The following is a 72,089-nucleotide window of genomic DNA, read 5'->3' as shown; positions in this document are numbered from 1 at the left end:
AAAATTGGTCTACAGTCACAATACTGCCATTGTGAGGGAAAGACATCACGCGAAAGAGTGTCGATACGACAGCTTTCATTGCATAAACATAGTCTCGCCCAAGGATTAAATTGAAATCCAAGGGACCTCGAACTACCATAAGATCAATACAGACAGTTTTACCTTCCAAGGTAATAGAAAACTTAGGAAGGATCCCTAAAGGTTCACTAATGGTTCGGTTAAAAGCTTTCAGATTCTGCGTAATAGGCGCAAGCTGAGGGGAACCCAAAGCTTTCCAAACAGTTGAGGATAAAATACTGACAGAAGCACCTTCATCTACCTGAGTACGATGTATGTCCCTACCACCAGCCTTGACAATGATTTGGAAAGGGATGGAGGAAGGAAGACGAGGTTCTGTCAGTCGATTCCAATCAAAGGAAAAGACCTCAGTGCTTGGAGGGGGTTCTGTAGAAACAGGTGAAATGCCCCCCGGCATAGAAGAATCTGATGTAACAAGAAGAACCTGAGCGGTATGAAGTTCACTCTCCAAAGGGAAAGTGGGATCGACCGAATGTGAAATTGAATCGACCACTTGATCAACTAATGGATCATCAACCTGAGTGACATGAGTTTCACTCTCCAATGGAAGAGTGTGATCGACTCTACTTGAATTTAGATCAATCACTCCGTCAGTTGATCGCAGGTTGGGAGAAAGTTTACGGTAACCAGTTGGAAATTCTTGTTGTGGAACAGTAAGTTTTTCCAACAATGTTGAGGCTTCATCCATGTGAGGGAAAATGTGAGTTTGATGACTCCCTTGGCATAACTTACAAGGAAACCTAACTTTACCCTTTTTCCAAGGAACCTGACTATCACTGGTTTATGGATCAATGGAAAGTTGATGAGATTTTTTCGACCATACTTCCAAGACCTTTGGAATACCAAGACAATTGACAAGGAAGTGGTCACCCTTACAAAGCTTGCAAGGGTATTTGGGTTTACGATGCATGTCGGAATTTTCCTCAACACAACTAACACTTACAGCCACGGTCGGTTGGTTGACTTCTTTCTTATCTTGCTTCTTCTTCTTCTTCTTCTTCTTCCCTTTCTTCTTCTTCTTAGCCTCCTGGTTACTAGCATCAAGGCTTTTACCAGGCAAAGAGGAAGAAATGGAGGAAGAAAAATTAGGCGAAGAAGGTAAAGGGTCAACAGAAGGTTGGTGATGTTGAGATGGTGAACTCTGTTGAGGTGAAGCATCCGGTTGAGATGGAACAATTGGAGTATTTTGGGCCAACGAAGTTGAAAATAACCATATCGGTAAACTTATTGTAAATCCAGGTAATGACAAAGTAGCCATATAAGGAGGACCAACATTTCCAAAGTAAGGAAAAGTACTAGGATTCTCATTAGGAGGGGTTCCTAGGTTGATAAATTCTGGAACATTTTCCATTATATTCAACTTCAGTGAATTTTATTAACAATTTATAACTAAAATTAACAATTCACAATTTACACCTAACAATTAAAATTCACAATTCACACCTATGGTCTCTAAAAGTAAAAACAAACAAATTAACACGCGCTATCAAATCTAGGAGTCAAACCACACACAAACAGTAAGCTCTCCGGACCGAAAACACTAGTTGGTGATTAAGCCCAACCTCGCAGAATCCAGTACAGAAATAGTGGGTGGAACAGTTACCCCGACAATCTGCTTAATGAATAGACTGGACCAAGTTCCTCCACTTTAACCGTCTCGAGTGAAGTGAACCCCCCAGAAAATCCAAGTGAGTATAGCCGACGTCTGCTCCAGGTACAGTGGGATCTTCCCTCCACCGTCACCTTGGGTAGAATCCTAAAGATTATGGTCACTAAGGTTACCAACGGCAACAAGTACACCTGGGGGAGCAGTCTAAATTCCGACATCACGCAAGGGCAGAGTAGCAAGCTCAATCCCCTTACCGGCTCCTTGACAGTAATCCAAGGTTTACCGATAAGTGACCCCTGGCTCCTCGACAATGGTTAATCCGAGGTTTACCGTTTGTAATACGTACTGTCTGGCGTCGTTCCCAACGAGGGAGGATGGATCCCCTCACTGGTTCGGACACGAGCTCGTGCTTCTCCTTTAAGACGAGCTTTCCCAGAGTGTAAATGTAACAATTGGATTTGATTCTATCACAAGATCAGCTACTTGTTTGGTTTTACTGTCTTGGAGAATTAAGTACTCACCTACTCCAAGACACTAGCCTAAGCTATATTGGTGTATCAGAGCCCTAGAAATGTAAAAATTACTAGATGAATTTTAATTAAGCGCTGTGTTATTAAGGCTGTTATTACTCAAATGGGTAAATGGATATGAAACCAATGGTGTTATGACCCGACTCAACTGAATGCAATCGAATATGATAATGTAATCTTTTCAATTCGATGAATCCTAACTAAAGTAAGGAGAGATTTTCCATTCACTTCCAACAATGCAAAAAATTGATCACTAAGAGAAAATATAACAAATTTTCTAATGTACTAATTTTATCAAGAAAAACTAATGCAAATCAATTCCAAACCATTTTTTATTTTTATTTTTGTGTAAATTCAAATCAAGAAAACTGATCTAAATCTACGATTGATTTTTTCAGAATGTAAACTATGCAATTGTAATCTATGCATAATTCACTTGAAAAGTATGCAAATGTAATCTATGCACATTTTTCATTCATATTCTGAAAATGAGAATTCTAATTATGCAAATGTGATCTATGCAAGAGAATTCTCAAACACAAGACGATTCTAATGTAATCTAAGAACCAATCAAGTGCAAGTCGAGAAAATTGGGTGAGAGTTCCAAAGATCAAAAAATAAAAACACTCAAAGGCGATTAACACCAAAGGAAATCAAATTAAGAATTTCTCAAAAAAGAGACTCAAAACACCCAATTGATGAAAGCTTAAAGCAGGAATGCCAATGAAACAAGCTTAGGTGAAGATTTATGGCAGGTAACTAGTGGATCTGGGCAGTAAAAACTAAGAAAAAGCAAAATCTAAGAGGAAAAAATGCAAAAAATGGAATTTTCTAAAATTTTAACAGGGGACGCAGGCAACCCGTTAGAACAGGTGCGGGCCCGCACTGTGCACACAGCGACAGTGCGTCCAGGGACGCACTGTGCAATACTCAGAGGGTGCGTCCTACTGGAAAATTCAAGAAAAACCAAAATGAATCTAACCCTAAGCTAACCCACCCAAAGACAAAGTCACAGAGCCAAAACCAGAAAAATAAAGAAATTTTCTCAGAGCAAAGTTCACACAAAGGAAAAGACTTTTCACATCAATGGAATCTATCCCCAGCGGAGTCGGGAATTTGTCACACGGAATCAGTCAAGGGTGCGGACACAACTGACCTTCCTAGAAGTCTAAGACATTCTAATGACAAACAAAACAAACTGGAGCTATCCTTCTCTAAACATACATTATGATATGAGAAATCAAGTGTTTCGTTCTTACCTTTGTCCAAACGCTGTTGTAGAAGTCCAAGCTTTGTTGATCTGGATGAGCTCCTCCTTTTCTCCAAAACCTGTAATCACCAACAGTCAAACAATTAAATAGCACCTGATTATAACATAAAACAAAGCATATTCAACATATAGACCAAGGAGTACATGAAATAACCCATAAACAACAAGTTATTGAGAAGAATGGACCAATTTGCATTAAAGGTAATCAAAAGGAACCATTACAACCTGAGCCTTGGTGTTGTGCAAGCTCCTTCCAGGGTCCACAAGAGTCTTCCTCTACTTTGACAAAGCTCACCCACTTCCAAATAGAACAAGTAAAGATGGCAATCTCTCCTCACAAGCTTCTAAATGGGAGTCCTAATTCCTGCAGCATTTACCCCTAGAAATCTATAGCTTTCAACCTTCCTCCTTCTGGCCCAAGGCCTATATTTATAGTGCTCAAGAGGAAGTTAATCAGGTCCACCATCAATGGGATAGTCCCCTCTTTGGATGGGATCACTCCCTTATTGATGGGATAAGTTCCTCTTTGATAGGGGTGCATGAACCATCTGGAGGCGCTCAATACACATCGAACAACCTTCTAGAATGCTCTAGAAATGACCACAAGTAAGTTTTTGAAGATAAAAATTGCGCATTTTAACCTTTTCAGAGGGACGCACCTGCCCTTTTAGATACAGAGCGTCCTTGGACGCAGACCTTATGAACAATAGGTGCGTACCCGCAGACAAGGTTTGAGAGAACTTGCGTACCCAGAGATAAACATATTTATAAAGACTTTCTCTCTTTCTTGGAGTTTGACATGGATAGCAGAGGCATAAGACTTGCTTAAGAGGGTAGTATGACTGTTGATAGAGCCATACCAACTGTAAATAGCCATGGTGACATTTTTTAGTGTAACAGAAAAGAAAGCAAACTAAATTACTTTTGCAGAAATTAAACTACTAGAAGAATATTAGAAACATGAAATGGAAGAAAGAAAGAAGTAATAACATATTACTTAGAACCTCCCTGGAAACAACACCAAAAAGTGATGAGCACCAGTATTGGAGCAAGAATGCTGCAACTCCTAGGGCTACCAGCTTTACTTTATCAAACCAAGGTTCGTACAAACTTGGAGGTGACAACACTGTATACACAAGTAAAAGTGATGGTTCTGGATTTTTTCACTGTTTAGTTGGTGAGAGATCACTAGGGTTTTCAATCCAGACTTCTATGGATTCAGAAGAAGCTTGACTACTGATGAAAGAGAGAGAAATCTACTCTAGGAGAAAGCTTATCTACTACAATAAGGAAAAGGACTGAAATCCAATGCTGAAAACACACCATTTCCTAACTAACTGCTAACAAACTATGCTTTACAAGAATTCCAAGTTAACATGTATGAAAATCTACTGTCCTAAGCATGGAATTTCAAAACATCAAACATCACTACTGTGCATGTAAAGGATTGAAATAAATCTATTTTTTTCCTTTTTATTCTTTTTATGAAAAAATAAGTGTGAAAGATAATCTCTTTTAGTTGTGTGGCAGGTGGCTTAGGGATGATGGTGGATGGTTGGAAGGTTTGGGAGACCCTTAGGTGACCTTATGTGGATTCCTAGAGGTTTTCCCTCAGTTCGGCTTCAAAACATGCCACTACAGGGAAACCTACAAGATGTCCTAAAAACCTACAGGATTCACTGTATTTCTACATGATACAACTGAGAGAAAAATGAAGGGTGTTGAAGATGATGGAAGGCTTAGGGAAGGTGGTTGGTGGATGGAATGGAGTGAGAAAATGCCTAGGATAACTCAAAACTCAAAACCAAGGTTGGGAGATGGTTGGATTTTCTCAACATGCTTGAAGATGTTTCCTTGAAGAATGATGAAATTGGTGAGGCTCTTAGTGAAAGTGAGGAATGATCATGGATGGATGGAGTTGGAAGGAGGTTTATTGCTATGAAATTTATCTCTACTTCTGAAACACCTGCACTGCATCGAACAATGATATTTTCCCAAAAATCATTTAAACAAGAAGAATTTCAATGAGCTAGAAAAACAAAGTTTAATGAGCTAGTTGTCTATTTCATGCATGAGGAAAATTTGCAGAATAAGATGAATTCATTGATGAGATATACTATAAGAATGAATATGGAAGAAATTATGGCTAATTCCTACACTTGCAAATTGATCAAATGATGGCTTAAGGATAGGAAACTCTAAATTCTATGAGAAAGTAGAATTTTGTCTTTTTGGGGCTGCATGGGGGTCCTTTCCTCAAATCATGATCCCCGCTGGAAGAAGTGAAGCCAACCCAACTACTGAAAACTTTTTGATGTTCCTTTTATCCCTTCTAACCTACTTCTGAAGTAAAGAAAAAATGGAAGCAAACTAATAACCAAACTAATCGAATCTACACTACTTGCAATGAAACACTTCCTAGGGAAATTCAACCATGAATCTATGAAATTAATCTAAGTATACAGATACAAGAAGATGAGTCTTTGCTACTAGGGTTGGGCCCTAACCCAAGAGCTTCAACCCTTTCAGTTCACTCAGTGTTGGATCCAGAAAACGCTCATTCTCATTATCAAAACAAAGAATTACATAGCAATGTCCTCCACAAGTCTGGAGCTCGAAAATAACTAGTGTTTTTACAACAAAAATTTGAATCCTAATGAGGCTCTAGGCCTTTTTATTTATAAAATTGAAGTCTCCAACCACTTCCTTAAATCTAGGGAGGCTTGGCTCCCAAACTCAAGATGAACTAACTCTTTGAATATCACCTTCTCGATTGCCTTTTGATATTCATGACTTGGCTGCTTGTACTCCGAGCCAGTGCGATTGATGGAGGAATATTGGACTGAGGGAGGAGTAAATGAGGAGGATTTACCTCCTACAATATCTATTTCTTGTCCCATTTGAATTTCAGCCTTAATCTTGCCAAAATTCTCTCATTTTCTCTCTCAAACCTGCATTTAATGCACATTAGTCCACTAGGCATAATATCTCCCTTTGACTCATCTCATTAAACAAAATAGAACAAAAACATGTAATAAATTGCGAGAAGAGTTGATTTGACTAAGGTAAAAGGTGAATTAAGGTCCATATAGTTACCCAATGATGAGGCTCATAAGGAACTGACCAATGGAGTAGTTCAACAAGAATCCAACTACAGGAAGAAAGCCCATTAGCCTAATAAGGTAAGAGATGCATAAATTTTTTAAGTAGTTTAGCTTAGCCATCATTGTGAATCGCATGTTGTGAAACAATTAGTAAAAGTGATGGAGCATATAACATCACTTACAATATAGTGACATTTTGGCCTTTAGTTGGATAACAAGGGTATGATTTCTATTGTAAAACTTGACCATGAGTGTTCTATAAATTCTTAGAAAGTATGGTCTTGTTTGGAATCTTGAAAGTTGAACATGTATTGGGAGATACAAATTTTCATATGGATACACGTCTCCATTTCATCCCTTGTGGCTTTGAAGTACAAAGTTGAAGGAGAAGAAAGTGTGGCCTATTAGAGACATTTGTTTTGCATATCAAGATTGCAATATTGCTTATACTTTTGGAGGACCAAAAGACCTTTAGTGGGGAGGAATGATCCAAGTCGCCCTAATGGTAAAAATGTCAGAGCCTTTGGATCACAACGAATCCAAAACCAGATAGAAGAGCTCATCACACGCTTTCCAACGATACACACAATGCCTCAATTTGAGTTCATATGTGAAAGTTATGTCTAGTAAAAGTTGTGGTCAAACTTGGAAAAATATAAGGTTTAGCAAGTCACAAAATACATTTGGAACCTCGCGAGTTTGGAATTCTGGCCAAATGTTTATGAAAATTTGGTGGACCTTGGATAAAATTGGCGAAGAGTTTAGTTGTAGTTAAATATGGCACGATCGCCAAATCTGGCGACACCCTGCCAAAGTTGGAGCAATTTCGGTGGCCCAATCATGTGGGGCCACATGGCCTGATTGGATGGTGCCACGCAACACCCAACCAATGGCCAAATTTGCCCCATCCAACTAAATTCAACGGCACAACATGGTAAATTTATTAACAACTAGACAATTTCTAACGATGGATTCCAAAATATATAACCAGAAATCGGCAGTAACAATATTGTGCATGTGGTTAACGAAAATGTAATGATGATGGTAAAATCCGACGGATGAATCCTCAGAAAACAACCAAAAAAACCAATGGGTTAAAATATAGTATATATATTGTATATGGACAACATATTAACATATAATAGTTTGAAAGTTTTAGAACCATTTTAACAAATTTTAAATATATTCAACATTTTATACAACTATGGAAATTAATAGTTAGCAGACATTTTTTGTTTTATAAAATGGGTTTCAGTGTGTTTGAATCCCTGACCCATCATTTACCAACTTACCATACATAACCCGTTGGCCAACCACCCAACAAGAGAACTTTTTTTTAGTGCTCGACGGAATATGTATAAACCCATTCCACTTTCCAAGCAACTAACAAAGGAGCGCAAAATGTGGAGCTTGAGGGAAGAATTTAGAGCATCGGAACCACCATGCAAGTTAGAACTCTACACACAAAACTAGGAGGGCACGCAGTTCTTGAGGAATATTCTTAGAATATTCTTACAAATATTTTGTTGTGGAATTTGAAGATTCTCTAGGGGGTCTAGATTTGACAGAGGTGGAATATAGTCAAGTTTATACTAATTTTAACTAGCATTTTTCCATGATTTCAATGATGAAGTCCATTTTTTCATTTAAGTAGCCCATTTTCAGGCCATCCTAAAAAATGCAGTTATAAGGGTGTATTTTTGTCATACACTTTCCTTTCTTTCACACCCTATGAGCTAGTCTATGGGAAAAATGCCCTACTGTCCATTGAATTTAAGTACCCAGCTAGATCTAGATCTCAACAGTGCACAAAAAGAGAGATTGCTCCAATTGAATGGTTTAGATGAGTTCAGAATGTAAGCCCTCCTACACACAGAGGTAACTCAAATTCAGAGGAAGATCTGGCATGATACGAACATCAAGGATAAGCAATTTCAAGAAGGTGATTAGGATTTGTTATATGATTCTAGATATAGAAATATTAAGGGCAATTTAAGGACAATATGGTTAGGGCCTTATGTTATAGAAAGATGGCATGATAATGGTTCAATGCAGATCAGAACCATAGATGCAAAGGCCATTCCTTTACTTGTTAATGGGCACAGATTTAAAATTTACAAAAGTCCGTTGTCAAAGAAAGATTTCATTGATGATATCAATAAAACTGTGATGGTGGTGAAGCAAGTTGCAGCTCCTGCCTCATTAAGTCCCTGAAAAAAAAAAAAAAAAAAAGGGAGACACAGGTGAAAACCTCCATGAGGTGCTTGAGTCCCACTATTGGGTTGAAAACCTCTTGAGGTGTCCCAATGGTGTCTCCAAAAAAAAAAAAAAGATTGGGTGAAAACCTCTCTTGAGGCACCCAGGGAAAGTAGTTAGGATGAAAACCTCTTGGAGGCAAACTAGTTGTTTTCAAAAAATAAAATAAAATAAAATAAAAAAGAGAAAAGAAAAATCATGAAAAATTGTTTGCAGGGCAGCAAGAGGACGATCAGAGATCAAAGGAGAATCAAAAGGGACCTATTCCACTCATATTTTTATTTCTCCATCCATTATTCTTCATCATTCCATCATTCTTGTGATTTTTTTCACTCATTTGCCTCAGTTTGAAATGGTATTGTGTTTTGTACAAGATTCCCTGTAAACCTACAGGATCCTCTAAAAACCTACACGATGATCCTGTAGGAATTAAAGTGGCTTGGGAATCCTAAAGGAAGTAACCCTAGGGAAAGTAATGACCTACCCATGTAAAAGAAATAAAATCCCTACATCATCACTTCATTACCATACCTCTCTCCACCTTGATCACCCTTGCATTCATCATTAAAAAATTCAGTTTAAAAAAAAATAGTCTTCAAGAAATAACACAGAGAAAAAAATGAGACAAAGAGCAAAGGGGAACAACACCTGAAGGTTATTTCTCATTATTCAGACACCCCTAGACCTCCTCTCTATCCATGTTCATCATCCTCAAGTTCGAGCAGTAGAAATGATTAAAAAATTTCAAGGAGAAGCAACTACAGGACATCGTGTAGGAAATCCTATAGCAGCCTATCCCACAAAATAAAAATCATAAGTTACAACAAATTTCTAGCATGGAGATCCAAGGGTAGAAAAGCTCCAAAGTAGCAGCAACACCATCATCTTCAACACCAGGTACCTACATATCAAGGCAATCATAAAAGGACAATAAAAAAAATAAGGAGAGATCACATGCAGCCAACATACAGCAAAAACCTCATTTCCTCAACAAACTGCAGTAATGTATTGTTACCAAAGGTAAGTATCTCGCTTCACTCTCTCATTTGCATAATGTCATCAAAACATTTAAATATTGAGGACGAGTTGGTTTATAAGCAAAAGGTGGCCAGTTGACTTGGCCACCTTCCTTCTGTCAAGATGGAAAAAATAGTCAGTCCTCACACACGTGGAAGCAATCAAGTCAAAGAAAGGGAGAATGAGCTCAGAAGAAGTTGAGACTACGGATGCCCGAAGTGGGAGTTGATTACAAGGTGAGGGGAATGATGATCTGGTAGCGGGGACCAATGGTCCAAAAATAGAAATTCGTAGCTCGGCTTCCAGCACACCACCTCACTCAACTCGACCATAAGAGGAAATAAACGTTGATCCCCATGCACTCACGCATTCATCTTCTTGAGGCTCACTCTATCAAGGTCACTCTCATCCCCAATAAACCTACAGGAGAGGAAAAATTCATTTTTTCCCATGCAGGACTTCCTACAGGATCCTATAGGAAATCCTACAGGCTCACATAGGAATCCTAGAGGATACAATCAGGCAGTCTATAGGATTGGTAGATAGCAATTTCAGAGGGGGAAACACAGGGGTTGGCTACATCAAGCACTATGAGGAGGTAGTATCTACATTTCCTCCCATTTTTCCAAGTAAAAAGAACAGAAAAATCTCCTAGTTTGATTGAACTTTATAGCTGTATAAGGGAATTGTATCCATGGAAATTTCAATCCCATTTCCTCCTTCATTAAAGTTTTGTATCATACATCTCTACTCCTCAAATTGACCAGAAAAAATGATAGGGGGTTTAATAGAAGGGAGCCCATAAACACTGTAAGGATTCACCAACACCCTCCTGTGCTAGAAATATTCACAAGGCATAATTGGATGGGGTACTTTGAGAAATTGAGGGGCTATGATGATGAAGTGGCCCAAGATTTTTCTCTCTCCCCCATTCCACTGACCAGAGCCCATGCCACTATTGTGGTGAGAGGTCTCTCCATAGAGCTCACCCCTAAAATCATAAGCAGAATGACCACACTTCCCTTAGGAGTGCATTGGAGAAAGGAAGACAAGGGAAATAGCCAAATTGCAAAGAAGAAATTATTTTTAGAGGGAGAGGAGTCCATTGAAGACAAAAATGGAGTGAGGAGAGAAATCCTACCATACCCCTGGAATGAGGTAAGCTACCACCTTATAAAATACATATCATGTGAAGGTAGGTATAGTGTGGTATATGGATATCACTTTAGGATTCTTGAAGAATTGAGGTTTGGAGCAGAAACACCTCCTCACCACAGGCTCAGCATACCATACTTCCTTCTACAATCACTGATAGATACAAGCATGAAGGTGCAAGAAGGAAACTACCAACAGCTAGCCCACCATGGGTTAATTAGAATCATCATAGAAGATGCCCTCCAAAACCTTAGAATTCCTATCACTTGGGCAATTTTTAGAGACATGCCGACAGAGGAGGATATCAAGGCCCTCACATATGATAGAATCCCTACTATCAGTGAAAAGGATGAAGAAGAGACTGAAACAGATGAAGAAGAAGCAGAGAGGGATGAAGAGGAAATAGATGAGGAGGAAGAGGAAGAGAAAGAGAAGGGAAGTGATGAAAAAACAGAGGAAGATTTCGAGGAGGAAACTGATTTACAAGATGAGGATCTAGGGGGAGAAGAAGGGGAGAAGGAAAAAGGTGAAAAGGGCAATGGAAAAGAGGAGGCAGAGGACAAGGAGGAGTCACCCAGGGTGTCTCCAGAACCCACTGAGAAAGAGGCAGCAAATGCCCTCATTTCCCTTAGCACCCCTATCAAACAAAAGGGAAAAATAAAGAGGAAAACCCCCTTATACTTTAGAACAAGAAAAAGTACAAGGATAAGGCAGGGAAAACCTCAAACTCCAACCAAGGTTCCCACTGTTATTGAGGACTCACCTAAACAGCAAGAGAAGATGGTGCCTCTTAAAAAAACTCAAGGAGAAGGATCCTCAGCACAAACCTCCCCTAAGTCTCCTATCACTTATGAGAGAAGGCTTGTGACTAGATCTACCTCATCCAAAGGAAAACACATCCTACGGGATACACAGTAGGACCTACATGAAGCACAAGCAGTCCTACAAGAAACTGTGCTAAACCTACAAGAAACTCAAAAATTGGGTAAGCTAGGAAGTATGCAACAAGAAACAAAGGGAGAGGACCCATAGCTAAGGGAACCTATTCCTCAACCCAACCATGACTCCTACTGTATATTTATTGAAGGGGGCAGGTCATTCCACAAAAATTTTCCATCCCATTATTTTTTGAGCTTGAGAAAGAAAGAGCCAGAACACATAGATGGATGTAGATTGCCAAGTCCAAGGGAGTGGAGGACATTGGTCACATGGAGGAAAAGATCAAAGAGATGGGCAGAGAACTAAGTAGCCTGAGGGATAGAGAGGCCATAATGAAGGCTCAGTTGGAGGCAGAAAATGCATGGTTGAAAGGACAACTGCAAGAAAGAGAGAATCAATTGGCATCCATGGCTAGTCTATCTTTGGAAGCAATCTAGTGTAGGATGCTAGCTAAGTCCTATGCATTATACCTTAAGGAACAATGGTTGCAGTTCCAAATCAAGACCCTAGCATAGAGAGGCACTATGCCATTCCAGGATTATAGATAGTTCATTGATCTCTGTGATCAAAGTACATTGGAGGATAGGGCTAAGGTGTCTAATTTCTTCTTGCATAACATGACCTTGACATATTTGAATGTATGGGACCCTGATGCAAAGCTATGGGATTTACAATTGATGGCTTTGGCATCATGGATGAACCATGAGGAATAAAGGGCTGCATAAAAGAACAAGATATTGGCAAGGGAACAAATAGAGCCTCTCATGATAAGAGTTGAGCAGTCCAATCCAATGGTTGTCATCAGCACACATAATTTAATTGAAAATGATCCTCAACTTGCACCCAAGTATCTTACTTCCCAAGAGCAAGCAATTACACATTTTGAGGATATGTTTAGACTGTTAGGGGATGAAAGCATGCAAGCTTTCCAAAGGAGATGCAATAATTTTCCATATAGTTTGAAAATGAGAGAGTACCATTCTCCTCAAAGGATGAGAGAAGCACTGAACAAGAAACCCATGTACAAACAAACCATCCAAAGGCTCAAAGTCAATTGGATTAGCTTGAGACTCAATCCACCACCATTCTTGGGGATGTTATAAGGAAGGAAGGAAGAGGAAGAATAAAAGAAGTGGGAGGAGATATAGAGGAATGAAAGATTCTATGCACAAGAAGAAGAACCCACATCAGAAGCATGGGATATCAATGAAGCCACTAGAGCTATGAAAGACATGGATATTGATTGAGTTGCTTAGAGGATGAGCAACACTTTCAGTATAGCAGTGCTGATGAGCCTCATCATTGGGTAACTATATGGACCTTAATTCACCTCTTGGCTTAGTCAAATAAACTCTTCTCACAGCTTATTACATGTTTTGATTATATTTTGTTTAATGAGATGAGTCAAAGGGAGATATTATGCCTAGTGGACTAATGTGCATTAAATGCAGGTTTGTGAGAGAAAATCAGGGAATTTTGGCAAGATTAAAGGCTGAAACTCGAATGGGACAAGGAAGAGAGATTGTAGGAGGTAAATCCTCCTCATTTACTCCTCCCTCATTCAAATATTCCTCCATCAATCACACCAGCTTGGAGTACAAGTAGCCAAATCATGAAAATCAAAAGGCAACCGAGCAAGTGATAGTCAAAGAGTTAGCTCATCTCGAGTTTTGGAGACATTAGTTGTATAAATAAAGAGGCCTAGAGCCTCATTAGGATTCTATTTTTTGTTGTAAAAACACTAGTTATTTTCGAGCTCCAGACTTCTGGAAGGCATTGCTATGTAATTATCTATTTTGATAATGAGAATGAGGATTTTCTTGATCCAGAACTGATTTAACTCAGAGGGCTGAAGCTCTTGGGTTAGGGCCCAACCCTAGTAGAAAAGGCTTCTCTTCTTGGATCTGTATGATTAGATTTATTTCATAGATTCATGGTTGAATTTCCCTTGGAAGTGTTTCATTGCAAGTAGTGTAGATTTGATTAGTTTGGTTATTAGTTTGCTTCCATTTGTGCTTTACTTCAGAAGTAGGTTAGAAAGGATAAAAGGAGAATCAAAAAGTTTTCAGTAGGTGTCTTGGCCTCACTTCTTCCTTCAGGGATCATGATTTGAGGAAAGGACCCCCATGCAACCCCAAAAAGACAGAATTCTACTTTCTCATAGAATTTAGAGTTTCCTGTGCTTAAGCCAGCATTTGATCAGTTTGCAAGTGTAGGAATTAGCCATCATTTCTTCCATATTTAGTCTTATAGTAGATCTCATCAATGAATTCATCTTATTCTACAAATTTTCCTCATGCATGAAGTAGAAAGCTAGCTCATTAAACTTTGTTTTTCTAGCTCATTGAAATTCTTCTTGTTTACATGATTTTTGGGAAAATATCATTGTTTGATGCAGTGCAGGTGTTTCAGAAGTAGAGAAATATTTCATAGCAAGCAACCTCCTTCCAACTTCATCCATCCATGATCATTCCTCACTTTCACTAAGACCCTCACCAATTTCATCATTCTTCAAGGAAACTTCTTCAAGCATGTTGAGCAAATCCAACCATCTCCCAACCTTGGTTTTGAGTTCTAAGTGATCCTAGGAATTTTCTCACTCCTTTCCATCCACAAACCACCTTTCTTAACCCTTCCATCATCTTCAACACCCATCATTTTTCTCTCGGCTGTATCCTGTAGAAATACAGGGAATCCTGTAGGTTTTTAGGACATCCTATAGGTTTTCTTGTAGTGGCTTGTTTTGAGGCCGAATTGAGAGAAAACCTCTAGGAAGCCACACAAGGTCACCTAAGGGTCTCCCAAACCTTCCAACCATCCACCAACATCCCTAGTCCACCTTCCGCACCACCAAAAGAGAGTATCTTTCACACTGTTTCTCCATAAAAAGAATAAAAAGGAAAAAAACATATTTATTTCAGTCCTTTACATGCACAGTAGTGATGTTTGATGTTTTGAACTTCCATGCTTAGGACAGTGTCATTTCATACATGTTAGCTTGGCATTCTTGTAAAGCATATTTTCCCAGCATTTAGTTAGGAAATGGTGTGTTTTTAGCATTGGATTTCAGTCCTCTTCCTTATTGTAGTAGACAAGCTTTCTCCTAGAGTAGATTTCTCTTTATTTCATCAATAATCAAGCTTATTTTGAATCCATATAAGTCTAGCTTGAAAACCCTAGTGGTCTCTCGCCAGCTGAATAGTGAAAAAAGGCAGAACCATCACTTTTACTTGTGTATACAACACTATCGCCCCCAAGTTTGTACGAACCTGTTGTGGTAAAGCGCAACCCCCCCCCCCTCGCCCATTTTTTACTTGTTCACTTCAAATAATGGGAACCCTTTCTATAAAAAATTAGGCTAAATGTCTTTTAGGATTTTTATTAAGTTGATTATCCTATGCTTTTGTTAATTTTTCAATTTTTTTTAAGCTTTTGTTTTTTATTGTTTTGTTGAAATTGATTTTTGGCAAGCTTCCCATCGATACTTGTTTCACCTCATTTGGTCAACTGGTTTGTAAATGGCACTCCTTTGAAATCTAATCATTTATGTTGTCTAATAATCGTAATTTCCTTTATTAATAAGAAAATTACATTTTGTAGATGCATAGCATATGTATATGGTGAGGCCATGCCTGTCAAAACTAAAAAATAGTTCTGGGATACTCCACATTGTGGAGGAAACTGTTCCAGAAAACATTGATATGCTAATGTTCTCTTCGCAGAGAGACTAGTTCTGAGGTAAATACAAGAAATTATATAAATATTTACATATGATGATTTAAATTAAAGGTTGGTCAAAATTGTGCCTATCTTGATCTCCGAGATCTATGAACAGCCTGTGGTAGTGTTGATATGTGTTTCCATCTCTTTCCTCCTGTATCAACCAAATAACATCATTCCTGATCACTGCTTCCTTGGATAGGTGGTCGACAACTGAGTTACATTCCCTGTAGATGTGTTGAAAGGAAAAGGAGTCAAAATTTGTGATGAGTCTATGAGCTTCATCCAAAATATGCCTTAATGTATATGCATTGCATTGTGATTTTTTGTTTATCCAATTGCATATTATTTTAGAATCACCAAAAAGTTGTAGATTCAAACACTGTTTGTTCAATGCAAAATGTATGAGGTTTTTGGCTGCTAAAAGCTCAGCATAATTATTTGTCCCTCTGCCCAGTCCCATTTGAATCTTGAAAGAGTGAGTTTCAGATAAATGTAATATTTCACCCCCTCCACAACCTGTCTCCTGTGCTGATCCATCGAAGTAGGCCCATGGTTGGGAGGTATTGATGGTTTCTAGAGATAGGATCCTATGGGTCGACTATATGCCCTCGTCGGGGATAGAATTGTAGTCGGCTTTGATTCTAGTCAATGTGGAGGGCCAATATGGGTCCTTTTGCTGGAAAATGATTATGTTTCTAGCGATCCAGATAGCCCAACATAAGATAATAGGGATATTCCTTTCTTTTCCAGAAGCTTCCGTCCACCAGCATTTCCAAGCGTCTGCAAAGTTATTACCATGCCATCAAAGTGAGATAGGGAACGAAGTAAGGAGGCTATTCCAAAGCTCTTGTGTGCTAGGGAACTTTAGGAAAAGGTGATCTGTGTCTTCACTACTGTTCTTGCAGAGGTAACACCAAAAAGGGCCTAAGAAGGATCATTTCATCAGATTAGCACCGGTCGGGACCTTATTGCGCTGTATGGACCACATGAGAAGCCTCGTTTTGGGTGTCGCCTTTAATTTCCACATAAGTCTCCACCATGGCTCAATAATAAGTGGCTTATAAGCCTCCATTAGCACCTGGTATCCTATCTTGGGGGTATATACGCCATGTTTGGCAAAAGCCCAAATAAGTTCATCATCCCCCTCTGTAATTCTTATGTGGGCCTCAGTTAATGCTTTTGTTAAGTCCCGCCACTCCTGTTGCCAACACTGCAGGATGTTAAGACGATGACATGATTTCCAGGCCTGATGTATCAACATGGACTGAGCATTATCAGCAATGTGACCGATGTGCATGATACCTTGCTCACTGAGGAATGTTCTCAGCTCCTGTTGAAGCCCCGAAAATCGGATCGACAACAAGGGGGATACCCACTCGGTCCGGACCTTGGTTGGCAGCTCCTTATCCGTTTGGTGTAGCGGGTCCGACTGGGGATAATGGGACCAGTTTCCCAATCTAAGGGTGTGTGTGTGTGTAGAGTTGGATGATGCTGATCTAAGAGTTCTAATCTAAGCTACTTGAATCTAATTATATGCTATTGTAATCTAATGAAAACAGCACATCTAATCTATGCTAACCTGGGATGTATTTCTTCTATTATGCGATTTAAAGAGATTTCAAATAATAACTTGTAATAAAGATCATTCAACAATCATAAGAATGGAAATCAATTAAGATGAACCACTTTGCATAAAAAGTTAGGCAAAATAGTTGTGAACAGCATATCGCATAATAAGTTATTCATATATCAAAAATAAATAAATGACTCCACCGTACAAAAGTGCCAAATGGTAACTCAAACATTCATGCAATAACATATAAACAACTAAAAACTGTATATCACTTTAATAATATAAGCAGAAATGGCCAAGAGATAAAATTACCATTTATGACTGGTCCTACTCATAAGCTGCAAGAAAAAATGATTTATCTCTACTTGTTCTAATATCTACCAAGAGTACAGAAGTGCAACATCAGTAGCAGATATCAAATGCAAACATTAATAAACCTTGATCCATTCATTCATCAAAACCTTCTCTGAGGGTGCAGAAGTGCATGTTCTGAGGACAAGTTTTTGACAAATTTCTGGACCCTTCTCTAAATGCATGAGAAGGGTTTAAATACTACTTCCTAATTTAATAATAGTTTATTTACAAAATTTAGGATGCGGTTTTCAAATGACCGTCCTTTTTCTAATCTAATTTTTTAAGTAAAAACAACATTCTAAATTAAGCTACTTATTAATCTCATCTTTAAAGCTGCATGCATTCATCATTGGTTTAAGGAGAGTCGGCTGGCTGACTTCTGCTTTGAGCTGGGCTGAGAAAATGGAATCTATGAAAGCTAGCACCACTTTTTCGGCCGAATTTCTGATACATTTCACAGTCATCCACTGACTATGTGGTTTCACCAAGTATGCCCAGTAACACTCCCAATTTAACCTGTTTAGTGCTTAGACCACTTTTCCCTTTTCTGGCACCTTCTGCTTCCATTCTACTTGTTCTGCCTCCCTGATTTGATCGTCCCACTCGTTTAAGAGCAACGCTGAGCCCACTTCTTGTGCTACCTGTGTATTGCTCACAGGTGTTTTTAGGGCTTGTCCTTCAATATTGATCAGTTCGTTGAAGGTTTCCCATTCCTTATCTAATTCTGTTGTGATGGGTGGTGCTTCAATGACGAGAGGGGGGACATCTCTTGGTGGGGAGGCGATAACCTGCTGTCGTGTAAATTCCATTGACTGAGTGGTGTCTTTAGTTGACTCTTTGCTCCTATCGTGTTTGTTTTCGGATCTTTTAGAATGCTCAGGCATTTCTTGTCTAGTCTTAGATTTAGATCCAGAAGTGCTTGAATTCCCACTGAAGCTAACACTTGGAGTAGGTTCTCTGGTAGGTAGTTGCAGCTTTTCTAGAGGAACACTGACTAGTCTTCTTTCCCTGTAAACCATGAATCTCTAGAGGTCATCTGGAGACAATCGCGATTGAGCTTCCCGAAAAATTTCCTGAAGTGAGATTTTACTCTGAAATATATCATCAAATAAATCCTTTTTTCCAACGAACACTTTTATCTTGACTGTCGTTGTGAAATCCTGGGCAACCTCATTTGGGTCAAATGGCCTTGCCGGGAATTTAAATAATTGTAGACACGTCATATTCTCTACTTCGGTGAACGCGTGACCTACATCGAACAATGAAAAGGCCCCACAAGCTACAAGAAACTGTGGCCATATGGCCTTGTTTTTGTCTTTTAGGTCTTTAGTTAGGCCGCCTTCTGAACAGGTTTGATATGCAATTTCTCGAGCCAGAAGTTTGTTAGGAATATACAAAGGCAGGACATGAGGGGGGACGGTGCTTCCAAATACTCTAATATAGGTGAACCATTCTTCTCCGAACCATCTTGCGATGGGGATGATATCTATCTGTGCCTCAGGTGAGCACCTCGGGGGTTCTTTATCATACATCATTCTATACATGGGTAAGATAAGCCCGTGACAAATCTGGTAGAAATGTGGAATGAACTGAGAATCCCATAATATCTTATGATAAACATGGATGGGTAATGGGTCCTGAGTTGTCCATTTCCAACCCATAGCGGGAAATTTAGACACATAACAAATAGAATCCATAACATATGCAGATAGGTAAAAAGGAGGATAGATCCTTTGAGACATGGATCTTTTAGACCAGTAATTGATAATAGCCGTGAATAGGTTATCAGAAAAGATCTTGGCCCAATCTATAATAACGGAATTTGTGGCAGCATCAATCAATGGTAACCATTCAGACGAAAACTTATTGATATCTGGCATCCCAAATAATCTACAAAGAATGGCCGCAGCAATACAATATGGAGAGGTGAGGGAACCAGTGCTGTACATACCATTTTTATCTTTCTTGAGCGGTTCATCTTTTCTGGACCAATCTTTGGTGGTCTCTGATAGGTTTGGGTTCTCCGCCACAAATTTTTTAATGAATTGTGCATTGTAAGTCGCCTGTGGTTCAGGAAGATGATACATGAGCTTTAAGTCTTGTGCAGCGAATGACTTGATGAGCCCATGTCCTTGAATCCTGAACTGTCTGTCGTTCATTTCTGCATTGTCAATTATCCACTTGATCATATCTGTATATGGGAGAATTTTTGGCCTTGCTTCTATCCGATGAAGGAGTGAACACGCTAGTTCTTCTAAGGATGCTTCGGAAGAGCCCTGTGAGTCTGCGACAGCGGTGACCTTCATTATTCTGTGGTTTTCTTCTTCAAGCAGTCTGTACATGCTTTCCCACGTCGATATCCCTGCGTCTCTGCTACAAGTTGTGTCTGTATATAAAGGTGTCATTTCCTTCACCTCAGAGCCCTGAGCCTTATTTTTCTTTCCCATTTCTTCCTGTGTATGGCTTGGTATCGTCCTTCGTTCTTCGTTCCTACAGCTCACAAGTGAAATGGAAATGACTGATCAAGAAAGGTGTTGGGAGAGTCTTAAATGTAGCAGATATATCAAATATGCCACCTTACGTGAAGTAATTCTTTGCAAAAGCACACGTCTACATTTAATAGATGACAACTAATTCCTTTATTATCATTAAAAGCGCATGATCTTGAGTCAGATTATGGTAAGTGGCTTTTCTTGAATAGTGTGCCCGAAAGATTCGTGATGGAGTGATTTTGCGATTTGGTAATCTTCGCAGATCGCAACATCGCATTATTGTACTAACACGCTCTCGCACCAACTCACAAATATAACATCGCAGAGTTGATTTGTCTTAATATCGCAACCATCGCTTTATCGCGATATCGCAACATCGCAGATTGCAGAAGTTTTATGCTTGCCATATTTTGTTAGCCCATTCCCTGCGATATGCGATCTTGCGATCGGGGTTATCGCAAATCAGAAAATCTTGAAATCTTTCTCATTAGCATTACCTTATTGCGATGTGATATATTTCTTAGTACGAGAATCTTGTACATACCGAGATTATACCCAAATGGAGGTGCTTATCTATTATTTTATGATGCAGCTTTTTTAAAGAATTTTTCTCTCATCTTTTGAACTTAGGTTTTAAAGTATTCAAAAGATCTTCCTAAGCTTACGATGGTAACCTTATTTTGAAGAAAGGAAACTCTTGCTTTTACTAAATTTTAACTAAGGGTCTCCATTCATTTAGTATTTTGGACAACACTTAAATGAAAAAACCAGGGGGGGGTTGTTGCTGGTCACAACAATTGGCGATTCACTTGGGAGAACCAGTTATCTCTGATTTTCTATTGAACTTTTCAAATTTCCAAAACAAATTTTTTTTTAGAAAATTAAACTTTATTATAAAAAGATAAAGCGCATTATACTCCAAACTGTCAATGACATTTTGTTCCAACCTCTTTCTATTTCAATAATTTGCTTCCTCAGCTTGTCCTTGCATTTACATCAGCCATTACTTGGTCTTGTAAAGATAAAATAAGGTCTTCCCTGTGTACCAGTTTTTTAAATATGCTCATTTGTCGTAGGTAGAGCCTCTGCTGCCAGCAGGCGTTCATAGCCTCGACAGGGTTACCTATTACCCAGTAATGATCCTTTATCCTGCTTAAGGTGATCTACAACTTTCAAAGAAAAACCCATATTGACACTTTTTCCCTTTTTTATTCTTAAAGAACAATGTCTTGGTTTGGTAGCCAAATTATGACACAGTCATTCACTTGATTTACACTTTTGCTGAACAAGCTGGCTCGTGATGAGACCCCTTGTCTTTTGATCTCAACAATCTTAAGTCGTTGCCCTGTTTTGGTGGACAGTAATGGCAAAGACAGCAAGTTATAATATCTGTGATTATGATAAGCTGGCTCGTGATGAGACCTCTTATTCTTCAAGATATAGTGTATCCTTGGGTCGTTTCTCTAAATGCTGCGATTTTCTTTAGCAGGGAGGAAGTCATTTTTTTCCTTAAGAAAGCTCTGGACGACAATAATAGAGTTTTTGGAAATGGCTGTTCTACAGGGAATCCTCATTTTATTATTGATACTTTTCATTGTACTGATATAAAACAATTTCTTCACTAAGATTGCTTTCATCAATTTTCTTGAAGTTGAAACTAGTATCATATCTGGGTTAAAGTTTTTTTTAACTGTATCTATTAATAATAAAGATCAAGTTTCCAAAAGATTTACTATTTATACAAGCAGGAGTTCAAAATCTGATAGAGAAATGGTGTCTTTAGTAAATGTCAAATGCTGTTAACCACAGCAAATTTTATTAGGGAGGAAAATATTTAAAGAAATGAGAGGTAACTATTCCCTTGGATTATGTACATGATAGGGGTAATTTCTTCTCTTATTTTGCCTACCAACATTTAAAAATTAAATTATCCACCTAATAACCTAGCTAAACTACCCCTACTTCTATTCTAACTATACACAGACAAATTGACTAGGTAAAATGATATTTCCAGTGAAACCATCTTTTCATTTTTATTCCTACACATATGTACCTTTCAAACATCAGTGTTAAGAATAAAACTTTTCTTGGACTGTGAACATTGAATGTAGGATTAGAAAGTGTAACTTCAGGCGGAGTTCCGCCTGAAATTTCTTTCTTATGAAATCTTCTTTCCAATTGGATACCTATTGGATCATAAAAATCAGGATGAATTTCTGTTATGGATTGGTGATCATGTAATAGGAAAGATGACAAGCCAGGTTGCGAATATGATTTTTTAGTTTTAATGGCCTGTAATCTACTATGCGTTAAAGTCAAGCTTTTAGCAATTTCTCGTAAAAGGAAAGTTTCCACATATAAATCACTAAATAAATCAATGAAGAATAGATGGAAATTTTTGGAAAGAGATTTATCAATCAACGCGAATTGCTGGCAAGTTTCCAAAAATACTTTTTTTTGTTGATGATGTTTTGGATGACATAGAAGTTTCTTCTGAAAGGCTGATATTGATTGATCGTGGAATTGAAAAAGTTCTGTATTTCCTTGACACAATTTAGTTTTCCAAAATGGTAATACATCTTTCGAATGTTCTTTGATAAGGTGCTCAATATACCATAGTAATCTATCAAAAGTCTGAAAATTTAAAATACAATCCGATTTTATACAAAATGAGTGCAAGCGAAAAAGAATGCAATGATTATCTGTACAACTAATGTTACAACACAACTATGATTGACTTGAAATATCTTCTTTTTTACAAGAACTGGCTAGAATTATGGGATCCGAGTAATTCTGAATTACGTCTTGTGAATCAGAAAACAAGTTATGATTGGGAACAGGCATGAGGGTTTTCTCATGATATGAATCATAGATCGGGATATTGTTTTGGATAGTAAAATCATGCAAATGATCCGTCACTATGGAATGAGAATCGACTGATATGATTCTTGAATTAGAATATCTCTCATTATCTAAGCTCTGTTGAGTTACTTGAGATAAATCAACATCATCATCATCAAAGTAGCTATCATAAATGATTTTACAGGTTTCTCTAGATTTTTCTTTTTCATCCAATATTTTTAGAAAAGCAAGGTCAAGTCATTCTTGTTTGTAAATGATCAAAGGATGTTCTATAGCTGCCTCTTTATCTTGAAAACCTAACGGTGATTCATTTGAATAATCCTCTGTACTTCTTGAGATATCATTAATACTGAGGGGGAAAAAATTATCATCACTAAATACATTAGGATAAAGAGAAAAATGTGATTCCGAAACAATGCATTTGAAAATATCATCGTGAAAAAATTCTTGTTCATCACATTCATTGTAGACATCGGGCTTTAGATCATACCTTTGCGTGTTTGTATTTTCCGAAAGAGAATTAATTTGTTGTTCTAACCTTGGCATCTACATTTGTTGACTTGCAATGATATTATCTAACCTTGTCTCCAAGTTGCTTTCTGGTTCCAAGGCAGGCTTTCTTTCAACGTTCTCGCTTTTGTCTTCTTGCATTAGAGCAGGCATGTTTCCTAAGCTTTGGGAAGTTTCTTCATCATGAGTGATTGGCACATTCAAATTGGAATTTTCATTCCTATTAGAAGAAAATAAAACAAGACTTGGACTAATTTCTGATGGATCGGACATAGGAGGTAGGGAATGCTCAGCATAATCTGAAGATTCTTCATTCATGAGTTCATTTTCAAGATCATATTTTAGACAATCTGTTATCACTCAGGTTGTCCTTAAGCTCCATAAATGATACGACCGAGCTAACCAAAAACCAAACTTTGGACTGCAGGTTCTAGCCCACCTGCAGTTAGAGAGGGCTCTCTCTTTATGATTTAGCTTTGTTGATGATAATTTTAGGCTAGCTATTGAGTTTAGGGGTTTTTCTTGTGTTTTGGTTGGAAAGATGATGTTTCAAGTAGAGAGGCAAGGCATATGGTGGTAAATTTCAAACCATTGGGCATGGGGTCATGGAGTAAGACTGTTGGTGTGCTTTTTTAATCACGAAAAGGATGAGGAGCAGGGTAGCTGTTCATGAAACAATTTTGCAAGTTTATAAGGATGAATAAGGGCTAAAGAATGAGAGGCAGCAAAGAATCTCTCAAACAGGTTAGCAGGAAGAAGATGAATGAACTCTATCTGGGAGCAGCTAAGAATTCCTAGATGACAGTCATTCATATGTGAAAATAGATCAAACATGAGCCATAACAGAATTCATATTTATGTCTAGATCAAGAAGAAAAACATTAAGAAGCCACAGAGCCTGGGCATAGAGTGCAGCAAAGCAAATTTTATACCAATCCTTTGTTAAGTGACTTGATCATATATGAAAATGAAATAACAGAGGTAGGGAGACTTATTGTATCATATTGCAGCACAAGAATTCCTCATTTAACTCTTCAGAAACATTAATCACACATCAAAATTCCATTCTCCAAGCTTGTATGCAGTCTTTGATTATAGAAAAAATATCAGAAATACGGTGCAAATCTTTCCTGGATACATCAGTTGACCAACCCCTTTTACAGTGCAAGAGGTCGTATATATACAGAAAGAAATCACAAAATATCTAGGTGATGACTCTTCAGACAATAAATTACATCACCAACTCCTGCTAGGGATTAAGTGAAACATTAAACACTACAGTTAATGTTAGCTTGCTAGCTATCTATTTTTGTCAGAAAACCATTGACTTTGTAGTTTGAGTGGGTGGGTTGCCTGCTGTGCATTTATTTTAGCGCATGTCCCCTGATGTTGGTACGTTGCCTGCTGCTGCCTGGGTCTTTGTCCAACATGTTTGGATTTTTAGCGTTGGACGAGCTGTAATCATCATTTCAAGTTTGCTCCATGTCGATCTACCTTTGACAGGTGTATCTTGCCATTTCTATATGTTGACTTGTAACTTGACCAAAATAATTAATCAACCAAATCACCTGAGCAATATCTATTTTATCCCCTTCCACCAGTCCCCCATTGGCAGTTGATGCCTCTGTATTTTTATCAATGTTTCCTCAGCCTCCGTGTACCTATGGAAGGTGGGTTGGAATTCGAATAGGTGATTTATCTCTTGTGCAATGTAGAATAGATTTTGTAATTTATTAAAAACACTCTGTCCTGATGGAGGCCCTGTTCCTTCTGAAGTGCTGGAGGAAGCTGTGATTTGGTTGGCAGCAAAATTATTGACTCTACTAGCATAAAGGTCATGTGACAGCAGTCATCCGGCACTGGTTAAAAAACTTGGCAGTCCTCTGCTATGCAATGCCATGATCTTTGCCTTGAACTCATCCACCTCAACTTGCATCTCTTGGAATTTTCTGTTCAATGCCTGCACAAAGTTCCTAAGGGTTAACACCTTTTTTATTAGCAAGATAGTTTCAGTCCTGCTACTGATTCCTAATACTGCCAGCTGCCCCTTAGTTCGAGTATTCAAGAATTGGATCATCCTATTTGCTTCCTCGGGCATATTTCTCAAAGATGCTCTGGCCTTTTGGTTTTCGAATTGAGCCAAATTTATCAACTCCATTTGCTCGTGAATAGTTTCAATGGCTTGCCACTGGTCTGTAATGGATTGGTCGATTTTGGCGCATAGAATTTTCTTTATATCAGCTAGAGTTCTATCAAAAGTGAGCTCTTTCTCTAGCTCTTTTATTCTTTTTCCTAATGCTTTGACCTCTCTTGTTTTCTCAGCCACATCCTGCTTTGATTTGTCATGTTTTGCCTCAATTGTAGCTAGCTTTTCCTTGGTTTGTCTCAACTCTTTCATTTGTAATTCTAGAGCTTCAATTTCCTTCATCATATTGTCCATTTTTAAGCTAGTGTCCTTATCTATAGGTGTTGAGGTAGTTTCTGTAGTTGGTTCTGAACTTGAGGTACCTGCTTCTGCTGCTGGGACTGTTGTGCTGGTCGTGGGAGGGGCGGCTGTGGAGATCTGAGCTGTTTGAATTGGCTGAGAGGCCAAATCTCCCGGTCTTCCCTGTAATGCTGCCTCCAAGGCTGTCTCTGTTTCTGCCAACCTTTTATGCAAGGTCATGAGTAAGGCTACTATATCATTTTCTTCTTTCTGTTGAGCTACCTCTGTAGTCTGAGGATGCAACATAGATGACAGTTTGATTTGTTTCCTAAGGGCAGCTATGTCTTCATCCCTCTTTTTTAATAGAGCTTGCACGCCCTTGGGATTAGAGGGATCATGTCCCATCTCTATGATAATCTCCTCCAAGGACTTGATTCTATTGTCCTTGGCCTGTGAGGAAGCCTTTTCCAACTCAAGATGGGCAACAGTGTTGTGCAAAGAATTTTGCAATTTGTGAGCTAGCAATGTCTTATCTGCTAGACTAGAATATAGCATTTCCCCTGTCTGCTTGTGCAATTCAATCTAGTCCATTGGATGTATACCCTTGGAAAACACCTCTAGATCGGTTCTAATGTAATCAGCAGCTGATTGGGGTTGTTGAGTTGTAGGCCTGAAGTGACCAAGGGTCATCTTGCCTTCTTGGATGTCATAGGCCGCCATTAGTCTTTGCTGGTTGGTGGGAGCCATCCTTATTAACTGATTATGCAGTTGGATTCTCACTAGCTCATTCCTAGCCATTATATCAGTAAATGCTTTTTTAATGTCAGAGGGATGTCGGCCATGTTGTATTGTGGATGTCACCTCCACGCCACGCTGCCTCTCATGCTCCTGCTGAAGTGAGCTGGCCGATGTCTCCATGGTAGGAGGAACTTGCTGCTCTGTGGATGTGTCTGGCATTTCTTGTTCTGAAAAAGGATTTAACAAATGTATTTTCTCTCCTTGCTGCTCTGTGGATGTGCCTGGAGGTGTCTCTTGCTGTCTGTCCCTTTTCCTTGATCTCTCTTCATTGAGAGGTGTCTGCAACACCGGAATTTCTATTGCCTTTGTTTGTGTCGAAAAGTCTTGCCCTTGACTTTGTTCATGTGTAGAAACTGGTTGATCCGCCATTTCCTCTTGCTATCCTAAATGGTGCACTTGCTCTTATGAATGCTCTACCTCTTTACCTTTGTCTGTTGCTGCTGTTGGGACAGTCTGTTGGGCTAGTTGCTGGGGGGCCGTGGCAGATGAGGTGCCTACTCCAAGCTGCCGAGGAGCTGCAAAAGACACCTGTCCAAAAGATTCCAAGTCAACTGCTTTTTCAAGTTTTTTGATTGCTTTTTCTATTATCTCTTCCTCAGACAGTTCTTCAACTAGTGTGCCCTCTACCCATTCTGGTTGGTTGGAAAATTGTTCAATTTGGGGGATATCACAGTGTTCATATGCTGCAAGCTTGTATTTGACTCTTCTAAGGCTGATAAAGTGATTTGGGTCATACGGTGCCCAGTAAAAACTTGTTTTTAATAATAGAAAGTATTTCAACATCTTGTCTGCCTCCTTCCAGGCTTCTTCTCTTTTATTGAAAATAAATGGGCCCAATTGATGCCTGATTTTCAGCTGTGCCTTTTTTCTTTTGCCATAGAAGTGAAGCATGTATGCATTGCCAATCTGCCGGAAGTACTCCAAGGCAAAGAGTCTCATGGGGACATATTTAGGCAGTCTGTAAGGGGCCAACTCACACCCATAAATCCTTATTACTGTGTGGTGTTGATAAAAATACCAATCTCCAATACTGTATGTCTTGGAAAGTTGCAGGATTTTTTGCATTTCATCAGTGAGTCTAGGGAGAGGAGTGCTCACTAGCAAGGAGGAAGCTGGGTATATGAATAGGTCAATGAACTCACAGTAGGTGTATGGAGAGTAATAAACATGGTGGCAAACTGATGACCAAAATACTACGGACCTTTGCCTCCCCTTAGCATCCAACCTTTTCAGGAAGACCGGGAAACTATCAGGCTGATAGTACAACAACAAGTGATATATGTAGGAAGTATATTTAAACACCCTTTCTCTCTCAGGTTCATAAATTTCTCATGAATTTTGTCAGCTATGAAGATGGAATAATCATACTGGACAGCGGGGGGCTGTCGTGGAGTGAACATGGATAACATTACGAAGATAACCTCATCAACATACTCACTGGTATTGAATCCTAAGATGCAGGATATCATATCTACTAGCAGTCTCCCTGTTTCATTGAACCAGACATGTAGATAAGGAGGAGGTTGCCAGGGCTGGTAATCTGGGAGCATGAATAATTGGCCAATTCTCGCGACCTCTGAGCTGGGCAGCTTAGTGCCTTGGTTAAGTAGAAGATTCATAGAAAGGGGCACCCGAGGTTTGCTTGGCTCAAAGCTTAGCATCTCATTTATGGATTGAGGGGTGATGTGAAACAAAACAGCCCCAGATGGAGCCAAAACTGCTCTTTGAGTGGGTTCATAATGCTCACAGCACTGATGGATAAAGTCTGGGAATACATTCACTTATGGAAGATAATAGATGGGCAAGCTGGACTCCCAAATACCCATGTCATCAGTACTGCTTCTGTGTTTTCTCCTTATTTCACAGACAGTTTCAATGTGATATTTGCTGCTTATTTCAACTGTTTCCTTCATTCGATAATCCCTGTCGGCAAGGGGCAGCCATTCCAAGTCCCTATGTGGAGCATTCAGTGGTGCAATATTCAGGGCGACTTGGGTCTCCATGCTTCGACAATAATTACAGCTGGTTTAGGCCAGTATTTCAGCAAAAACTGGAATTGTGATGATGGTTTTCAGGGCTACGAACTCAGAGTTTTAAGCTCTGCACAGATATGTTTTGATGAGTAGAATTTCAATGAAACACAGAGTGTGCAAGGTTCTGCAATAAATTCACTGAGAGGGAGTAAATTGGAGGGCTTTAGCAAACTGTCTTCAGCGGTTCTGCGGACAAATTGGAGCTGGATTTTGAAGCTATGAATGGAAGCTTTGTCAGAGACAATAGAGACGTCGGGATTTGGACACAACTCAGTTATATGGTGAGGCAGAGAGGAAAAGGTCGCATGTGTCGATGTGCTCCAGGTAAATTTTGGTGTATTGGCAATTCTTGCAGAGAAAATATAAAAACAGGGTTACGGGCGTTGTTTCGGGTAAATACCTGGACTTAAGGCGCCGGTAACGAACGAGCAGGTGCAATGGAGAGCAATGGTGACAAATTCGCGGGCGGCAGCAACTCGTTTGATCGAATTTTGGACTTAGGCGGAAAAACAACGTGAAATAGCATGCAGAGAGCTCCCAGAACTGAGCAGTGAAAATGACATAAAACGGTCGATTTGCACATTTTTATGATAATTTGAAAATTTTGGCACTTTTTAACTATGACGTCAGCATGACGTCATTCGCGGGCTAGGTACGGAGGGTGACGTGGCAGGATGACGTCCGCAAGGTGATGTCAGCATGTACGGTGGATGACGTGGCAGGATGACTAGGCAAGGGGCCGATGTTTGTGCAGGTGATGTGGCATGGTGACGAGGCAGACACGTAGAACAGGATAGGTTACATGGGGCGCGCGTACAGAAGGCGGAAAGCGGTTTCATCGGACCGCTTTCTGTACGGGGGCGGTATCCGTCAGAGCCCCTCCGATGCAATAGGAAATGGACAAGTGTCTTTGGGTACGGCGGAAAAACCGCCTCGCCATCGGAAGCTAACGGCCGAGCAGCGGGGCACCTCCGAAATCGCCGAGAGCCGTTGGATGGAGAGAGCCCGATCCGACGGTGGACGGGACAATGATTTGATGGGATGTTAATGCACTGGGCCCGCCCGACTGTTAAATCTTTATTCAGTGCTTCAGGGTCTTAAACTTTGGGTTATACGGGTTTAATGGGTTTAATGGGTTTACAAATGGGTGCGGGTGGCTATTAATTTGATCAGATATCAAATTAATTCCAGAGGGAATGTATGCGTGAAAGAACTTAGTATGAAGTTTACGTGTGGGGGAGGGAATGGTGGTTGTTAATTTAACCAAATGTCATATTAACCCCGGGTTAGGACGTGGAAGGGTTAATGCCAGGCCCCAAATGAGCTTAGCATGCCCCGGACTTAGGAAATATGGCTATAGTGCCAAGGGGAGGGGTTATTTAGTATCTTTTTTGGGAATTTCATATAGTTTTAGTAGTGAATAGGGATAGGGGAGAAATTAGGGAGCTACATAGTAGAATTAGGAGTTAATATGATAATGGTGGAGTGGAAGAGGAAAGAGAACAATGGTAAGTCTATGAAGTAAAGATAGACATAGAGATTATGTGGAATATGAAAACATGATTGTTACACAAGAAATGTGGCTTCTTTTCATGAAAAAATCCAAAACCTTGACTTAATGTTTTTTACAAAAATGAAGTAAGAACTAGGACTTGTTGGGCAGATCCCAAGGTTCTTTAGGGGGATGTTAGTAAGGAATTTTTGAGAAGGAGGTGAGGGGAAGTTAGATATGCTTTTCAACATTCTTCCCAAAAAACACTGCTCTGATACCTCTGCCACTGATGAGATGAGCCTTCTTTGTCAATGCCCAAAAACTGAGGATGATCTTGCTTCTGCAACCTTGGGCTACCTACCTAGCCTAATATACCTAGCATTTTTTGTTACTCCAGGAAGGGTGCACTTAGACTTGCGAACCCTGATTTCCCTTTTTTTTTCTTTTAGACTGCCCTCCTATCTAAAACTAGCCTTATTTCTTCCAAGGGCCTAGATTAAGCTATTGGGCTCCTTCGCTCTATACCTAGCTACTAATCTTCCAAGCTTAAACTGTTTAGACAGATTAACTCTCTATATTCTAAAGCAAGAAATTTAAACCTAGGGAAACCAAGCTTAGACTGTTTGGCTTTCCTTTAACTGAGAAATCTTCAAAAATGGAACTTTTGCAGTATGAAAAAAGATGAACATTTTTGGCACTTCCACTGTCAATCATGAAATATGAAACCTGTTGCAACAGGAGGCCAACAGTGGCTCCACTTGGGGATGACTTTTCCTTGTGAAAAGCCAAGAACAGCAGGTCAGACTGCCTTGATCCTCTGTGGTTGCTATACTCTAAAATCTTTCCCTTTAATGGCTGCTTTATTTATGAACATGATAGCATACTTGAGGAGCTTAGGGCCTTCACTTCGGGCTTCAATTACAACGAGTTGCTATCCAAACAGAAACTTAAATCCTACCTACCTACCCTAATCAGCACTTGTTTGCTGGTTAGGTAAAATGAAACAACCAGTGCAACCATTTAAGCACTTGTAAAAAGAAACTAACTGTTTGACTGACAGTTGGTGAAATGAAAAACATTGTTGGGTGATGTGCCCCCATGGTCAAAATTGTGACATATAAAGGCCACTGCTGGAATACTTGATCCTCATAGAGAAAACATGTTACAAATTTTGAGTTTAGAAAGGTCTCCATATAATCTGCTACAGGATCAACAAAAGTATCTTGTGGGATGGTTCTATCTGAGCTTTCTTGGTTTGATGGAATAGTTGTATCCTCTGTAACAAATTCTGCAACTAGTCCTTTAGCCTTTGTCTTGAAAGCACAGTCATCCTTAATTTGTAAGTCAGAAGGCAGTACAATTTTCCCATGAGTTGGAGGAGGAAGTCCTTGAAAAAAATTTTTAGGATCTTGAAAATCGTATGACCGGATTTGGGAATGCAAAAGTTCAATCTCATTTTCATGTTCCTCCACAACTAAATCAAGAAGACATATCTTGATTTGGGGCTGTTGTATTGCATTGATCTTAAACAACAATTGTCTGACAAAATTTTCATCAAGCTCATATTTTGATAATAACTTTCTGAATTCATTTATAGCTTGTTTAACTTCATCTTCCACATACCCGGTCATCCTATCTGACTATTACCAGTGTGAAATGGGATTACTTGGCTGTGAAACTGCTCAAAACTTTGAAAATTTTTCTTCCAGGTCCGCTCCACCAGTGGAGTCTTGTTTGTGAAGATGATGTGGAGTCGCCAGATGGATGATTCAACTTTGGAGTGTCTGATCTCTGTCCATCATCACAGATCAGAACTAAACTTTTGTTTTAGTGTTTCTGGAAGAAAAGATGACCTTCTCCAGAGACTAAAAAGGAAATTTTTGGTCTGGTTCTTCCCCAGTGGAGCTTTCCAACTTGATTTATGAAATTATCTGAGGATGTTCCCCAGTGGAGTCGCCATTATGTTATCACTCAGGTTGTCCTTAAGCTCCAGAAAGGATACGGCCGAGGTAACCACAAACCAACTTTGGACTGCAGGTTCTAGCCCACCTGTAGTCAGAGAGGGCTCTCTGTTGGGTCCCTATAATACTAGTGATTACCCCATTACTATTGTAGTTATACCCCTTATTAATATTGTTGTGCCCCTATTGCCCCCATATTGTTATTATTGTGCCCCATAGAATCCCTCTATTGTTATTTTTGTGGCTTTATATTATTATTGTTAGGTCAGCTGGATTATATTGTGACTCCTTAGACTCCTATATATAGAAAGGAGGTTTTGTCATTTGAATCATCCAAGAATTGTTCATTTATGTAATGTAAAGGAGGTTTCCCCCTTGAAGAGGCTCAATTCTAAGGCGTTGATCTATCTTTTCTATCTTTTCTTGAGCTAATAACATTTGGTATCAGAGGTTTGGATTCTAGGATTTTGCTGCTCCAAACGGGTCATCGTGGAATTTTCACTATAACTTTTTTTCTGTGACGTTTCAGAAGTCGCAAAAAAAACCCATTTGAGAATAAATCGCTTTAAACCTTGGGTCCGAATTTCAGAGCTTTTCGCGATATTTGCGGAGATATGATATGAGGAAGTTGGTCTTTTTGCAGACTCCTGAATTACATTCAAAACAGGTGACCTAGGGAAAATCGTCATAACTTTCTCTCTGGGGATCGGATTGAAATTTCGTAAGAAGGTACAAAAAGAGGACAGACAGTAGTTTCTTGTATGCATGTTTTAGACTCAAAGGTCGAAACAATGACTCGTGTCACGTCGTACAAGTTCACTCTACTGAACTAGTCTATAAGCAGGTCACTGTAGGAGATTTCACATAACTCTTCCTTGGAGAATCCAATTTGGGGTCAGACTTGTGGCATTGGAAAGAGAACACAGAGGGCTAATGCAAATCACAAATTCATAACTAAATGATTGGAAAGTACAGATATACATCAGAGGCAATATCGAGCTCCTACAAAGTGAAAAAAGGTGTGTAGATTTTCTTAAATTTTTGCTTAAGCTTGGTTTGAAAATTTATTTTTAAGGAATTCAAAGGGCATAGTAGAGAATTATTATCGGTAACTGATGCCTCGAGGAAAGAAAATTCAAACACCTAGTAAGGAACCTGAAAGCTCTAGCATGACTCATGAAGAAGAGGAAGAAATGCAACATGATATATCAAAATTACAAGACCAAGTGCAACAATTGTCCCTTGCACAAAAGGAACAGAATCTAAGATGGATGGTTTAAAGAAAGATGTAGAAGCTAAGATGGATGGTTTAAAGAAAGGTGTAGAAGCTAAAATGGATTGTTTAAAGAAAGGCGTAGAAGCTAAGATGATTGACGTGGAAGCTAAGATGGATGATTTGAAGATAGATTTGAAGACAGACATGGACGAATTGAAGATAAATATGAATAAGTTGCTACAAGAAATGGTCCCTAAGGGTGAAAGGGTACTAAAGGAAACTCATGATGAGAACAAAATAAATGTTAATCATGATTCCATAGATGCTAATGTTGGATCAAAGACTCACCATATTCCAAAAATCGATATGAGGAATTTTGATGGCAAGGATCCTGCCACATGGATATTACAGATGGAGCAATTCTTCGATCTCAATAATGTGCAAAACACACAAAAGGTACGTATGGCAACTTTGTATTTGGAACCAAATCAGTTTGTATAGTATCAATGGCTTTGCTCTCATAAACCATTTATCACTTGGGCAATTTTTACCGAAGAATTGATAGCACATTATGAGGATACAAAAAGCAACACTTTTTTTAGCCAATTGATAAGTCTCAAACAAAAGGGTTCAATAATGGAGCACATTGAGGAGTTCCAAAAATTGAACATAAGGGTAAAAGATATTCTAGAGGAGCATAGGATTGATGTGTTCATAGGGTATTTAAAGGATACTATCCAACATGATGTTCGCCTTTGGGAACCTGATTCATTAGAGAAGGCATTCAGGTTAGCAAGAAAAATGGAAAGCAAAATTATGGCAACTAGGAAGCATACCACTCACAACTATAAAGACGGAAGTGTTGTTGCCCCTAGTCTTCCACAACCTATAAGGTTGACACCACAACAATTGGAAGAAAAAAGAGCAAAAGGGCTTTGTTGCAGTTGTGATAGCAAATACACTAAAGGTCATAAGTGTGCTGAGAAGAAATTATTCTACATAGATTGTGAAGAGGAAGAAGAAAAGGAGCAAGAAAGGTAAAAATAAGAGGATTGACTCCAGGAACAAAGACTAGATGAAGAACAAATAAATCCGACCATATCTTGTAATGCATTAGCGGGAATTACCACTCCTCAAACCATTAAGATAGAAGGACAAATCAAGAAGAAAAAGGTAATAGTGTTGATTTATTCAGGAAGAACCCACAATTTTATTCATTGTAAGGTAGCAAAAGAGTTGAATTTCTTCCTATATCTAGCACCAGAGTGTCAAGTGATGATTGCAAATGGAGGAACAATAAATTGCTCTAGAAAGTGCCATAATATCAAGCTATCCATGGGAGAATATGTATTGACTAGCCCAATGCTTTCCATTCCAATGGGAGGTGCTGATGTTGTACTAGGAGTCCAATGGCTACAATCCCTGGGTACAATAGCTTTTAATTTTCAAGAACTTTTCATCAAATTCTCTACGGAAGGAAAGGAAGGTGCTACAACTATTGAAGGAGAAACAATTATATGCAAAAAGATCCAAATGTTTCTTTGGAGTCCAGGAGGTGGAATATTTGGGTCATATTGTATCTCATGAAGGAGTTAAGGTAGACCCTAGCAAAATTAAAGCCATTAAGGAATGGAAAATCCCCACATCCATAAAGCATCTGCGAGGATTTCTCGGGTTGACAGGGTATTATCACAAGTTTGTTAAGAATTATGGGAGAATAGCAGCACTTCTAACAACATTATTGAAGAAAGATGCATTTTCATGGACACCGGAAGCAACAAAGGCCTTTGAACATCTTAAAGAGGCAATGTGCCAAGCACCAGTCTTAGCTACACCGGACTTCACAAAAACCTTTATTGTGGAATGTGATGCTTCAGGAAATGGAATTGGTGTTGTTCTAATGCAAGATGAAAGACCCATTGCTTTTGAAAGTCGTCCAATCAAGGGAAAGTTTTTAAGCAAAGCTATTTATGAGAAGGAAATGTTGGCAATACTCCATGCACTTAAGAAATGGTGACCCTACCTAATGGGTAGACACTTCAAGGTAAAAACGGATCATGATAGCCATAAATACTTGTTACAACAAAGATTATCCTCTGAAGAGCAACAAAAATGGGTCACAAAGATGTTGGGTTATGACTTTGAAATCATCTACAAAAAGGGAAGCAAAATGTGGTGGCAGATGCACTCTTGAGAAAGGATGAGGATGTGGAAGCATTGTTGTGCGCCATTTCTATTATCCAACCAGATTGGATAAACGAAGCAAGGGAGGAATGGAAGAATGACGAAGAAGTGTGGGCACTTATTCGAAAGTTACAACAAGATTCCAGTACATCTGGTACATTTACCTGGTAAAATGATTCGTTATGGTACAAAGATCGCTTATACCTCTGTAAGAATTCCCAGCTAAAACAAAAGATTCTTATGGAATTGCACACTTCTCCCTTAGGAGGGCACTCAGGGTTTTTAAAAACTTACCATAGGGTTAAGAAGGAAATTTTTTGGGATGGCCTTAAATCAGATATTCAAAAGTTTGTGGCTGAATGTTTGGTTTGCCAACAAAATAAAGTTGAAACAATTAAGACACCAGTTCTATTACAACCTTTATCCATTCCAAGCCAACATTGGGAGGAGGTTTCAATGGATTTTATCACAGGTTTACCCAAGTCTGAGGGAAAAAGTGTCATCATGGTGGTAGTTGACAGACTTACCAAGTATGCACACTTTTGTGCATTATCACATCCATTTAAAGCCAGTACAGTTTCTACTGCATTTATGGAAACAATTCAAAAGCTACATGGAAACCCAAAGATTATTGTAAGTGACAGAGATCCCATTTTCACTAGAAATTTTTGGACAAAATTATTTTCTTGTCTTGGTACTCAGTTAGCTCATAGCTCATCTTATCATCCTCAATATGATGGGCAAACCGAGATAGTAAACAAATGTTTGGAAGGATATCTTCGTTGCTTTGTATCTGATAAACAGACACAATGGGTCAAATGGTTGCCTCTGGCTGAATGGTGGTATAACACTTCCTTCCATACATCAACAAAAATGACCCCATTTATGGCACTTTATGGGTATCAACCACCATCCATCACATCATATTTAAGAGAAAATTCTAAGGTTTAGGCAGTGGAACATCACATCGAACATCAACAACAAGTCCTCCAACTCTTAAAGGATAACCTCGTGTTGGCACAGAATAGCATGAAACAACAGGCAGATCAACATCGCAGTGAAAGAAGTTTTGATGTAGGTGATTGGGTATTCCTACGGCTACAACCATATAAGCAAATGTCCCTCAAGCAAGCTAAGAAGGATCAAAAATTATCACCAAAGTATTATGGTCCGTACAAGGTGTTGCAAAAGATTGGTACTATACAATACAAATTGGAGCTTCCTGCAGCTTCTCGATTGCACTCAGTTTTTCATGTTTCATGTTTAAATAAGGTTACAGGTGACAAGCTCTCAGTTCAAACAATATTTCCAGAACTTTACGAGGAAGGAAAAATTATATTGGAACTGGAAGCAGTCACAGAAACAAGAACTCGACAGCTACGAAATCGTTCAATTTCAGAGTATCTTATCAAGTGGAAGAACCTATCCACTGAAGATTCCACATGGGAGGATGAGAATTTTATGCAGAAGTATCCAGAACTACTCAAGCATTGAGGACAACACTTTTTTGAAGGAGAGGGGCATGTTGGGTCCCTATAATACTAGTGATTACCCCATTACTATTGTAGTTATACCCCTTATTAATATTGTTGTGCCCCTATTGCCCCCATATTGTTATTACTGTGCCCCATAGAATCCCTCTATTGTTATTTTTGTGGCTTTATATTATTATTGTTAGGTCAGCTGGATTATATTGTGACCCCTTAGACTCCTATATATAGAAAGGAGGTTTTGTCATTTGAATCATCCAAGAATTGTTCATTTATGTAATGTAAAGGAGGTTGCCCCCTCGAAGAGGCTCAATTCTAAGGCGTTGATCTATCTTTTCTATATTTTCTTGAGTTGGTTCCATAACACTCTCTCTTTATGATTTAGCTTTGTTGATGATAATTTTAGTCTAGCTATTGAGTTCAGGGGTTTTGCTTGTGTTTTGGCTGGGAAGATGATGTTTCAAGTAGAGAGGCAAGGCATATGGTGGTAAATTTCAAACCATTGGGCATGGGGTCATGGAGTAAGACTGTTGGTGTGCTTTCTTAATCACGAAAAGGATGAGGAGCAGGGTAGCTATTCATGAAACAATTTTGCAAGTTTATAAGGATGAATAAGGGCTAAAGAATGAGAGGCAGCAAAGAATCTCTCAAACAGGTTAGCAGGAAGAAGATGAATGAACTCTATCTGGGAGTAGCTAAGAATTCCTAGATGACAGTCATTCATATGTGAAAATAGATCAAACATGAGCCATAACAGAATTCATATTTATGTCTAGATCAAGAAGAAAAACATTAAGAAGCCACAGAGCCTGGGCATAGAGTGCAGCAAAGCAAATTCTATACCAATCCTTTGTTAAGTGACTTGAGTATATATGAAAATGAAATAACAGAGGTAGGGAGACTTATTGTATCATATTGCAGCACAAGAATTCCTCATTTAACTCTTAAGAAACATTAATCACACATCAACATTCCAATCTCCAAGCCTGTATGCAGTCTTTGATTATAGAAAAAATATCAGAAATACAGTGCAAATATTTCCTAGATACATCAGTTGACCAACCCCTTTTACAGTGCAAGAGGTCGTATATATACAGAAAGAAGTCACAAAATATCTAGGTGATGACTCTTCAGACAATAAATTACATCACCAACTCCTGCTAGGGAGTAAGTGAAACATTAAACACTGCAGTTAATGTTAGCTTGCTAGCTATCTGTTTTTGTCAGAAAACCATTGACTTTGTAGGTTGAGTGGGTGGGTTGCCTGTTGTGCATTTATTTTAGCGCGTGTCCCCTGATGTTGGTACATTGCCTGCTGCTGCCTGGGTCTTTGTCCTGCGTGTTTGGCTTTTTAGCATTGGATGAGCTGTAATCATCATTTCAATTTTGCTCCATGTCGATCTACCTTTGACAGGTGTATCTTGCCATTTCTATATGCTGACCCGTAACTTGACCGAAATAATTAATCAACCAAATCACCTGAGCAATATCTCTTTTATCCCCTTCCACTAGTCCTCCGTTGGCAGCCGATGCCTCTATATTTTTATCAATGTTTCCTCAGCCTCCGTGTACCTATGGAAGGTGGGTTGGAATTCAAACAGGTGATTTATCTCTTGTGCAATGTAGAATAAATTTTCTAATTTATTAAAAACACTCTGTCCTGATGGAGGCCCTGTTCCTTCTGAAGTGCTGGAGGAAGCTGTGATTTGGTTGGTAGCAAAATTATTGACTCTATTAGCATAAAGGTCATGTGACAACAGTCTTCCGGCATTGGTTAACAAACTTAGCAGTCCTCTGCTATGCAATGCCATGATCTTTGCCTTGAACTCATCCACCTCAGCTTGCATCTCTTAGCATTTTCTGTCCAATGCCTGCACAAAGTTCCTAAGGGTTAACACCTTTTCTATTAGCAAGATAGTTTCAGTCCTGCTGTTGATTCCTAATGTTGCCAGCTGCCCCTTGGTTCGAGTATTCAAGAATTGGATCATCCTATTTGCTTCCTCGGGCATATTTCTCAAAGATGCTCTGGCCTTTTGGTTTTCGAATTGAGCCAAATTTATCAACTCCATTTGCTCGTGAATAGTTTCAATGGCTTGCCATTGGTCTATAATGGATTGGCCGATTTTGGCCCATAGAATTTTCTTTATATCAGCTAGAGTTCTATCAAAAGTGAGCTCTTTCTCTAGCTCTTTTATTCTTTTTTCTAAGGCTTTGACCTCTCTTGTTTTCTCAACCACCTCCTGCTTTGATTTGTCATATTTTGCCTCAATTGTAGCCAACATTTCCTAGGTTTGTCTCAACTCTGTCATTTGTAATTCCAAAGCTTCAATTTCCTTCATCATATTGTCCATTTTTAAGCTGGTGTCCTTATCTGTAGGTGTTGAGGTAGTTACTGTAGTTGGTGCTGAACTTGAGGTACTTGCTTCTGCTGCTGGGATTGTTGTGTTGGTCGTGGGAGGGGCGACTGTGGAGATCTGAGCTATTTGAATTGTCTGAGAGGCCAACTCTCCCTGTCTTCCCTGTAATGCTGCCTCCAAGGCAGTCTCTGTTTCTGCCAACCTTTTATGCAAGGTCATGAGTAAAGCTACTACATCCTTTTCTTCTTTCTGTTGAGCTACCTCTGTAGTCTGAGGATGCAACGTAGATGACAGTTTGATTTGTTTCCTAAGGGCAACTATGTCTTCATCCCTCTTTTTTAATAGAGCTTGCATGCCCTTGGGATTAGAGGGATCATGTCCCATCTCTATGATAATCTCCTCCAAGGACTTGATTCTATTGTCCTTGGCCTGTGAGGAATCCTTTTCCAACTCAAGTTGGGCAGCAATGTTGTGCAAAGAATTTTGCAATTTGTGAGCTAGCAATGTCTTGTCTGCTAGAGTAGAATATACCATTTCCCCTGTCTGCTTGTGCAATTCAATCTGCTCCATTGGATGTATATCCTTGGCAAACACCTCTAGATTGGTTCTAATGTAATCAGCAGTTGATTGGGGTTGTTGAGTTGTAGGCCTAAAGTGACCAAGGGTCATCTTGCCTTCTTGGATGTCATAGGCCACCATTAGTCTTTGCTGGTTGGTGGGAGCCATCCTTATTAACTGATTATGCAGTTGGATTCTCACTGGCTCATTCCTATCCTTTATATCAGTAAATTCTTTTTTAATGTCAGAGGGATGTCGACCATGTTGTATTGTGGATGTCACCTCCACACCATGCTGCCTCTCATGCTCCTGCTGAAGTGAGATGGCTGATGTCTCCATGGTAGGAGGAACTTGTTGCTCTGTGGATGTGTCTGGCATTTCTTGTTCTGAAAAAGGATTTAACCTTTGTCTTTTCTCTCCTTGCTGCTCTGTGGATGTGCCTGGAGGTGTCTCTTGCTGTCTGTCCCTTTTCCTTGATCTCTCTTCATTGAGAGGTGTCTGCAACACCAGAATTTTTGTTGCCTTTGTTTGTGTCGAAAAGTCTTGCCCTTGACTTTGTTCATCAGTAGAAACTGGTTGATCTACCATTTCCTCTTGCTGTCCTAAATGGTGCACTTGCTCTTATGAATGCTCTACCTCTTTACCTTTGTCTATTGCTACTATTGGGACAGTCTGTTGGGCTGGTTGCTGGGGGGCCGTGGCAGATGAGGTGCCTACTCCAAGCTGCTGAGGAGCTGCAAAAGACACTTGTCCAAAAGATTCCAAGTCAACTGCTTTTTCAAGGTTTTTGATTGCTTTTTTTGTTATCTCTTCCTCAGACAGTTCTTCAACTAATGTGCCCTTTACCCATTCTGGTTGGTTGGAAAATTGTTCAATTTGGGGGATATCACAGTGTTCATATGCTGCAAGCTTGTATTTGACTCTTCTAAGGCTGATAAAGTGATTTGGGTCATATGGTGCCCAGTAAAAACTTGTTTTTAATAACATAAAGTCTTTCAACATCTTGTCTACCTCCTTCCAAGCTTCTTCTCTTTTATTGAAAATAAATGGGCCCAATTGATGCCTGATTTTCAGCTGTGCCTTTTTGCTTTTGCCATAGAAGTGAAGCATGTCTGCATTACCAAACTGCCGGAAGTACTCCAAGGCAAAGAGTCTCATGGGGACATATTTAGGCAGTCTGTAAGGGGCCAACTCACACCCATAAATCCTGATTACTGTGTGGTGTTGATAAAAATACCAATCTCCAATACTGTAGGTCTTGGAAAGTTGCAGGATTTTTTGCATTTCATTAGTGAGTCTAGGGAGAGGAGTGCTCACTAGCAAGGAGGAAGTTGGGTATATGAATAGGTCAATGAACTCAGAGTAGGGGTATGGAGAGTAATACACATGGTGGCAAACTGATGACCAAAATACTACGGACCTTTGCCTCCCCTTAGCATCCAACCTTTTAAGGAAGACCGGGAAACTATCAGGTTGATAGTACAGCAACAAGTGATATATGTAGGAAGTATATTTAAACACCCTTTCTCTCTCCAGGTTCATGAATTGCTCATGAATTTTGTCAGCTATGAAGGTGGCATAATCATACTGGACAGCGGGGGGCTGCCCTGGAGTGAACATGGATAGCATTACCAAGATAACCTCATCAACATACTCACTGGTATTGAATCCTAAGATGCAGGATATCATATCTACTAGCAGTCTCCCTATTTCATTGAACCAGACATGTAGATAAGGAGGAGGTTGCCGGGGCTGGTAATCTGGGAGCATGAATAATTGGCCAATTCTCGCGACCTCTGAGCTGGGCAGCTTAGTGCCTTGGTTAAGTAGAAGATTCATAGAAAGGGGCACCAGAGGTTTGCTTGGCTCAAAGCTTAGCATCTCATTTATGGATTGAGGGGTGATGTGAAACAAAACAGCCCCAGATGGAGCCAAAACTGCTCTTTGAGTGGGTTCATAATGCTCACAGCACTGATGGATAAAGTCTGGGAATACATTCACTTGTGGAAGATAATAGATGGGCAAGTTGGACTCCCAGATACCCATGTCATCAGTACCGCTTCTGTGTTTTCTCCTTATTTCACAGACAATTTCAATGTGATATTTGTTGCTTATTTCAACTGTTTCCTTCATTTGATAATCCCTGTCGGCAAGGGGCAGCCATTCCAAGTCCCTATGTGGAGCATTCAGTGGTGCAATATTCAGGGCAACTGGGGTCTCCATGCTTCGACAATAATTACAGCTGGTTTAGGCCAGTATTTCAGCAAAGACCGGAATTCTGATGATGGTTTTCCGGGCTAGGAGCTCAGAGTTTTAAGCTCTGTGCAGATATGTTTTGATGAGTAGAATTCAATGAAACGCAGAGTGTGCAAGGTTATGCAATAAATTCACTGAGAGGGAGGAAATTGGAGGCATTTTGCAGACTGTCTTCAGCGGTTCTGCGGAAAAATTGGAGCTGGATTTTGAAGCTATGAATGGCAGCTTTGTCAGAGACAACAGAGACGTCGGGCTTTGGCCACAACTGAGTTATATGGTGAGGCAGAGAGGAAAAGGTCGCATGTGTCGATGTGCTCCAGGTAAATTTTGGTGTATTGGCAATTCTTGCAGAGAAAATATAAAAACAGGGTTACGGGCGTTGTTTCGGGCAAATACATGGACTTAAGGCGCCGATAACAAACGAGCAGGTGCAATGGAGAGCAATGGCGACAAATTCGTGGGCGGCAGCAGCTCGTTTGATCGAATTTTGGACTTAGGCGGAAAAACAATGTGAAATAGCATGCAGAGAGCTTCCAAAAACTGAGCAGTGAAAATGACATAAAACGGTCAATTTCCGCATTTTTATGATAATTTGACAATTTTGGCGCTTTTTGACTATGACGTTAGCATGACGTCATTGGTGGGCTGGGTACAGAGGGTGACGTGGTGGGATGACGTCAGCAGGGTGACGGCAGCATGTACGGTGGATGACGTGGCATGATGACTAGGCAAGGGGCTGATGTTTGTGCAGGTGACGTGGCATGGTGATCTGAATTTGAAACTACTTGAAATTTGTTTGCAAGGTATTCAATTCAGAATTAAACATGTTTAAAATATTTCCATGTCTTGCAGAAAGGAAACACATGAAATTTTCAGCTGTTCATGACCCATTTAAGCATAGCAGAGTTATTTCCTTTTACTGTTTAACACATTAAAATGAATTTGATCTGCAAAATAAATCAACCACAAATTCAAAAGAAGTTGATAAAGCAGTTCACCCCCTCCAAGGCTACATCTGCTAGGTCCAAAGCCCCCAACCGGGGTTGTCCTTGTTTTTATTAAATGCTAAAATTGAAAATACAGCTGAATAGAAGCATCTACAGGAGAAATAGATGGTAAAAATGGATTCGAAACACTTGAATCCTTCAGGATTGACTATTGGATCACCTCCAATGGATACCTACAACCCTATCCAGTCTTCACAAAACTGGGCCCTGGTGGCTTCTAGAACTTTCACAGCTCCAAAACCTCTGCAAATGACCTCAGATGGCTGTAAGACCTGCACCAATGGTTTCAGAAGGTCGAAAATACTCAAAATAAAAAATAAAAATAAAAAAATAAAAAAAAAATCGTCCAAAACCGACTTTCCTAGCCAAAGTTATGGCCATTTAAAGTTTCTCCAGTTTTCCCCTAGAAAAACTCCAGCTAACTTTAGTTAACTCCAGTTAGCTCCGCCAATTATGGCGGGTCCGCCAAATTTGGCACTCCTGCCAAAATTTCGCCAACTTAACTGTAGTTACATTTAATGTTTGGTGGTTGCCTCGGATTTCGTGCCCGACGGAATATTCCTTTTTTAATTTTTTTTTGAAAAATTAAAATTTCTAATGTTATGCACAAATTCTTCTTTTTTCCATAACTTCCTCATACGGCGACCGTTTTTCGAACCGTTTGTGATGCCAGAATCGGGAAGACAAGAACTTTCCATTCATTCACCTTTGAACTAGTTCTAAGCACTTTAAATTTTAAGCATTTTACGACACTTAGGACATGAGCACCTGATCATGCCTCCCCATTGGGAAGCTTTTGGACCCCAAAAGCCTTCAACTACCTGTTAAAGAGGTGAGGGTACAACTCCCTCACTCTGTCCACCTCCATCCACTTTGCCTTGTTCGGTTTGCTGCCTTTGAAACCAACCCGAACATAATCTACACTGCCCCTTCTTGAAGTGTGTGTCCTTCTGTCAAGGATTGTATCTTCTTTCAGCTCATCTAAGAATTCTGGCGAGAAATCTTCTATAGATGGCAGTTGAACAACATTTTCATGATCAGCAATCAAAGGAGGTTCATACAAACGTAATTTCTCCACATTGACAACAGAATACATTTGCATGTAGGAAGGCAAATCTAATTGAAAAGCATTATTTCCAACCTTCTTGAGGATTTTGAATGGACCATAATGAATAGGCTTCAGCTTTTTACCTTCTCCTTGCATCCTTTCCTTACTAATGTACAGCCATACCTCATCTCCTTCTTGAAACTTGTGATCGACTCTATGCTTGTCGTGTCTTTCCTTGTACTTGCCTTGACTCTTCTCAAGCTGTTCTTGAATTTGCTGATGTATTTGCTAAATTCTTTCAATGAATGAACGAGCTTTGTCAATGTCACTATGTCCCTCAATGGCAACATCTTTCTCAAGAATGAAATCAAGAGGTGATTTTTGCAAATAACCAAAACAAGCTTCAAACAGTGAGGTGTTTGTGGAAGAGTGCTTGGCACGATTGTAAGCATGTTTAATGTAGTGCAAATGTTCATCCCAAAGCTTGGGATGCTTGCTGCAATAACCTCTCAAGAGGTGCACAATGGTTCTGTTCACAACTTCGGTTTGTCCATCTGTTTGCGGATGGAAAGCAGTACTTTTTTTCAACTTTTTGTCCATCATCTCCCATAGGTTGGACCAAAAATTCCCCACAAATCTGGAATCCCTGTCACTAATAATGGAAGTAGGCAAACCAAAGTGAATCCATACATGATGAAAAAATAATTCAGCAGTTATAGTTTTCTTACAAGGCATAAGTATACACATTTTGCTGAAACGATCAACTACTACATATAAATAATCATGTTGCTTTCTAGATTTTGGAAAACCTCCTACAAAATCAATAGAGAATCTCTCCCATGGTCTAGAAGGTACCGGCAAAGGAGTATACAAACCAAGCTTCCTGTTGCTAGGCTTTCTTGTAGCACATAATGAACAACCTCTTATGAACCTTGAAACAGAATCTACCATACGAGGCCAATAACAATACCTCTGTAGATGTGCAACTGTTTTGCTCACACCAAAATGGCCAGCAATAAGAGAAGAATGAGCTTCTCTTATGACATTTATCCTCTCCCCCTGTGGTATACACAACTTGCCCAAATGAAACAGCAAATTGTTATGCATGTGATAGTCATTTTCCTCTACATGATTTCCTTTACTCAAGTTAGCATACACATCTTTAAAGTCATCATCAGATGCATATTGTTCTATGTAACTATCATGTACAATGGAATCATTCTTAAGTAAAGTAACAACACCAATAATAGGCCTTGAAAGCATATCAACAACCTTATTCAAAGTACCTTTCTTATAGCTTATTACCAAATGGAACTGTTGCAAGAAGCCCATCCATCTGAAGTGTCGTGACTGTTGTAATTTGCTTTGTGATTGCAAGTACTGTAAGGGCTGATGGTCGGTATGTATAACAGTTTCTTTGCCCATCAAGTAGTGTTTCCACTTTTTGACGCTTTGTACCAATGCATACAACTCCTTACCATATGTAGAATAATTTACAACAGCACCATTAAAAGTTTCAGAATGAAAAGCAATAGGCTTACCATGCTGTAGAAGAACTGCACCCGTAGCATAATCACTAGCATCAATTTGTATCTCAAATGGCTGTCTCAAATCTGGTAATGCAAGGACTGGAGCTGAACTAATCTTCTCTTTCAAAGATTCGAAAGCTTTTTGCTGCTTGCCTCCCCATTGGAAAGCATGCTTCACACTTGTCACTGCATGCATAGGAGCTGCTATAGAAGAGAAGTTAGAGATAAACTTCCTCCAATATTGAGTTGCACCCAAAAAACTTCTTACCTCTGTTATGGATTTGGGAGTAGGCCACTTCACAATAGCCTCAATCTTAGCAAGATCAATTCTCAAAGCACCTCCTCCTACTATGTGTCCCAAATAAACCAAAGAAGTCTTTCCAAATTCACACTTTGACATTTTAAGAAATAACTGATTCTTCTTCAAAACATCAAGTACTTTTCTAACATGCATGACATGATCTTCTCTAGACTTGCTGAAAATTAAGATGTCATCTAAGTAGACAATAACGAAATCATCAAGAAAAGGACGCAAGACATCATCCATTACCCGCATGAAAGTTGCAAGTGCATTGCACAAACCAAACGGCATCACAAGCCACTCAAAGATTCCTTGTTTGGTTTTAAAGGCGGTCTTCCAAATGTCACTTTCTTCAATTCTTACTTGATGATATCCACTGCGCAAGTCTAGCTTAGTGAAATATCGAGCATCTTTCAGCTCGTCTAGCAAATCATCTATCCTTGGGAGTGGGTAACGATTCTTTACCGTTATCTTGTCCAAGGCCCTGAAATCAACACACAGACGCCAAGTGCCATCTTTCTTTGGAATCAATATAATCGGTGACCCACATGGCGAAGTACTTGGCCTTATGAAACCCTTGTCCAACAAGTCCTTGATTTGCTTCTTTATTTCAGCATTCTCCATAATAGACATGCGGTACATGCCTATGTTTGGAAGAGGACAATCTGGATGCAAATGGATTTCATGCTGAATCTCCCTCTTAGGAGGCAAACCTGTAGGCTCCTGAAACATCTCATGATATGCATCAACTACATCATACAGATCTGATTTAAGTTTTGGATCAAAATTGTCAAATGACTCATGATTCACATCAACCTTGGGCTTAATCATAAGAAGAAAAAAATTCTTACTTGAATTGACCAGCCTTTTTACCTGTCCTGCATTCACCATCGCTATATTTGTCTTCTTACGATGAGCTCTAACAATGAACTCCTTGCCATCTTTGAACAGATGATATTTGTTTTCATGGCGATGAAAGATAGCTTTCCTGTCAAACAAGTAAGGACTTCCCAAAACAATTCCTTCTATATCAAAAGGTACCACATCAAGTTCAACTGTGTCAATAAAATGTGCAATAATTGCAAAGTGCAATGTGCACTTTCTTGAAACTTGTAAATTTGCATCCTTGCAAATCCATCCAAGTGGATATGGCTTCGGATGTGGAACGGTCTCAAGTTTAAGCTGCTTGACCAAGTCCTCTGATATAAGGTTTGCTTGTGACCCACTATCAAAAAGTGTGTCAATTTTAGTATGTTTTGAAATCACCCTCACATGAAACAGTTCAATTCTTTCTTCCTAATTAGGAGCTTGTACATGGCAGTTTGAGGTACTAGTGCTGGCTTGAGTTTCAATTTCTTTTTCCTTCAAGTTTTTCAAACCCATGGCTGTAATTTTGGTTTCATCACCTGAATCTTCCTCTAAATCTTGTGGTGTAGATGTAGTAGCAGCAATTTTCTGTTTCCCTTTGGATTTGTTAAATTGAGGTCTTTTTTCAGGATATAATTTCCAACAGTTTTTCTCCTCATGGCCTGGTTTAGAACAGTGTTTACAGATCACTTTCTCACTCTCCTGTTTGACAGATGCATTCTTTTTTCCCTTTTCCTTGGAGGTTTTCTCTTTGTTTTTCCCCTTTGGGCACTTGTTTTTACCCTCTTCAAATGCATTTTTTCCCCTTGCCTCTAAATAGGTAGCTTGGACACAAACCTCGTCCAGGCTAGTAGGGTTAAACATCAAGATGGTGTGTCTAAGGTAGCTATGCAAGCCACCGATGTATTTCAGCAAGGTTTCTTGGGTCTGTAAATCTACCCCTAATAAGAGAGCTCTTCTCCTGAATTATTGGGTGTAGTCTTGGACACTCTGACCCTTAAGTTGTCTAAAATTTTGCCAATTCATAATGGCCTTCTGCATGTGAGCAAGAGGATAAAACTGTTTTTTAATGGCTAACAGAAATTCAGGCCATGTTAAGGTAACCTTACCAAATTTCTTGATCTCCTCTTTAGTCTTGGCCTCCCACCAGACCAATGCTGCTCCATCCATTCTCAAAGAAGCCAACTGAATCTTTGTGGCATCATCATGCATATTTTGGATCCTCAAGTAAACTTCCAACTGCGTAATCCAGTTGTCAAGCTTTTCTGCATTCACTTCACCATTAAACATAGGTAATTCGAATTTTACATCAAGGTTCAAAAAGAGACTTTTTCCAGAGGATCTATGCTTATGAACAGAAGAAGACGAAGATGAAGAGGAAGAAGGTGAAGATGGGGGTGGTGGATCACCATTTCCTCCATGTCCTTTCTTGGAATGATCATCATCCTTCTTACCTCCTGAAGAGCCCTCTCCTTCATGTGGATGTTTGGACCCTTCTCCAGCCAATTTCTCAGTTCTTTCTTAGTACAATATCCTTACCATTTCAGTGAGGTCCAAGAAAGCCTTTCTGAAGACTATTTCTTCTTCTCTTGGATCTGTCTCTGTAGGAATTTCTCCTTCATGTGCAGACATTCTTGAAGCTTCTGCTGAGACTCTTGAGGGTGAAATTGAAGGTGGAGGTGATGGCTCTCTGGCCTTCCTTGACTGAGGATTCTCTCGTTGTCTAGTCAACTGTCCTTCCCCTCTTTTAAGTTTCAACCTGGTAAGCATCAATACTCTGCAAGACAGTTAGAAGATCTTTGCACAAAAACCCTGAGCTCTGACACCAACTTGATCTGAATTTGAAACTACTTGAAATTTGTTTGCAAGGTATTCAATTCAGAATTAAACATGTTTAAAATATTTCCATGTCTTGCAAAAAGAAAACACATGAAATTTTCAGTTGTTCATGACCCATTTAAGCATAGCAGAGTTATTTACTTTTACTATTTAACACATTAAAATTAATTTTATCTGCAAAATAAATCAACCACAAATGCAAAAGAAGTTGATAAAGCAGTTCACCCCTCCAGGGCTACGTCTGCTGGGTCCAAAGCTCCCAACCAGGATTGTCCTTGTTTTTATTAAATGCTAAAATTGAAAATACAGCTGAATAGAAGCATCTACAGGAGAAATAGATGGTAAAAATGGATTTAGAACACTTGAATCCTTCAGGATTGACTATTGGATCACCTCCAATGGATACCTACAACCCTATCCAGTCTTCACAAAACTGGGCCCTAGTGGCTCCTAGAACTTTCACGGCTCCAAAACCTCTGCAAATAACCTCAGATGGATGTAAGACCTGCACCAATGGCTTCAGAAGGTCGAAAATACCCAAAATATAAAAACAAATCGTCCAAAACTGACTTTCCTAGCCAAAGTAATGGCCATTTAAAGTTTCTCCAGTTTTCCCCTAGAAAAACTCCAGCTAACTTTAGTTAACTCCAGTTAGCTCCGCCAATTATGGCGGGTCCACCAAATTTGGTGCTCCTGCCAAAATTCCGCTAACTTAACTGCAGTTATATTTAATGTTTGGTGTTTGCCTCGGATTTCGTGCCCGGCGGAATATTCTTTTTTTAATTTTTTTTTGAAAAATTAAAATTTCTAATGTTATGGACAAATTCTTCTTTTTGCCATAACTTCCTCATACAACGACCGTTTTTCGAACCGTTTACGGCATCGGAATCGGGAAGACGAGAACTTTCCAGTCATTCAACTTTGAACCAGTTCTAAGCACTTTAATGTTTGATCATTTTACGACACTTAGGACATGAGCACCTGATCACATGGTGACGAGGCAGACACGCAGAACATGATAGGTTACATGGGGCGCACGTACAGAAGGCGGAAAGCGATTTTATTGGACCGCTTTCTATACGGGGGTGGTATCCATTAGATCCCCTCCGATGTAATAGGAAATGGACAAGTGTCTTTGGGTACGGCGGAAAAACCGCCTCGCCATCGGAAGCTAACGGCCGAGCAGCGGGGCACCTCCGAAATCGCCGAGAGCCGTTGGATGGAGAGAGCCCGATCCGACGGTGGACGGGACAATGATTTGACGGGATGTTAATGCACTGGGCCCGCCCGACTGTTAAATCTTTATTCAGCGCTTCAGGGTCTTAAACTTTGGGTTATACGGGTTTAATGGGTTTACAAATGGGCGCGGGTGGCTATTAATTTGATCAGATATCAAATTAATTCCAAAGGGAATGTATGCGCGGAAGAACTTAGTATAAAGTTTACGTGTGGGGGAGGGAATGGTGGTTGTTAATTTAACCAAATGTCATATTAACCCCAGGTTAGGACGTGGAAGGGTTAATGCCAGGCCCCAAATGAGCTTAGCATGCCATGGACTTAGGAAATATGGCTATAGTGCCAAGGGGAGGGGTTATTTAGTATCTTTTTTGGGAATTTCATATAGTTTTAGTAGTGAATAGGGATAGGGGAGAAAGTAGGGAGCTACGTAGTAGAATTAGGAGTTAATATGATAATGGTGGAGTGGAAGAGGAAAGAGAACAATGGTAAGTATATGAAATAAAGATAGACATAGAGATTATGTGGAAGATGAAAACATGATTGTTACACAAGAAATGTGGCTTCTTTTCATGAAGAAATCCAAAACCTTAACTTAATGTTTTTTACAAAAATGAAGTAAGAACTAGGACTTGTTGGACAGATCCCAAGGTCCTTTAAGGGGATGTTAGTAAGGAATTTTTGAGAAGGAGGTGAGGGGAAGTTAGATATGCTTTTCAACATTCTGCCCAAAAAACACTACTCTGATACCTCTGTCATTGATGAGATGAGCCTTCTTTGTCAATGCCCAAAAACTGAGGATGATCTTGCTTCTGCAACCCCGGGCTACCTACCCAACCTAATATACCTAGCATTTTTTGTTACTTCAGGAAGGGTGCACTTAGACTTGCAAACCCTGATTGCCCTTTTTTTTTCTTTTAGACTGCCCTCCTATCTAAAACTAGCCTTATTTCTTCCAAGGGCCCAGATTAAGCTATTGGGCTCCTTCGTTCTCTACCTAGCTACTAATCTGCCAAGCTTAAACTGTTTAGACAGATTAACTCTCTATATTCTAAAGCAAGAAATTTAAACCTAGGGAAACCAAGCTTAGACTGTTTGGCTTTCCTTTAACTGAGAAATCTTCAAAAATGGAACTTTTGCAGTATGAAAAAAGATGAACATTTTTGGCACTTCCACTGTCAATCATGAAATATGAAACCTGTTGCAACAGGAGGCCAACACAATCAAGATGAAATCGCATATTAAAATCCCTAATAGATTCATCTTCATTTCGTAGATACTCAATTTCATCATATACCTGATCATAATCATAGCAATCAAATTTACAAATGAAAGCCTTGACAAATTGGTCCCAGTTGTGAATTGAGGCAACTGGGAGGGTTCTACACCTTTTTCTAGCTTCCGCCGTGAATGTGAGAGTAAAAATTCTGCATAAAATGCCTTCATCAATTCTTTGAACGTTCAAACTTGAAACACTTTGAATAAATTGAAGGGAATGATTAAAAGCAAAAGAATTATTCTTACCATTGAATTTTACCTGAGACAAGAGTTTTACCACTTCAGGTGGAGTGTTGGAAGAGGCACGAACATGGATACAACTCCAAATGGGAAGTTTGTGAGCAGCCATCCTAATTCAAATGATTACGATTTCAAACCATTCCAACAGACACTATGCTTCAAGCCCTCCTTCTAGCGCCAAATATGTTGAAGCCCCGAAAATCGGGTCGACAACAATGGGGATACCCACCCAGTCCGGACCTTGGTTAGCAGCTCCTTATTTGTTTGGTGTAGCGGGTCCGAATGGGGATAATGGGACCAGTTTCCCAATCTAAGGGTGTGTGTGTGTGCAGAGTTGGATGATGATGATCTAAGAGTTCTAATCTAAACTACTTTAATCTAATTATATGCTATTGTAATCTAATGAAAACAACACATCTAATCTATGCTAACACGGGATGTATTTATTCTATCATGCGATCTAAAGAGATTTCAAATAATAACTGGTAATAAAGATCATTCAGCTATCATAAGAATGGAAGTCAATTAAGATGAACCACTTTGCATAAAAATTTAGGAAAAACAGTTGTGAACATCATATCGCATAATAAGTTATTCATATATCAAACATAAATAAATGACTCCACCGTAAAAAAGTGCCAAATGGTAACTCAAACATTCATGCAATAACATATAAACAACTAAAAACTGTATATCACTTTAAGAATCTAAGAAGAAATGGCCAAGAGATAAAAGTACCATTTATGACTGGTCCTACTCATAAGCTTCAAGCAACAATTATTTATCTCTACTTGTTCTAATATCTACCAAGAGTACAGAAGTGCAACATCAGTGGCAGATATCAAATGCAAACATTAATAAGCCTTGATCCATTCATTCATCAAAACCTCCTCTGAGGGTGCAGAAGTGCATGTTCTAAGGACAAGTTTTTGACAAATTTCTGGACCCTTATCTAAATGCATGAGAAGGGTTTAAATACTACTTCCTAATTTAATAATAGTTTATTTACAAAATTTAGGATGCGGTTTTCAAATGACCGTCCTTTTTCTAATCTAATTTTTTAAGTAAAAACAACATTCTAAATTAAGCTACTTCTGAATCTGATCTTTAAAGTTGCATGCATTCATTATTGGTTTAAGGAGAGTCAGGTGGCTGACTTCTGCTTTGAGCTAGGCTGAGAAAATGGAATCTATGAGAGCTGGCACCACTTTTTCGGCCGCATTTATGATACATTTCACAGTCATCCACTGACTATGCGGTTTCACCAAGTATGTCCAGTAACACTCCCAATTTAACCTGTTTAGTGCTTGGACCGCTTTTCCCTTTTCTGGCACCTTCTGCTTCCATTCTGCTTGTTCTGCCTCCCTGATGTGATTGTCCCACTCGTTTAAGAGCAACGCTGAGCCCACTTCTTGTGCTACATGTGTATTGCTCACAGGTGTTTTTGGGGCTTGTCCTTCAAGATTGACCAATTCGTTGAAGGTTTCCCATTCCTTATCTAATTCTGTTGTGATGGGTGGTGCTTCAATGACGAGAGGGGGGACATCTCTTGGCGGGGAGGCGATAACCTACTGTCGTGTAAATTCCATTGACTGAGCGGTGTCTTTAGCTGACTCTTTGCTCCTATCTTGGTTGTTTTCAGATCTTTTAGAATGCTCAGGCATTTCTTGTCTAGTCTTAGATTTAGATCCGGAAGTGCTTGAATTCCCACTGAGGCTAACGCTTGGAGTAGGTTCTCTGGCAGGTAGTTGCAGCTTTTCTAGAGGAACACTGGCTAGTCTTCTTTCCCTGTATACCATGAATCTTTGGAGGTCATCTGGAGACAATCGCGATTGAGCTTCCCGCAAAATTTCCTGAAGTGAGATTTTACTCTGAAATATATCATCAAATAAATCCTTTTTTCCAACGAACACTTTTATCTTGACTATCGTTGTGAAATCCTGGGCAACCTCATTTGGGTCAAATGGCCTTGCCGGGAATTTAAATAATTGTAGACACGTCATATTCTCTACTTCGGTGAACGCGTGACCTACATCGAACAATGAAAAGGCCCCACAAGCTACACGAAACTGTGGCCATATGGCCTTCCTTTTGTCTTTTAGATCTTTAGTTAGGTCGCCTTCTGAACTGGTTTGATATGCAATTTCTCGAGCCAGAAGTTTGTCAGGAATATACAAAGCCAGAACATGATGGGGGAGGGTGCTTCCAAATACTCTAATATAGGTGAACCATTCTTCTCTGAACCATCTTGCCATGGGGATGATATCTATCTGTGCCTTAGGTGAGCATCTCGGGGGTTCTTATCATACATCATTCTATACATGGGTAAGATAAGCCCGTGACAAATCTAGTAGAAATGTGGAATGAACTGAGAATCCCATAATATCTTATGATAAACATGGATGGGTAATGGCTCCTAAGTTGTCCATTTCCAACCCATAGTGGGAAATTTAGACACATAAAAAATAGAATCCATAACATATGCGGATAGGTAAAAAGGAGTATAGATCCTTTGAGACATGAATCTTTTAGACTGGTAATTGATAATAGCCGTGAATAGGTTATCAGAAAAGATCTTGGCCCAATCTATAATAACGGAATTTGTGGCAGCATCGATCAATGGTAACCATTCAGACGAAAACTTATTGGTATCTGGCATCCCAAATAATCTACAAAGCATGGCCGCAGCAAAAAAATACGGAGAGGTAAGGGAACCAGTGTTGTACATACTGTTTTTATCTTTCTTGAGCGGTTCATATTTTCTGGACCAATCTTTGGTGGTCTCTCATAGGTTTGGGTTCTCCGCCACAATTTTTTTAATGAATTGTGCATTGTAAGTTGCCTGCGGTTCAGGAAGATGATACATGAGCTTTAAGTCTTGTGCAGCGAATGACCCGATGAACCCATGTCCTTGAATCTTGAACTGTCTATCGTTCATTTCTGCATTGTCAAGTATCCACTTGATCATATCCGTATATGGAAGAATTTTGGGCCTTGCTGCTATCTGATGAAGGAATGAGCATGGCAGTTCTTCTAAAGATGCTTCGAAAAAGCCTTGTGAGTCTGTGACAGCGGTAACCTTCAATATTCTGGGGTTTTCTTCTTCAAGCGGTTTGTACATGCTTTCCCACATCGATATCCCTGCGTCTCTGCTACAATATGTGTTTGTATATAAAGGTGCCATTTCCTTCACCTCAGCGCCCTGAGCCTTATTTTTCTTTCCCATTTCTTCCTGTGTATGGCTTGGTATCGTCCTTCGTTCTTTGTTCCTGAAGCTCACAAGCAAAATGGAAATGACTGATCAAGAAAGGTGATGGGAGAGTCTTAAATGCAGTAGTTATATCAAATATGCCACCTTACGTGAAGTAATTCTTTGCAAAAGCACGCGTCTACATTTAATAGATGACAACTAATTCCTTTATTATCATTAAAAGCGCATGATCTTGAGTCAGATTATGGTAAGTGGCTTTTCTTGAATAGTGTGCCCGAAAGATTCGTGATGGAGTGATTTTACGATTTGGTTCGCAATCGTCGCAGATCGCGATATCGCATTATTGTACTATCGCGCTCTCACACCAACTCACAAATATAACATCGCAGAGTTGATTTGCATTAATATAGCAACTATCACTTTATCGCAACATCGCAGATCGCAGAAGTTTTATGCTTGCCATATTTTGTTAGCCCATTTCCTGTGATATGCGATCTTGCGATCAGGGTTATCGCAAATCGAAAAATCTTGAAGTCTTCCTCATTAGCATTACCTTATTGCGATGCGATATATTGCTTGGTACGAGAATCTTACACATACCGGGATTATACCCAAATGGAGGTGCTTATCTATTATTTTATGATGCAGCTTTTTTAAAGAATTTTTCTCTCATATTTTAAACTTAGGTTTTAAAGTATTCAAAAGATCTTCCTAAGCTTACGATGGTAACCTTACTTTGAAGAAAGGAAACTCTTGCTTTTCCTAAATTTTAACTAAGGGTCCCCATTCATTTAGTATTTTGTACAACACTTAAATGAAAAAGGGGGGGGGGGGGGTTGTTGCTGGTCACAACAGCTCCTCAGATAAACTGTGAGCGTTTCCACATCCAACCCAAGGGTCTACGCCTAAACACACCTGTTCTCCAGACCGGATTCTCCATGTCAATCTATTTCAAATGAGCTCCTTGGTGTTTAATACAGCCTTCCAAATGATGGATATGTTGGTTGAGATCCTGTGATTTTGTCTAATCCAATCGATGGTATTGGAGGGATTTATGTACTTAGAAACAACGAACTTTGTCCATAAACTGTGATTGTTGAGTAATTTCCATCTAACCTCGCTGCCAAGGCTTTTGAGAATATGTCCAGCCTCTTGATTCTCCAGCCACCCCATCGCTTCAGTAGGGCGAGCGATTCCCATTTTTCCGAGGAAAATATTCTCCTGGGCTGCTTGCCTTTCCATAGGAAACGACAACAGATGTTTTGCAAACGGGTCAGTATGCCTCAAGGAATCCATGCCAACGACATCCAATATACCGGCGTTGCTTCTAGGACAACCTTGATTAGAACCAGCCTCCCTGCTCTAGATAGGTATTTATGATACTAGATATTTAGTCGCTTCTCTACCTTGGTTATAAGCCATGTCCAATCTGCGATTTTATAACCATGTGGTTTTAACCTGTAGCCAAGATACCTCAGGCCTTCTTCAAGTGGAAAAACAGCAAAGGCAAATTTCCTGAGTGCAAATTGTAATTCATATTGGGAACATCCTGTAGCAATGATAGTGGATTTTGCCTCATTCAACACCATACCCGTAGCTTTTAGGAAGATACCCAGGGCATGATGGAAGGATGTGAGGTCGCCTACATCTCCATTAAGGAATACAATCACATCATCAACAAAAAATAAATGAGTCAATGTGAATGTGTTGGTAATTTTGATTCCCCTGACTCACCCTTGTCTATGTTCTTCTCCATGCATTCTACTAAGACCCTCCATTATGAGTAAGAAGAGTAGGGGAGAAAGAATTAACCCCTAGTTAGTTATTACTAACAATTTTTTTTTTTTAACTTATACAGCTAAATCATGAAGCATCAGGATTTCAGTAATTTACTCTAATTTTCAAATAGATTACTAATCTCGAAAACCCAAAATGTCAAAGTGGTTGTAGTTTAATTTTTATTTTTATCAAAGTGGTTGTAGTTTAGATAGGAAAAATACGCTTTAGATAATTTCATAACTAAACTAAACTTCATTAAAATAAAACCACAATAAAATTATATATATATATATATATATATATATATATATATAAAATAAAAATTTACATGATTGGATCGGAAGATCGCATCGGAAATTTTTAAACGACCCATTTTTTAAAACCTGATAACCCTGACCTCCCGATTTGCCGATTGTGAATAAGTCAAAGGGGCATAAGTATCATAGCGAAACTTCATAATTCATTTGTTTGAGTTTCAAACTCATTCATACGAATGAGTGAAATGGTAATGGAGTGGTAAGATAATATAGTTTAATATTAAAATAAAACTTAATATTTAATATAAATTTTAAATTAATTAATATATAAGAGAAAATTAATTAATAATTAAATTAATATTTATTATTTAATTAGTTTATAAATAGTTAATTTATTTTATAGATAGATTAAAATTAATTGTTAGATTATTAAAATCTAATTTAGGATTAGAATTTAATTAAAAATTCTGATTTTTTTAGCCTAGCGACAGAATTTCCAAAATTATGTCAGATTTGACTCATCAACTTTGGAAGCTCATAGATTGAGTTATACTTGGCCAAATGAGGCCCAGGACAGCTCATTGGAAAGATAAAATCAAAGAAAACATTTCTGAGGAGGTTTCACTAACAGATTTAGTCATTTATTAGGTCAAAAATCAGGCAGAAAATCAAGCTCCAAATTTTTAAACTAAAATCAAATTTTTGAGTTTTATTTTCTTCATTTTCATTTGCCCAAGCCCCTTCTAAGTGTAGATTCATTTGTAAATAATATCCTTGGCCAATTAAAATCATCATATGCATCAATAGAAAGCTCAGATTTCCTTTTCAAATTAATTAATTGCATTTCACTGGACTTGTTTTAATGCTAGAAATGGCATTTTGATTTTATTGTTGCATCTTAATTTAATTTGATTTATTTTTGCAGAAAAATAATAGAAGAGATATAGAGAAAAGGATCTCAATCAATAAGAATGCTCCAGCAATTAAATATTGGAATTTTGAGCAAAAAAATTGGATTGGGCAGAGTCTTTCTTCAACAAACTTTCCTCTCAAAAATACCTTTGGAAATATTATAAATGGCGGATTGCATAATATAATTAGGGGCTGCTCTCCTCTACAATTTTGGACTTCTAAAAGCACGTCTACAATAGGAATTTAGAGTTGTAGGAGGGAGGAAAGAATATCTCAGATCTGAGGATTATTAAGGATTTTTCGTTTGTATCTTGAATTATGTATGATGGGTAGAGTTTGCATTATTGAAGCTCTTGTTTTGAAAGAAGAAGTTCAAGCAATGTAAAATACTATTGGAGACCGAAGCCAGAGAAATTGATTCAATAAATTGGTATTTCTAATAAAATTATTTTAAATATTAATTTCATTTTATGATAGCAGGAATGTGTCATTTTATTCAGGTTTGCGAACTATTGTCGATATAGGTAATTTGTCTCAATGTTGTTATTACTTATCTCTGCTCTTATGGATTAAATTCTAATTTCTGAGTAACTATTTACTCACAAATCTGACTTATAAAACTAATTTATTAAATAGTGATGCGTTGTGAACTATTTCCGCATATTATTGTTTAATTATTGGATTTACTGATTTGAAAATCAATATCATTTTTGTGAATTACTTCCTTACTGTTGTTGGTCTATTATTTTAGTTAAGAAGTCTCAATAGGATGTGTTTCGGTATTCACAAATTTCAACCAATTGAATTACTTCATTAGCTTGATATTAACTAAAAGCCAGACATATTTAAATCCTTATCACTTAATTATCTTGTTCTTAGTTGGGTTAGATCTATATCTAGCTAATTATGATAGGATTAAGATTATTTTCTTTTGCTTTCATTATAGAGTAAGTTTGCATTTAGATTAATTTCTACATTATTTTAAGTCCTCTTCTCAAAGAGGAAAAATCTTAGTTGTGGTTTGGCTGAACCCAAATCAACTTAATGGTCATTCTTTTACCCAATCAGCAAGAACAAGTGATCTGATATCCCTGTCTATTAGTAGTTAAAGATACATCATAAACCAATAGCGATAGGGAAAAGATAACTGGACCTAGTTAAGCCAGTTGGAGCCACTACTCCAAACGGAAAAGGAGTTGCTTTAAGGTCCAAACCGGATGGTTATCCCTCAATGTTGAGGCAGGCATTTTTGGCCCCTTAACATTTTTGGCGCTAGAAGGAGGGCATGAAACTTGTTGTCTATTCGAGTGTTTTCAATTTTAACATTTTATTTAATCACGATGGCTCCTCTTAAACTTCCAATTTGGAGTTGTATCTATGGATGTGCATCTTCCAATACTCCACCCGAAGTGGTAAGACTCTTATCTCAGGTAAAATTTAATGGTAAGAGAAATTCTTCTGCTTTTAATCATGTCTTTCAATTTATTCAAAAGGTTTCAAATTATGATTTTCAAGGAATTGATGAAGGCATTTTATGCAGAATTTTTACTCTCACATTTGCAGAAAAAGCTAGAAACTGGTGCAGAACTCTTCCAATTGCCTCAATTCACAGCTGGGATCAATCTGTTATAATTTTCATTTATAAATTTGGTGGTTATGATTATGGACAGGTATGTGAGGAAATTGAATATCTACGAAGATTTGAAAATGAATCTGTTAGAGATTTTAATATTCGATTTCATTTGAATTGTTTAAGATTCAAAGTCGAAGATGAACCTACAGAAGAAGAATCACTAGATTGGTTTGAATATATTTGTTCTCTTCCTCCCATTTCCAATCCATATGAAATTAGTTTAAGCTTTGTTCCATCCCCTTCCAACATAAATGAAAATTCCAATATGGATGTGAAAATAAATTATGATGAAGTGGTCTCACAAAGGTTAGAAAATATTTCTTACCAAATGCAAGAAGACCACAACAGTAATTTTGGAGAAAAAACTATCTTGAAATCTGAAAATTACTCTGCAGAAAATTCAGAAAATCAGATTGAAAACCATCAAGTACAAGCAGCAATCAAAGTAAATAATAAAACACAAACTACTGTACAAATTTCTGAATTTTTTCATGATGAGAAAATGCCAAATTCAGATATCCAAAGCACAATTCGTTGAGAAAGTGGCAGTAGACAAAGGAATGATCTACAATTTGAAATTTACAATGAGCATAATGTACAAAAGTACTCAAATAGAGACATTTTTAATTGCACTATTTTAGATTCACATTTTTCCCTTTATCCTAATATTTTTAATGATGGTAATTTTTCCCTTGGTATTAATAATATTTCAGAAAGTAAAGAGGATCTAAATGAATTACCAATAAGTTTTTATCAAGATAGAGAAACAATTATTGATCATTCTTTTGCCATTACTGAACATGAAATTTTTATTCCTCCTTGTGTTGATATATTGGACGAAATCAAAGGGAATTCTAGAGAATATTGTGAAGTCGTTTAAGATAATTACTCTGACATTGAGGATGTTGATTTATATTCTTCTCAAGAGAATCCTCATGATAAAATTCAAATAACATTTAAGAGTGAGGAACGTTTCATTTTAGAAATTATTCCAACCAATCCTCATTCTAGAGCAACAAATTATCTTCATGATTTCACCATTTGAGAAAACGTTCCAATTTATGATTCATATCATGAGCAAGCTCTCATTCCTACTCATAATCATAATTTTATTTCTAATTCACAAGTTGGAATTGACAATTATTCAAATTCCATTATTCTGGCCAATCCTTGTGAAAAAAAAATTATTTCAAAACAATCCCAATTGTGTTGTAACATTAGTTGTACGAATAGTGATTTTATTTTATTTTTTCTTTTACACTTATTTTGTTTAAATTTAGATTTATTTTCTGATTTTATTTTTCAAATTTTTGACACTTTTCGTTGGCATATTGAGCACTTTACTATCAAACACTCAATTGATGCATTACCCTATTGGGAAATTGAAGTTTCATATTATAATCATGAACATCAAAAGATATTAATATTTCAATTTCAATCAATGCTACTGTTTTATCAAAAGCTTCTATTTTCTCAAAGGCAGTGTCAACCAGAGAAAGTATTTTTACAATCTGGCCAACAATCCTATTCAATTAATAATCTTCCATTTTATTTAATAGATTTCCATCCATTTTTAATTGGCCTATTTGAAGACTGTTTGGAAGGTTTTCCTTCAAGGAAGATTGTTAATAGTTTAACATTTGTACATAATACTAACATTTTTTTCAGGACTTTGGATCTAAAAGATCAACTCAAAAATCTAACCTGTTATCTTCTCTTTTCAAACCTTTCCAATCATTAATAGAAATCCATCCAGATTTCTATGATCCAATTGATATTCAATTAGAAAAGAAATTTCAAGAGAATGAGATTTTAATTAAGTTGCTAGCAATAACTGTAAATTCTACTTACAGATTTATCTTTTTTTGTTTAATTAGATTTGTACTTTTATTACTAACATTGGATCTGTATATATTTGAAGGAATTAAAATAAGAGAATGGTTACACTGGAAATATGACTATACCTAGTTATTTTCATGTATATGGTTAGAAAAGAAGTAGAATTAATTTAGTTACTTTGTTTTATGTAATTAATTTATTCTTAATAGTTCTGCAAATAAAAAAATAAAGCAAAGCAATCATCCCTTCTCATACATGTTCAGTGAAACATTTTCTTCTCATCGGAAACTTTTTAATTCTTGCTTCCCATTTTTAAATCAAAATCTATTGCAACAATACCTCTACTCATAAATATATCTCTGCCTATTTTGAATAATGTCTCGACTAAATTCAATTGAGTGTGCACTTGGCATCAATCACCTCAAAGCTGTTGGAAATAATACTGAGAGGGGGGGTGAATCAGTATTATCTAGCAATTTAATAAATCTTCCTTATTTGATCTTTGAATTATTTTAGCATGTCAGTACCATAAAATAATGAGCATGAAAAACAGATAGTCACACCAAAGAACACAAGATGTAAGGTGGAAACCCAATGTGGGTGAAAACCACCTGCTGCAATATGTCTCTATCTTCTTTCAATTTAGAAACTTCTTTTACAATGATTTTGTACTGGTGCAGTCCTTTACCAGTACGCAGGCTGCAACCTGCAGAGAGCTGCAACTCTCTCTCTCTCTTGTTTTCCAGTCTACTCCTGGAAGGGAGCTACAACCCCCTACTTCTTTTCATAAAGCATCAGATGATCAACAAGTACATAATAGATATAGATCACTACAGATATCAGATCAGCAACAACAAAACTAACCCAAAACACCTTATCAATAGAGAAATTCAATCAACAGAACATCTTAAAATAGAGACGCAGTTTTCCTTTCTGTGGCCTGTGACCAGACGCTGTTAACCTTCTGCTACTCTGCGTCCACCCGCAGATATCCTTCTGCTTCGCTGCGTGCCCACGCACTGTTCCTTTGACTGCTCTGCGTTCTGTTGCTTCAGGGACGCACCCAAGGATACTATCGCGCCGCGTCTTTCGCTACAGAGACGCACCTGAAAACACTATCGCGCCGCGTCCTTCTGCTTCAGAGACACACCTGAACCTTGATCGCCCTGCGTCCCCACGCAGGTCTCTTTCTACTGTACTGCGTCTCGGCACACTTGCCCTTTACAGTACCTGCGTCCCGGCGCACTTTCCCTTCACTGACCCTGCGACCCTTCAGATATAAATGATATGAAGACTTCAGAACAAACCCAAACAGTCAGATCTATCGATCTGTTCATGCGCCATAGAGATCTCAGTCCATTAGAAGATTCGCCTTTTTAGATCTGGACTAGATCTCACCAAATAAGATATTCAACCCAAGACCATTGCACAATCCAAATGAACTCCTTTGCTTTATATAGGCAAGCTTCTCCCCAAAACATGGAACAATACCACGAGCCGACACCATAGAAACACAAAACCGTCGGCTAGATACCACACAAGAAACCCCCACGTGCTTTTCTCTACCTTGAAATGTGTGCACTGGGTGGACGCACCCCTTGAACGGCCGGCTGGCGTCCCTGGACGCGGTTTCTGCATGGTATACCTGCGGGGGCGCACTTTCTGAACTGATTGCCTGCGTCCTTCTTAATTTTCATCAAACTGAGAGCCTTACCACTGGAGTTGCCATCAAGTACAACATCTGTAACATACAGTCATACCAGAAAACATAATGCCAACAATCTCCCCCTTTGGACTTGATGGCAACCTCACAAACTTTAGCTTCATTCTCCCCCTTTGACATCAAAAGCAAAGGGTATGCTCCCCCTAAGCGCATGCTCCCCCTGAATATGAACCAGATCTGCAGCAACGCACCACCATGAAAGAGATAGAGACATATTGCAGCTATTTCCAAGATCTCCTTCTCCATAATGCCAACAATGCATTATGTGCTCCCCCTGAGCCTGTACCACCAATAAGAAGAGGTTCAACAAGATGATGCATCAACAACCCCCAGCTTTTGCCTGAGGTATTCAAACGTGTCCCTGGGCAATGGTTTGGTAAGAATATCAGCAACTTGTTCCTTGGAAGGAACATACTCCAACTTGACTTTCTGTTCAAGCACTTGTTCCCGCAGAAAATGGTACTTGATTGGTATGTGCTTAGTGTTTGAATGCATAACCGGATTCTTTGAGATGCTGATTGCACTTGTGTTATCACATAAGATGGGGATAGGTGGTGTACAAGTGATTTGAAAATCCTGCAAAGTTTGCATCATCCAAAGGAGTTGAGTGCAACAAGATGCAGCAGCAACATATTCCGCTTCAGCTGTAGACAAGGCAATCGAACTTTGTTTCTTGCTGAACCAAGATACCAGTCTGGAACCCATAAAGAACGCACCACCACTTGTGCTTTTCCTGTCATCCACGCTTCTGGCCCAATCTGCTTCTGTATAAGCATGAAGAGTAAGATCTGTATCTCTAGGATACCATAAGCCATAATTTTGAGTTCCTTGAAGATATTTGAAAATTCTCTTTACTGCCTGAAGATGAGTCTCCTTCGGATTTGCCTGAAATCTTCCAACTATTCCAACTGCATGCATGATGTCTGGTCGGGTACCTGTCAAATATAGTAAACTTCCAATCATAGATCTGTAGGTTGGTTGATGTACTGCTGCAGATTCATCATTTGCACTGAGACTACATCCTGTGACCATGGGTGTACATACTGGTTTGGCATCTTCCATGCCATATTTCTTCAAAATCTGCTTGAGATACTTGGTTTGAGATAAAAAGATTCCTCCTTCCTTTTGTTGGATTTGCAAACCAAGGAAATATGTCAGTTCTCCTAGCAAGGACATTTCAAATTCTTTCTGCATGACCGAGGCAAAGCTTTGACTCATAGCTTCTTCATTGCTGCCAAAAATAATGTCATCTACATACACAATAAGTATTAGCAATTTGTCATTTTCAACTTTTATATACAGATTGCTATCTGCTGAACCTTTTGAGAAACCTTGTTGATGAAGATATTTGTCCAACCGGTAGTACCAAGCCCTTGGAGCTTGTTTGAGACCATAGAGAGCCTTTTTCAATCGGCATACAAGATTTGGATCATTTCCAAGAATGAACCCATCTGGCTGTTCAATGTACACTTCTTCTTCCAAGTCTCCATTCAGAAAGGCTGATTTCACGTCCATTTGAAATACTTTGAAGTTTTGAAAACTTGAGAGAGCAAGGAACATTCGGATGGCCTCAAGTCTTGCAACAGGAGCAAAATTTTCTTCAAAGTCTATTCCTTCTTGCTGCGCATACCCTTTACAAACAAGTCTGGCTTTGTTTCTAATTACTTCTCCATTTTCATTCAATTTATTTTTGAAGACCCATTTTGTTCCGATAACATTCTTGTCCTTTGGTCTAGGAACCAGCTCCCAAGTGTTGTTCTTTTCGATTTGCTCAAGTTCTTCATCCATTGCTTTCACCCAACATTCATCTTTGCAAGCTTCTTTCACATTTTGTGGTTCAGTAGAGGAGAGTAATGCCAAATAGCTTGAGGCTTCTGCAGCTGTTCTTCTTGTTTGTACACCTGCTTCTTTCTGCCCCACAATCTGAGATTCTGGATGATTCTTCTGAACATATCTGGATGGAGTTTTCTCTTCTATTCTTGTCTGCTCCTCTGGTTCTTCTTGAAGTTCTCCTTGGGGTTCTTCTTCTTCATTATTCTGTCTTTGAGGGTAGCCTTCATCTTCTTCTATATCTTCATGATGTACTTGCCTAGGAATATATCCCTTCTCATCAACCACTACATCAATGCTGTCAACAATTCTGCCAAGTCTTTTATTGTAGCATTTGTATGCTTTGCTATGTGGAGAATAGCCAAGAAGAATGCCTTCATCTGCTCTAGGTTCAAGTTTGCCAAGCTGCTCATCAGTATTCTTGATATAGCATTTGCTCCCAAAGATTTTGAAGTGTTTTACCGAAGGAGTTTTACCACTCCAGAGCTCATGAGGAGTTTGAGTGCTGTTCACCCGGACATTTGTCTTGTTGAGAATAATAACCGCAGCATGTGCAGCTTCACCCCAGAAAGTTGCGGGAGTTCCTGATTCATCAAGCATAGCACGAGCCATTTGTTGGATTGTTCTGTTCATTCTTTCAACAACTCCATTTTGCTGAGGAGTTCTAGCTGTAGAGAATTCTCTTCTTATCCCATGTTCATCACAGAAATCGAAAAATTCATTTGAAGTAAATTCCCCACCTCTGTCGGATCTGAGGCACTTAATTTTGTGACCTGATTCATTTTCAACCAAGGCTTTGAAGGACTTGAATTTTTCGAATGCTTCATCTTTGTGTTTCATAAGTCCTAACCAGACAAACCTGGAGAAATCGTCAATAAATAATATCAAGTATTCCTCTCCTCTAGGTGTTCTTTTCCTGAATGGGCCACATGTATCTGTATGTACTAGCTCAAGAGGCATGCTGGCTGATCCCTCTTTCTCTGGAAAGTTAGTCCTGGTTTGTTTTCCAAACTGACATGATCTGCATATGGTGTTGTCAGGAATTTTGATATCTGGAAGATCGCGAACTGCCTGATATTTGCATGCTTTCCTTATTTGTGAGAAGCTTAGATGTCCCAACCTTTGATGCCATAACCAGTGCTCTTCATCCTTGCTAAGATAGCATTGTTGTTGTCCTTCTTCAAATATGTACAGTTTATTTGGAGTTCTTTTGCCTTTGAGTACTGTTTTACCTGTATCAAGATCACGAACAAGACATTCATTCGATCTGAAAATAACCTCGGTTTTTTGATCACACATCTGGCTGACACTTAGTAGATTATGCTTCAATCCATCAACATACAAAACATTTCCAGCCTTGACCTTTTCTTTTAAAGGAGCAATACCTTTTCCTTTTATAATTGCAGGAGTATCATTTCCAAAAGAAACTTTCTTTCCCTTTTCTAAAGTAGAATAAGATTCAAGTTTTTCTTTATCACCTGTCATATGTTTCGAACATCCACTGTCAATGTACCATAGATTTTCCTGTCCTTCTGCATAAAATGCTATCCCACATCTTTCTGTTTGAGGTTCCTTTATTCTCCATGTTTTGGTGCTTGTGGCTTGTTCCTTTTTCTCCTGAAACCTGCTCCTACATTCAGAGCCTTCATGACCAAAATTATTGCAAATAGAACATTCAACTTCATTTTCAAGAACCGAAAAGTTGTTATAGGTCCTTTTTGTAATCCCTGTCATACTTCTTTGTTTTTGAGCTTCCCTAGTCATGATTGTTTTATATGCAACACATTGAGCTGCTTTGTGACCAAAGTTATGGCAAGAAAAACATTGTCCATTGAAGAAGCTTCTGCGGTTATTGAATCTACCAGCCAACTGATTGTAATTTCTATTTTCATCTATTCTTGAACCAAACTGAGAAGATTTTACCTGTGGTTGGTTGTAGCTTTTGTTCACCCTTAAGATGGATTGTCCCTGATAGTTTCTGTTTGTAATTCGTCCCTGCTTTACCTGATTATCTTCATTGTTCTTCTACTCATTTCTTCTTGTTGCATCAAGATAACTTTTTGAGGTGGATGCTTGAGAGGTTTCTCCATTATAGCCCAAACCTGTCTTGTTTAGAGGAGACCGCTGCACATTGATAATCTCATCCAAAGTTTCAGATCCTTTGACAAACTTAAGATTAATAGCTTTTGTTTTCTCTATTTCTTTTCTGAGACCAACAATTTCACCTTCTAGTTTTTCAAGATGTTTTTCCTTTTCATCAATTTGAAATTGCAAAGTATCAATGATCACATTCTTTTCTTCTATGCATCTCTTGAGTCTAGTAATTTCATCATAGAGATTATCCACATCTACAGCATCCTCATAATCATCATCTTCAAATGCCATTAACAGCTTATTTTTATTACCTTGTTCATCTTCATCACTGTTTGATAAGCCATCACTATCTTCATGGGTGTAGTAGCTTTTCTTATTTGCACTTTGTTTCTTGTTCCATCTAGCAGGTTCTTTTCCTTTATCCTTATAAGGACATTTTGCAGCATAATGACCTACTCTTCCACAAGCAAAGCATTTGAAAGGTAGCTTACCTCTGAACCTTCCAGAACCCCTTTGAAGACTTCTGACAAAATTTGATTCTTCTTCCTCTTCTTCTGGAACATGGTTTGCTTCATAGTAATCTTCTTTGCCTGATGCCTTAAAAGCAGCTTCCCTTCTTTCTGATGGTCCTCCCTTTCTCATTTCATAAGCAGTTAGAATTCCATGTAGCTAAGACATAGTGAGAACACGGAGATTTTCCTTTTCTTCTATTACAGATACTTTAGATTCAAACTTGGGGGATAATGATCTTCGAATCTTTTGAACAACTATAGTCTCTTTTATTTCTTCACCCAAATTTTTCATACAATTAACAATCTCATCTACCCGAAGAAAATAATTAGCCACACTTTCATCATTATACATCTTGAGAGTCTCATATTGAATCCTGAGAGTTTGAAGTTTAGCTTGTTTTACCTGTTCATCTCCTTCATAGCTAGTGATCATTTTGTCCCATATCTCTTTTGCTGATTTGAAGTGCATGACCTTCATGAATTCTGTTTGGGATATACTTCCTAATAGAGTACTGACTGCTTTTGCATTTGTTTCATACTTCTTTTTCTCAGCTGTATCTGTAGGAGTAGCTGAAGGAAAAGCATAGCATGTTTCTACAATGTCTCAAACTTCTGTACCAAGAGATTGAAGATATGCAGTAACTCTTACCTTCCAATAATTGAAGTTTGTCCCATCAAAAATCGGTGGCCTGACTGATGCTTCTCTCTCGTAGTTGCTCATGATGAACGATCTACCTTCAAGCGATCAAGCTTCTCTGAAGGACCTGCTCTGATACCAATTGTTGGAAATAATACTGAGAGGGGGGGTGAATCAGTATTATCTAGCAATTTAATAAATCTTCCTTATTTGATCTTTGAATTATTTTAGCATGTCAGTACCATAAAATAATGAGCATGAAAAACAGATAGTCACACCAAAGAACACAAGATGTAAGGTGGAAACCCAATGTGGGTGAAAACCACCTGCTGCAATATGTCTCTATCTTCTTTCAATTTAGAAACTTCTTTTACAATGATTTTGTACTGGTGCAGTCCTTTACCAGTACGCAGGCTGCAACCTGCAGAGAGCTACAACTCTCTCTCTCTCTTGTTTTCCAGTCTACTCCTGGAAGGGAGCTACAACCCCCTACTTCTTTTCATAAAGCATCAGATGATCAACAAGTACATAACAGATATAGATCACTACAGATATCAGATCAGCAACAACAGAACTAACCCAAAACACCTTATCAATAGAGAAATTCAATCAACAGAACATCTTAAAACAGAGACGCAGTTTTCCTTTCTGTGGCCTGCGACCAGACGCTGTTAACCTTCTGCTACTCTGCGTCCACTCGCAGATATCCTTCTGCTTCGCTGCGTGCCCACGCACTGTTCCTTTGACTGCTCTGCGTTCTGTTGCTTCAGGGACGCACCCAAGGATACTATCGCGCCGCGTCTTTCGCTACAGAGACGCACCTGAAAACACTATCGCGCCGCGTCCTTCTGCTTCAGAGACGCACCTGAACCTTGATCGCCCTGCGTCCCCACGCAGGTCTCTTTCTACTGTACTACGTCTCGGCGCACTTGCCCTTTACAGTACCTGCGTCCCGGCGCACTTTCCCTTCACTGACCCTGCGACCCTTCAGATATAAATGATATGAAGACTTCAGAACAAACCCAAACAGTAAGATCTATCGATCTGTTCATGCGCCATAGAGATCTCAGTCCATTAGAAGATTCGCCTTTTTAGATCTGGACTAGATCTCACCAAATAAGATATTCAACCCAAGACCATTGCACAATCCAAATGAACTCCTTTGCTTTATATAGGCAAGCTTCTCCCCAAAACATGGAACAATACCACGAGCCGACACCATAGAAACACAAAACCGTCGGCTAGATACCACACAAGAAACCCCCACGTGCTTTTCTCTGCCTTGAAATGTGTGCACTGGGTGGACGCACCCCTTGAACGGCCGGCCGGCGTCCCTGGACGCAGTTTCTGCATGATATACCTGCGAGGGCGCACTTTCTGAACCGATTGCCTGCGTCCTTCTTAATTTTCATCAAACTGAGAGCCTTACCACTGGAGTTGCCATCAAGTACAACATCTGTAACATACAGTCATACCAGAAAACATAATGCCAACAAAAGCCACTTTTCTTCATTCCGAGATTTCTTTCTAAGATTTTCTTTTGAAATTTATATATTGGAGGTTTCTATGATACAAAGCTTCTTGACATTATTATCCCATGAAAAATATAACTGTCTGAGCTCAAAAGCTTAATACCAATTTGATTATTATTAATCAGTCTAAATTTTCACTATAATCACATGAAGCTTATTTTATTTTCCTTGAAATTCGTTAAAATGACCTTAAGGGTGTCCATGCTATTATGTGCACACATTTGAATTTGTAATTATATTCTTTCATAATGAGTGGCTTTATCCCATTCTGATCTTTAGTTTATTATTTGCTGCTGCAATACGCATCATATTTATTTACTAAAGGCATTGTTGAATAGTTACTATAACAATACATTCTCAAGTTAGTTCTAAATGAGCAGAAGTAATAAATTGCAGTTGCAATTCAAAAGGGAGCATATTCTCATTTACATTTCTAATGGATTCTGTGAATTTCAAATTTTCTGAACATGAATAATTGATTTCCTTCAGCTTAAATCTAATTTAGAATAGATAATGAGATGATTTTTAACAAAGTCATAATTTTGATAAATCTAAGGAAGAATTTGAAGATTCATGAGGTAAAATCTACAGACAATTTCCTTCTAGGTACGCATTTACAAGTTTATTTCCATCTATTGTTAGTTTCTCTTTTCCTTAGTTTATTTTTTATTCTTGTTCTGTTTTATTTGCAGGTTTTCATTTGTTTTTTAAACTTGAAGTAAGCAACAAACCCATTTCAAATTTGCAACAAGTGCAGGGAAATTTTATTTGTTGTTCATTAGAATTTGAGCATTCTTTAACTTTGCTTTCATTCATTAGAAACCCAATAGAAAATTTAAAACAGTATTGCAAGATTCATATCAGAAACATTTCAATTTGATTTTCGTATCGCTGATATTACAGTGAATATATATTTGCAATATTCCCATCCCGTTCATCTTCTTCAATTATTTCATTCTGATATCGCATCATCCATATCACAACTATTTGTATCATGATATTTCATCAAAAGTAGCTCTTAGCATTTCTTGATAAAAAATTGTTGATGCAAGACCTTTGATGTGTTACCTCATTCATTCTCTCATAAAATTCCATATCGTATTTCACATATCAGAGGTTTTCAGTTGGATATACTTCCATTATATTGAATCACCGATCTCCGATAATCGACTTCATCAATATTGCGATGTCCACACAATTCAGGACCCAATATTAAATTTAAATCAAGTTCATGAAAAATATCACGTCCATTCAATTGCGATAATTGTAGGGTTATAAGTTTAAAAGTATCGATGTCCTAGAGCCAATATGATATTAAATTCTCATAATAAATTTATCAGGTGAATTCTTCATCGCATATCAGGGTGTCATAAAATATTACATCCTGTACTTAAGTTTTCCAATCGTTGATTTATTTTGAAGTCCAAAGCTTGTCCCACCTAAGAGGCACACCATCCATCACATTCTCGCTATCACAAGAATCATATTGGCATTTCCAACATGACTATTTTTCAATATTCCAATATGTTGATATCGCAATCGCTTCATCGCATTTTATATGCTCATATCACAATTCTAAATCTATGATGTGTGTTTTGCGATATACAATGTGTAATGTGAGATGTGCGATTTGCGATGTAACTATTCCCTGATCCTCAATATAACAATTCTTCAATATTGTGATCCCTCCATCTCATCGTATATATTCCCATCGCATGCTCCCATATCACAAATTTGCCATTGCAACAAATATATCGCATCGCAGAGTTAAAATGAAACCTTATCTTAAGATTTTCTGATGCGACAGACTCCAACGCATGCCTCTATGCCATTAACATTTAATTGATATATGAAATATCAAAAAAGGTGAAATTTTGCAGATTAAACTTTAAGCATGGTGAAGAATCATGCAATGCGAATCATCCGATAAGGCGTTGGGTTGTATGGAATATTTTAAAGCAATCTTGGGTAACCGCTATGGTACTAAAGCAATTGATAACAAATTTGCAGCATATTTAAATCATTTCAATTTCTCATATATTTCAGTTTTAAATAATTCCATAATTAATATGAAATTCAAGACCTCTCTATCTTCACATTTAAATTTCATTATCTTGGATTTCATCTTAATTCTGGACAATTTATAAAAATCATGGTGTTTATATGAAACTTATAATATTTTGAGAACACTCATCACTGCATATTCTCATTCTCATTTCTAATGCATTTGTTTTAATTTCGATTCCCTTGAACACAAAGCATTCCCTTTTTTACATTTTGCTACTTGCGTTAGTTTAAATAAAATAAATAATGATTTTGGGTTATAGGATTTTGGTTAGTTTGACTTCTTCATGTATAATGTTAACTAGAAGAAGTCAACTAGTATTAAAGAAACTGATACCTCTCAGGTAATATCAAATGCAATCATCCAATGGTAAGATTCATGTACCCACTTTCATTAATTTTCATTTCATTACTTTAGTTTCATTTTTGTTTTAAAAATTCCGTTGATATATAAATCTGTTTTGCAGCTCTTCATAAAA

Source organism: Pinus tabuliformis, chromosome 1_1 (genome assembly GCF_031772625.1).
Source record: "Pinus tabuliformis cultivar Carrire ecotype Pingquan chromosome 1_1, CPIR1, whole genome shotgun sequence".
NCBI classification, from domain to species: domain Eukaryota; kingdom Viridiplantae; phylum Streptophyta; class Pinopsida; order Pinales; family Pinaceae; genus Pinus; species Pinus tabuliformis.
Note: the sequence above shows the minus strand (reverse complement) of the source record.